We start from the raw sequence: 72089 nt of genomic DNA, 5'->3' as shown, positions 1-72089 counted from the left end.
CGATAAATCGGCCGATGATGTTTGCTATGCTTCTCAATGAATTACGGTGAAATGCAGCTACATCCAAAAGCCAGAGGGCGCTCTCGTGCAGAATCTCAATACGTGCTGCAGACAAAGAACCATATACACACAGCTCCGGGAAATGGCTTAAGAATATATATTTATATTGCTTTTCTCTAAAACTTTTCAGGTATTTTCATGATAATAAAGAATATTTATAATGATTATGTTTTCAAATGTATGTTATAAACGACTCAAACTCACAGTGATTTCAGATCGATAAGGACTTACTGATCAAAATCTGTAGTTCATAAAATAGCTGTGCATGTTATCGGCTATATATTTTTTGCTATATATATAATGTTACTTGAAATAGACACTTGGCTTAGTGCTTTTATTAGATGGCTTTATTTCGAACTTCACTGTCTCTCGCTGACTCTCATACAAACATACACACCTACACATCCATAACCTATATTACCTTTAATTTTTCTAATTGTACGGGATAGGGACTTTATTGCATCTGCCAGCGTGCCTGTGTGACTGCAGTAAATGACGCCCAAACAGCTCTTGGTAGTAATTACCTAAATGGGCTCATTCAAAAGCTCTTCATTGTAGAATCAGTTAATTAATTAGCTGTTTCACTGACAGGATAATGGTGAAAGCATGCTAAATAGATTAGTCTGGAACTTGATTTATTGTTGAAAGCCACCCCCCTTTTTTCTGTTTATCTCTCCCGCTCAATCTCTCACTTTCACTCACTGACACTCTCTTGTCTTTTTCCATCTCGAACACCCACATGGGCACAAAACGTTCAGAGACCAATCCAATCGCAAATGTAGTGCGATATCTAAATTTTAAATGGACAGTTTACCCAAAATTAAGTGTTTTTTTGTCATCATTATTCACTCTCATTTTGGTATATTACCCGTTTTACCTGTATGATTTTTATCTTTAGAACCTCCTAGAAGTTTGTATGTCTTTTACATATAAATGATCCTGTCTGGGAAATCCAGGCTGAAGTCTTACAATTATGAGTATCAAAGTTTATTTCAATAACCGATTTTACTTTTATTTCAAATTTTGACATGGCCTTACTCAGTCAATGATATTTAGGTTATATTTTCACAAAATGTTCTTTACATTGTGCACGATGATTTTATATAGAAAACCGTAAATTGTTTTATAAGAAATTACTTTAGCTGGGTTTTACAGTAAAATAAAAGTGGATGGAGATGAGAGGCTTTCAAGCTTTAAAAAGAAACATATATGTATTATAGAACGCATACATATACTAAAAGCATTACGCCACATAAGAACCTTGTGTGAGTAACAGACTGACTGATGTCTGTTCATATTAAACACAAGCCGTGGTCACCATTTACTTTTTTGTTTGTATAAGATATTTTTTGCTATTTATAACTCATTTTGTATTGTAAATGATGACAGAATTTTTATTTTAGGTCAATCTATTAACCGCTTTATAAATGATCTCCTCATATTGCCTGAGGCTATGGCGTAGCACACAAAGTGAAGATCAATGGGACAACAGGGGTTTAAATCCAGCTCCCATCCCTGTCTTCCAACTCCAAGCGGTTAAAATAACTTTTTATATTGTTTTTAATACCACCATTTCCACCGAACGGTCCGGAAACGCATCTTGGAGATCATGCTGAGACGACTAATACACTCAGCAAATCTTGACACACAGTTGACACACTTTTATAACATTTTAATTGTAGTTCCTTCATTAGTTTCAAATCTCTCGATCACATTTCTGCTTGTTTTTTACATTTTTAATTTATGGATCATTTACGACCGCTTCTGGCACATGACTGTAGATTTACACAAGCAAATAATGTTTTTTTACAAAACACAGTTTTCATTAATGTATAATTATTTACATGCACATGATGCACTGTTAATGACACACACACACATGACGGTCTGTATTTCCGTAAGAAATTAAATTTGAATGCACCATAAAATTCTGGTGCTGTATATGTTGGTGTCAGATATCAATCATCTCTTTTACATACATTATGTTTGTATAAATATGGAAATTGAGAAATATCTGTCCTAGTCTAAATGTGACAGCGATCCTCTGTCCTCCATTTTCCCTTGGGCATGTAAACTAAACTGCCACAAATGGAGTCGTTCCAACACACGTAATTTATAAAGCAATTCCGGAAAGCTCAATAATAATTCTCAACATAATTAAAACACAAAAACGCCCACTTTGAAAGGCAGTATAACTTAATAAAGCTTATATTCCTTTAAACATGATGTCATAGATCACAAATACCTTTAAAGCTGTTGAAAGCAAATTAAAAGAGAGAAAGAGTTTGGGAGAGTGAGACGGAGAGAAAGAGAGTTGGAAAATCTCTTGATTAATCAACAAAGAGCGAGCGAGCTCTCCTACCGAAGCCAATCAAAGTGAGAGCGGCTCGGGGTTTAGCGTGGCGTGCCAAATCCTCTTGTTGCTCCTGCGGGGTCCGGAGAGCTGGGAGGGGTGTCTCCTTTTGTCTGCACAAAGCCAACCTAACGTGCTTTCACAGCAACAAGGGATAGGAGGGCTGTTTTGGGGGGCCTCGAAAACAGCCAACAAGAGGTGTGAATGAGATGCTATTCACCCCCGCAGGCCTTTACACTAATTCCAGTCCGTCGGTCCGCTCTTTTCTTTCTTGTCCGCGTCTGTGCCGCGACAAAACAACAAACAGAGAGAAGAAGTGAAAACAAGGGATCCTGAGGGCTTAGTGTGCTTGTAATCCTTTAGCACTTCTGACCCGGTGTCAACGTCTAAGTCTCTGACCTCTCCATTCAGGGCCTATGATGTATGTCTATAGTCTATCGCCCGCCCTCCCTAAAACTCGCCCTCTCCTACGGGCTCTTCAACACCATGTTCCTTTAAGAAGCCGTGGCCAGGAATCCAGGCTTTGAAACACCTCATGGGTGCTGAAAGGGGTTTGTAAGCTGCCTAAGCAGGAGAGGTTTGATCGTGTTGCTTTTCTCCCACCATTTAATTCATGTTTAGAGGCCATCTCGTTAACACGATCTTCCTTCTTTCTTTTTTTTTGCTCTCTCTCTCTCTCTCTTCAACCCTGCCCCTCCATCGCGTCCGACTTCAAAGAACACTGCCGTACGGAGAAGAAAGTCATTTCTTTCACGCGTCCCTTCTTTTTTTTTGCGGGTGGCTTTCTTTCTTCGATCTTTAGCCGCCTAAGCAGCTGAAGAGAAATCATCTCACTTTCTCTGACCATTTTGCATTTGAAAACAAATAATTAGACGAACGGGGGGTAGACGTTGGATGTGTGTTTGGAGGTCTGATTAGTTGAATAGAGAGATTGGACCCCCATGCTAGCTACCTTCTTGCCACAAATCAAATCTACCTGCTTTAAGATGTGGATTCAAGGAATATTTGATCAGAGACAAATATTTGATTTGTTCAAGTCTCAGGAGGAATAGGTATCATAGGCATGTTTTTACATTTATGCAAATCTAGAAACTTACGATGCATTACAAAATATACATTTTTGTCAGTAGGTGTGTTGCATGGGAATCCAACCCATGATCAGGGATAAACCCAGCCGTTGGGTTAAAACAACCCAGCATTTTGGGTCAAAACCACCATAGGTTAAAGTACAACCCAACAAAATTTTAAGCTTTTAAATAACCAGTCAATCCAATAAACAAAATTAGTAAATTAGTGACAGTGTTATATTTACGCAAACTTTTACATTTCTATTTATGCATTTGGACGCTTTTATCCAAAGCGACTTACGGTGTATTTTACAAAGTGTACATTTATATCAGCATGTGCTCAGTGGGTTCAAACCGAGGGGCAACGTTGCGATCTCTCTGATGAAGCCAATACGGAAGTGATTTAAATTGCAATTCATCGACTGGCCGCTAGAGGCTGGCTCCAAAAGGGAGTCAATTCCCATAGACCCCCATGTTTAAAATGGCCAACTTTACAGTAGAAAATAATACAGCCGGGTACAAAAAGTGTTTTTGGTCCGTATAGCTAATTTTGCCCTCCATCTGTGAGCGGGGTGAATTTTTTGTAACTCATCTGTTTAAATGATTTTAAGCCTTAAAGTTCTGCATAATTAAGGGCGTGGCCACTTGAGTGATGGGTGAACAGCCACTGCTGTCACTAGAGTCGAGCTAGGTGGGCGTGGTTTCAGCAATCACAGCTTCACCCACGTCCCGCCTCTTTACCCATTTTCGGATATCCGCGATTGATGCGCGGCCAAGATGGCAACGGCAGGCACCGCCTACTTTAAGCTTCAAAAACGATCTTTAGAAACCTATGGGTGACGTCATAGACTGCAAAAAAAGGTGGATGTAGTGTCCATGGTTCAAACCCAAAACCTTTTGCGCTGCTAATGCAATGCTCCACTACTGAGCCATACAGGAGCAAACAGGCAGACGGAAGCAGGTCCATATGTTATGTCTGGTCAAAGGTGCATTGTTCCATAACAGTCAAAGTACAATAGATTCAAATCATCTTCCTTTTATGTAAAAAGACAATGTAAAGGCTGATTTGATAATGTTATGTGTGATGATTGAAGCATGGATTTTCCAGAGAAGCACAATAAGAAAACTGACAGACACAGGACAAGTGTCAGAGGTTTATGGTAACAGCAGTTGTCTTAGCCCCCCTGGTCTCCACGCACTGAGAGAGAGCTGTGTAAGCTAGAGATATGCAGAGCGTGTGTGTGTGTGTGTGTGCGTGTGTGTGTGTGTGTGCATGCCTGATCCTCGGGCAGAGATGGACCTGATAAGAGGCTTCAGCATTATCACAGGAGAGCAGGCGATGAAACACACACACATACACATGCACATGCGGATCACCTTATTCATTACACACATACTTACACACTCGTATACATACATGCATACTGTACACTTTCATAAACAAAAATCCAATTTGTTAAAAAAAAACACAAGATGTACAGTTGAGAAGTTCACTTTATCACACATGCAAACTGAGATTTTAAACATATAGGGTGTGCGTTTATAGCTCGGGAGACCGGTACTGCCTAGCTGGACTGGAGGGGCAGTAAGAAATTGCTATAGGAGACTTTTTTTGAAGATATTTTGCAGAGTACCACCTGCCCCCAACGGAATTATAAAAGTTTTTAATGTCAACGTCAACGTATAGATATGATAATGCAGTAACAACATTCAATATGTGGCGTCAATTAACATAAAGCATTTTGAAAGCTGCTGGAGACTTGCCATTGGCTGTTGTATTTGAATTAGTGGTGCTTAACGATTAATCGCGATTAATCGTTAGCAGAATAAAAGTTTTTGTTTACATCATATATGTGTGTGAACTGTGTATAATAACTTTGTATAAATAAATGTACAAACATGCATGTATATGTTTTAGAAATGTTTACATGTGTATATACATTTGTATATTTATGTATAATTTATATTATATATAAATATAAATACTTAATATATAAATTTTTTTTCTTCTTAAAATTATACATGAATGTGTTCATATTTATATATATATACATATTTATTATACACAGTTTACACACATATGTGATGTAAACAAAAACTTTTATTCTGCTAACGATTAATCGCGATTAATTGTTTAGCATCCCTAATTTGAATAAATAATGAGGTGAGTCTAAGAAATGATTAGGGGCAATTTTGGGGATGTTTTACTATATATAGTTTTATATTAACTATTTATTAAATATTTATATTATATTATTCCCCACCAGCCATTTTTTGAAAAGTTGCCCACCAGCATTTTTTGTGATTTTCACAAAAGTTTCACAAAATGCCTTCCAGGAAAATTTTCATCTAAAAATATATAAACATACAAATATATCAAATGAAAGTACAGACCCTCTGCTTTTAAACAAACCAACAACTAAACGTGAAAAAAAAAACGTTTTATCCTATTTATATTTTTTCTCTGCTTATAAACTCTTAATATAAAAATATTTTTAGCAAAAATCTGAAATAATTGCATTTTTGTGAAGCAAATTTGTTAGAGATCAGATTCAGAATGATTATCAAAACATACACAGAGTTTAAAATTAGTAAATAACGTTTTGGCTTCAGTTTTTTCATAAATGTTCATGTTTTATAGCCATCTAGTGGATAATCGCGGTATTGCAGATTAACATAAAAATTCTTCAGAAACACTTTTTTATGTAAATGTTTCCTTAATTGACCAGATAACTCGCCAATGGTGGGGAAAGAGTTAATATGCATTGTGTTATTACGTTTATGTTATAGTGAATTGCATTTTTTTTTTGGAATATATTAAAGATGCGTTTTCTTTTAGTTGCCGTTTTAGAGAGTACTTTAAGAAAGTAAGTTATACTGCTGAAGAGACTTCTATGCCTTGTGTAAGGCAACCAGACATTGGTGGGCGGGCGCTAATACCAATAACGTTTATATATATTGATATATTATGTTTGGCTAATGTGTTAAGAAGTACCACAATGTATTTCTTCCGAAATTCCTTTTGCGATCAGGTGATTCCAATTTGCTTTCAATTTAATTCTATGGCTGTCTATAAGAAACAAATCATAAAGAAAAAGCTTTTTTCCCACCAGTCTTCTTGCATTTCCACAGCTTTAAAACAGCAGCTGGGATTTTTGAATATTGAATAAACTTAAAATGTATATGTATAAATAACCCTTCATTTGTCTCATTTAACTCTTTAACTCTAATTAATTCAGCTATTTAGGTAAACATTTAAAATGTTAGAGATTAATGTGCGATTACTTTTTTCCTTTGTGCACATACACAAGCAAGTGTTGCGGGAGATTTGTCATTCACCTTTAAAGCATCATTCAACACAGATGTATTGAAGATTAATAGAGGTGATTTTAACATGCAGCATCTCTTACTCCCCCTTGTGTTATCATTGACCTTCAGGTCACACACTCAACAGCTACAACATGATGTGATTTATTCAAGTAAAAAATACATCCTTACTGTATGATGGTGACTAACATAAAAGTGCTTTGCAATATTTAAATGAATCAATCATGAACTTGTTTTGGCTGAAGTGTGGTATTTTGTGTATTTCAGCCTGCATGAAATACCTTTTAGAAACCTTTTTTTTTTAAGAGTATACTAACACTTTATTTTGTGAGTTTTGATCTTAACCAACTTAAGCTGCCATCATTTTACACATTTTACAATTTGCGTGTAGTGTAGAAAACAGGCCTATCTTCTGCTCATTAAATGCTATTCAAGTAAAACATGAGCTATGAGATTTTTCCATCATTCACTTTCCAATTGGAATGCCCGTTCGACTCAGTATCTCCATACTTGTGGATTTACACAACGTTGATATAGTCTGGTGTGATCTTGAACAGTGTTGATTTTGTCTAATTTGGCCTCGATCAGCGTACAGAGCAAAGCGTTTTTGACAGCTCGCTGATGTTGATTTAGTCTCAGGCCTTATTAGCATGTGCCGTTGATTTGATTTTTACACTCCTGATGGTTTTTCAATGCGGAGCTGCTGTCAGATATCTCCTCGGGTCTGTTAGACGTTCACATCAGGATCAGTTCCACCAAGGGAGCGCTGTTTGTACACTTCTAAAGATATTGATCCTCTGTAGAAGGCAAAACATTAGCACTAGCATGGGCTAGCACCGGGGCACGCTAGGTAAATAGCTTTGTCAGGTCTGAGGAATCTGGTGCCGTCAAAGAAATGAATTGCCGCTGAACGTTTGCTGGAGGTGATCTCCGACTCGGCAGCTCACAGCGGAGGCTGATCGACGGGGTGTCAGTGGAGCTCACGCTGTGCTCACAGCATAGACCCAATGCTTAGATTGTAGGCCACTGTACAATTCTCTGTGAGCATCTTTTGTAAATACTAGAAGACTGAAAAATATAAGTTTTGAATAGATGTGAAGAAGTGTTTCAAAGTCCAGGTGCCACCTTGTCTCCGTGCAAACTACAAAACATGAGACTGTAATAAGAGTAACGTCATGCACATGCGTTAATTATAGCAGGGGTCACCAATCCTGCTCCTGGAGGGCCGGTGTCTCTGCAGAGTTTAGCTCCAAGCCTAATCAAGCACACCTGAAGTAGGTGCTTCAGGTGTGTTTGATTAGGGTTGTAGCTAAACTCTACAGAGACACTGGACCCCCAGGAGCAGGATTGCTGAACCCTGGTCTGTAGGCATGCATGAGTATAATCAAAACAAGAATGGCGACCCACAGGACTGTGTTTGTTTTGCTGCTTAGTTCAGTTCACTTCTAATAAATAATAAATCGTCCATCTAAACAAAACTGCTTAATGCTTTTGCCATCTTGTTTGATTGTATATCGCTCTAGAAGAATGCATATGTGCGCACAGCCCATTTTCATTAAATGCGTATAAATAACACGCAGTGTGAAAAGTCGTGCAATACATGCACCAAATTCCAATTTTGCGTGCATATGATACGCCAGTCCTTGCCAGTGTTGGGGAAAGTTACTTTGAAAAGTAATGCATTACAATATTAAGTTACTCCCAAAAAAAGTAACTAATTGCGTTACTTAGTTACTTTTTATGGAATGTAATGCTTACGTTACTTTTTTGTTACTTTTGCGTTGCTTTTCTTGGCTGAGGCTTGATCTCTTTCAGGCCTTGCCGGTGTTTTTTATAACTGAAAACTTCAGCATTCAGAAATTGCATATTTCATCACAAAAATGTCAGAAAAATGTTTCTGACTTAAAACTGTTCCCACACAGGCGCGCAAGCATAGAGTGCATAATTCTATGTGACTACATTTAGTTTAATTCAGTACATAACTTTTTTAATCGAATTAATTAAACTGAAAAGTAACTTCCATTACTTTTTAGAAAAAAAGTAACTCAAATATTAATGTGTACATTTAAAAAGTAATGCTTTACTTTACTTGTTACTTCAGAAAAGTAATATTATTACGTAATGCAAGTTACTTGAAACCCCAAACACTGGTCCTTGCTGTTTACTTATACAGTGCATCTTTTCGCATCGTTTTATTTATTGGTTTCTCTCTTTTTCAATTTTTTACCATTGTCTTGGGTTTGGGTGTAGATCAAGTTTTTGTTACATAAAATTACCTTCAAACCCCAATTCTAACCCCAAATCTAAGCAACAATGGTTTAAAAATAGACAAAACATGAAGTTATATTTAATTACATCCTAAAGAAAATCTCAAATCTAACCCCAAACCCAAGTGACAATGGTATAAAAACAGAAAACATATGAGAAACCAATAAATAAAACGACTGTGCTGTATAAGTGAATGAGAAGGAATGGCATGCAAAATTGGAATTTGGTGTATGTATTGCACGACTTTTCACACTGCATGCTATTTATACACATTTCATGAGAATGGGTTGGTGCACAGGTGTGTAGTGTTTCTTTACAAAATAACATCACCATATACCGGACTGACATGAATAATTTTGAGTTTTCCGCATCGTTGTCGTGTCTTTATGTCGTGTCCAATTTTTTTTAAAACTTGCATTTTATACTATATTGTTGTTGTGTAAACATAGCCTTACGTTCTTAAGTAAAGTTTCATAGAAAAATCGATGTTTCTCATAACATTCTCATTCTGAGACTTTCAAAGTCAGAGTGAATGTTGCTGTCCAAATGCCCAAACAAGTCTTTAACTCACAGAATGTTTCCTGGTATGATGTGGCCTTAAAAAAGTCAGTAGATTAATTTAAGTTGTCAGATCAGCTCCCTCTTTATGTCATGAGTTTGCCATTTAAAGGGAAGTGCCAGTGGGGGGTTGGCATTAACCAGAAATCTAAAGGGCATGTCATTAATCACCATCCAATATAGGTGAGAACACTGACCGGCCACTGTATCCACATGTAACATAGAGAACATTTGCACAAATAGCATATCACAGGATAATCTAAACTGGCGAGATGGTATTAGCTACTTTGTGCCCTTGCAATGTTAAAAACTTAATGCAAGATCTGCACGAATCTTTTAAAACAAGCTATTGATAAATTAACAATCCTTATTTATTTTGATGAAATATTTCCAAAGCCAGAGAATAGTCTAGTCTCACAGGTGAGAAGTTTATCCTTGTATAGATAAAGACGTGCTTTATTTGAAAAAGCTATTTCACATTTTCATAAACAGTACTGAGCCTGGCGCAATAGTGGTCATGGTTGTTTTCAAACTATTCAAAGCAAGTTCGTCAAAAGTAAATTATAAAGTTTTGAAAGAAGTGATAAACTAAAGGTACTTGGAAACCATTTTTTACACAAATAAAATGCTTAATGTGCCCAAAGATGCTTAGAAAAAATCCTATTGGTGCCGTTTAATGCTGTTGCATTACTGTCCTTGTTAACTAACCTTAGGGCATGTTAAAGGAAAAAGCAGGTGGCTTGTTTTTATTTGATCGCACATAATACCAAAGGCTAGAAAATGGCTGAACTTGAGTTTTGTCCTCACTTTCCTGATGTCAGAATTTTCAAGGATTCACATTAACAATAACAAACAAAAACACACGCACAAATGCACAGACTTTCTTAACTAGACCAAAAATGTACGAAGAAAAACACCCCTATATACTATACATATATATATTTATATATATATATAATGCATCTATTGTGTGCATCTATATGTGGGTAAGAAAGGACATGCACTTACGCACAGACAGCCTTGTGGGCACCATATGAATATTTAACAGTAGCTTCTCTCGGAGCGCAGTGCCTGCCAGTCATTGTCAAATAGGACTTAATCTTTTCAATTTCTGGGTGCAAATATTCACACTGGCTGCTGTTTGTCTGCCCCATTAATGAGCCTCTCCCCCATAATCCTCGGCTGCTAATTCAAGTGGCTGCCGGGGCGACCAGCCAGGGGAAAGCAGGGCACAACTACACATACACAGCTCAGATTATACCTTTCTTTCTCTCTTTATCTCACTCTTTCGCTGACACTCCCTCATCCTTTTCACACATAAATAAAACATTTCATAATTATGTATTTTCTGTGTCTTGGTTATTTCAATCCTTATTCTGTCCATCAGTGTGCAATGTGCCCTCATTGTGCCTTTGTACAGTGTCTATTTATACTCATTCTGTATTTTCCTCTTTGAAGTTTACTAACTAATGCTGGAAAGTAAAACTAAAGGTGAACTTCATTTATTTACATTTATGCGTTTAGCAGATGCTTCTTTCCAAAGGGACTTGCAAATAAGAGAGCATTGATTGTTTTTTCTTAATGATTTTTAATTTGTTTTGGGTGATTCCAGAGTACTTTTGGAATAACTAGATTATTTACTATTTTAAACTTTTAGGAGGATAAAAATATTTAGCATTGTTTTAAATTTGAACAATTTGTTTCAGTCCTATTCGTCCTCTTCCCAGCATGCACCAATACATTCATTTTTTTTATGTTTAGTGATTGTAATGCCAGGATGAGTGAGATTGTTATCCTTGTTGTATGCCATGTTTTTAACGTTTGTGTGTAGAGATTGATGGCATTTTACTCTCAGTGACATTTATTTTTATACAATAAATGTCACTGAGTTGTTCCAAACCTGTATACATTTCTTTGTTCTGCTGAACACAAATGAAGATATTCCAAACAGATCTGGGGCACCATTCACTTCCATGGAATTGTTTTTCCCGACTATGGAAGTCAATGGCGCCCCTGATATGTTTGATCACAAACATTCTTCAAAATATTTCCTTTGTAGTCAAGCAGAATGAAGAACGTTTTAGAAGTTTGAAAATGCATGGGTGTGAGTAAATGATTTTGAGAATTTTATTTTATGCGAACTTGCCCTTTAAATTAAGTCAAGACAACTTGAGCCATGCAGTCTGTTGCTTTTTTAAGTTGTGCTAGCCAAAATATGAGCAGATATTTTATTGGGCTACTGATCTGACTGCAGTGTTGATGTTTAACATGTCTATTTGTATTTCTTCATGTGTAACGTTTTGATGGAGTTATCATTAGTAAAAAGCACTCTTGCAATTTTAGTTTTTAAAAATTTTTAGTTTGTGGTTATTACAGATAAAGATCTTATAGCCGGAGTTATTGTCCATTTTCTCATCACCTCACACATCTCCTCTTGCCAACACAGTGTTTCTCTCCATCATGCTAAGCAGTCAAAGCCATTTAACTAAATGCACCTTTAGCCAGTCCATTAGTGTGTTATGGGAGGTGAGGGGGTCCTGGTCATGGTTTCTGACCCCCTCCCAAGCTTTTCTGGTTAATGGTGTATACGAGGGCAGAAGCACAGACCCCCCCCCCCCCCCCCACTCATTACCTCATTAAGACGGACCAAAGGCTACAGGTAATCTCTCTCATCATCATGCTTTAGTGACAGGGTCTGTACCCTATACACAAATATGCAAACACATCCTGCAGGCATGCAGTTTAAATACTTTTCTAAATGGATACAGACTGTAACTACCTTGGACATTTTACAGTTGTGTCACTGAAAAAAATGATTCATTAAATTTACTCAATTTTTTAAGGTAAGTGGTTGCAATCAATTTATTTAAGCTACATTTAAACAAAAAGATTATTAAAGTAAAATAAAAAACTTTTGTTTAAATGTAGCTTAAATAAATTGATTGCAACCACTTACTTAAATAAATTGAGTAAATTGAATGAATCATTTTTTTTTCAGTTCAATAATACATGGATATAATCTGTGTGCATCAAAAGACTACCAATCTTTAAATAATCTGCAATCAGTATCGACCAATTTGATAAAAAAAAAATAAACCTAGTTAGATCTGTGGCAATTTGCCATTTGGCATCAACACAACACCTCAATGTCAATGTAAATATAATAGGGATAGTTCATTCAAAATGTACAATTCTGTCATCACGTACACAGAAAAAATAATTCATTCAATTTACTCATTTTTTAAGGTAAGTGGTTGCAATCAATTTATTTAAGCTACATTTAAACAAAAGTTTTTATTTTTTTATTTTACTTTACTAATCTTTTTGTTTAAATGTAGCTTAAATAAATTGAATGCAACCACTTACCTTAAAACATTTAGTAAATTGAATGAAATTTTTTTTTTTGTGTACGTGATGACAGAATTTTACATTTTGAATGAACATTATAATTGTACATTATATTTTTTTTTCAGTGTACTGTACATTCCTATCATGGATGGGTTTTTTATTGGAACACAAAAATGTTAAGCAAAATGTCTCAAACCTATTTTCATTACATACAAGTGTCTCTCAAATACATTAAATCCAAAGCACTTACAGTGCATTCAAGCTATACAATTTTTTTTAAATCACTGTATGTGTGATCTCTAGAATCAAACCCATGACATTTGCATTGCTGAAAAAAACGCTTCACCAAGTAAGCTTTACAGAAACGCTTTATTTTTTGGAAATCTGACAGTCCTAGTCTAAGCAATATCTGAAAGTTCAGTGAGATTTTAGTACAGCTAGTGTGAAGCAAACTAACTGTTTGGCTGCTAATAAGTATCTCAGTGTTTTGGCAGGTGCAATAGTGTTATAAGTGTGAATGTGTGTGTATTTATACTCATCGGGACAGGGGTCTCACATTGGTGTTTTGAGGGTAGTTTGGGTGTAAATGGAGAGAGCTTTGATTAGAACAGATAAGTGAGATGGACAGGGCTGTCGATAAAAGCCCTGTGAGAATGTTGAATGTGTGTGTGTGTGTTTGCGTGTCTGCATCTACTCCACACAAACAGATCAACTCTTCAGAGAAGTCTTGGTCAACAGACGCGCACTTCACTTTTTCTATATTCAAACACCCTCCATGTTTTTGCACATGCAAGAATTAACACGCAGATGCATGCATGTAAGCACTGCAGCCCCCTCCATCGCCACCCCACCCCGTGGTGTCCGACTGTGTGACGGCTCCCCTGACGGGCAGCGGTAATGCCCTCTCTGATCTCTGTGAAATTGCCGGGCTGCTTTCAGCAGCTGAGTACTCGCTGGAGACAAACTGCCTTTTAATTCCCAGCGCCAGAGGTGAGAGAGAGGGAGGCCCCTGGGACAGCTACCAATCAACCATCCATCACACTGACCGACCCCCACAACCGCATCCCGGCTCGTGGCCCCCTCCAGGCCTACCCCAGCCTGCCGCCTCAGCCCTGGGGAGTCATGTACCCCTTTGGTGGATGGAGATGGAAGGTGGAGGGAGGAAGGAGGGGAAGAAATCAGAATGCTTGAGATGCCTGTTCACCTCTTCTCCCTTCACTTCTACCTTTCAAGACTAATGGCACTGTTGGCCGAGACTGTGTCTGTGTGTGTGGCAGACTTGGTGGATTGTTGTATGGGGTAAAAACATGCTGAGATGGCTTGGACCCTCCAGGCTGATTCTGGCAGTGAGAATGGAGGGCTATGCAGGGGAAGTGGAGGTGTGCCACTCATCATAATGTCTCAGGGGAAACATGTTTTGAGTGGACCTCATTTCAAAGTGTGTACGCACATGTCCATTTGCATTACATATTACCCTCTGTATATCTTAGATTGCTTTGCTTGGATTTTATGTTTTAACTTTTTAAACCTTCATATTCATTCTTTTATATAGCTAATTTCATACTTAATGTATAGGAAGATAAACCAGAAAATATTTATAGTATTTATGCGCTTTAAGGATGCAAACGTGTGTAGGTTTGTGTATGTTATATTCTTAATCTCTCCCTTCTTGTTTCTTTGTGTGTTGTGTTGTTTTTATTCTCCGTTTTTATTTATGCTAATGGTTTGTGTGTATATGTGAATATGTGTCCATTAAATAAAGCTCATTTAAATGAGGCCTTCAAAACACTTTCAGACAGTAGTTTGTTGGTAAACTGCACAAAGAGAACTGAACTGTTTTATCTTTTATGCATGTATTCATGCGTTATTTATGCAAGGCAAAACTAGAGATCACACTTGCATGATATCTTTGAAAGACAAGCGCAGTCTTTTAGCCCCATTGTAGGGACATTTGCTTTTAAATGGATCCCACATATGCTTTATGCTTTTATCTGTTCAATTTTCATTTCATCTCAAGTTATCAAAGGTTTCATAATTAGCCAATCTGCCAACTGTAAAATCCATTGAACGGAATATCTATTTACATTTATTCTCATAATAATCGCCTCCAGGGTTTTTCATATGCTTGCCCATGACCATACTTTCGTAGATTTGATGTAACCAAAACGCACAGTTACTCATTGTAAACGTCTCACAGTGCATGTGTTGAGGTAAAATAATGCCTTTCCGATGTACTTTTTTATTGCATGTCAAACTAAATAAAGTATGCATTACAGCAATCACTTGAATTTTACAAATGTATTGAACTTAGGAAAAAATAGGCAGAGGTACGTTCAAAGTCCAAACAGAGAATTATACAATAAATACTCATCACATTTTAGGATATGATATGCTGCTTTCTTAATAATAATAGTAATAATAATAATGTATGTAGCTTAATTACAAAATATATCAATTAAATTATATTTTTATTATGTCTCTTATGCACCAAACGCTATAATAAAAGCAAGGAGTATATTGGGACATTCACAGTCCCTACCGCTGTCTTCAGCACCTTGGACAGTTCCCTATGTGTATACAGGTGACTCTCGGTTCGATCCCCTTTTGTTTGTAAAGCAGACCGCAGCTTCTTTATCTAGTACTTCATACTGTAGCCTATTGATTCCCGAAATAAAATAATAGACTGTCAAACAAACCGTGCTTAAGAGTTTCCAATCCCAAATGTTAGCTTTCCCATGCCTGAAATGATAACGCATTGGGCAAAACGAGAGTGGGGAGGGTCCATGCAGGTGTCACATGAAATCAGCTTTTAATGATTTGTTGCTTCTCCATACTTAAACATGCACGGTGTATACGGAGTTTTGTGGCGCATATGTGTACACGCGCAAGCTGTGGGCTGAATCGCTATTTAACCAAAAAGACTCGACAAGGTTAGGCCAGCCTGTTAATGGCTCTTCTGTCGGGGCGATTGTAAACAGATGGCACCTTTAATTTTAGCATTTAGCTATTTAAAAATATGCAAATGACTGGAAGTAGCCCAGGCGTGCATTTTACTCATATTTGCTTATTCGCTGAGGGTAACGTCAGGGGGAAAACTGAGGATTTCTTAAATGGGAAGTCAAGAAAACAATACTTAGTGAGAAAATAAATAGCGTGGATCGCGAAGGGATTAGAAATGTAAGCGAAGCCAAGCTCGCTCCCGTTGTTGCCTGCCAAGAACAGCGGGGGTCCCGAAACTCGCCCTCGGCTCTCCTTTTCTACAGCATGAAGCCCACTGGAGCCTCTGACTCCAAATATTACCAAACGCTATTCACTACTTAAACCCTGCATGTTGTAAAAGGATTATTACATTTATCTGACAAAGAGGCATAGACATTTCTATCGGATTGATAAGATATAGACAGATAGATTGCTTTACTGTTATTAATTATATTATTTTTATTCTTTTTGTTTTCTTTTGCTAATAATCCAACGAAAAAAGTATATTTAATCAGTGTGTAGTACATTGGTTCCTATGTTTGTGTTCTCTTTCTAATCCGATACACTAACACAACTGTAAACAATGTGCTATTGTTTACATGGAGAGAGAGAGAGAAGCAGGTAGGCAGACCACGGGTGGCCTGATCCGGATTTATTCCAGGGATCGGACAACCACAAACCGTGAAAACATGAGAAAATGATTCATGGTTTAATATTACCACATAAATATATCGAATATAAAAAGATCATTGGTCTACTTTTTGTTAATTATTTCAAAAATAATGTTTTAAAAAATACAAAATTGGTTACGCACCAAAATGCCTATAGTTTGACCTGTATAAAATAATTTTCTTTAATGAAAATTTAACATAGTCAAGTTAAAGCATTGTGTATTTTTGTCACTAAATCCGTAAAATATAAAAATCCATAAAAGATTGGAGAATTCAGGCTTTGGTATAAATCAGAGTGTACATGATGTTTGCATTTCCACTGCTAACAAAATGATTACCTGGGTAAATATTTAAAATCCCTTCGATTTGTGGCTACTTTGTCAAACCGCTGGACGATCCACCACTAGCTATTGATGCAAGCCAGTATCTTAATCCAGTGCATTTCCCTGTAAATAGGTTTATGCATGAGAAAAGAGCGGAATCCCCCCACTGCGCATACACAAATCACTCCTACAGAATTAAGAAGCACTGATGGCTATTTGGATTCTCTTCAGTGCACGTTAGACTTTTCTATAGATATCATGCAAATTATTGTTGTTCTTTTTCTCTTTTTCCATTTAGTTCTAACATCTACAATTAATTACTTACTGGTATATTGCACAATATATATTTTGGCAGCAATAATACAGAAAAGAAAATGCACCGATAGGTCGTTGACATCTTTTATAAAACAAACCAGTCTCAAAAGCCTTAAAGAATTTAAACAGCATTTTCCTGATGTCGCTTTTACATATGACCCAGGTCTGGTGAGGCTTAATAAATTGAATTTTATTTTTATTTTTGTATTTCGTTGTTGAAATCAAGCTGCAAATTTAGCATACAAAATAATACGTCGGTAAAATAGTAAATAGTTGGCTTTACTACCATCAACATTTATAGACGTTAGCAATCCCACCGTGGAACCTTGAAGGAAGTCTGAGAGCACCAATATTTAAAGCCGTTACCATAGCAACTTGTCGGTGATTGGCTACAGCGGCGCAAGTACAAGAAAAAAAAACGTCACGAAATCTGAATACGGATGCTCGAGGCTCCCGCGAACTGAAACACAGTGATGCAAAAAGTGTCAGCGTGAGGTGAGCGCACACAAGCAGGTGGACCGAGATCACAAAATAAACAGGCAGAGAAAAATTAAAGGAAAAGTGGATTGCGTTCAAACAGTGCTGGAAAGTCCTTTTCATACGATTACGTTTTTTTCTGACTGGCAAACTGGATATCTGGATGCCGACAGGTATAATGCATAACAATCACGTCCGGAGTGTTTACCTCTAGGCGTGGTGGAAACTCATCCTCAAGACGCAACATTTGTTCTGCTGTTGCCCCCCTCTCCAAGAAGCCAAGACGTTGCTCCGCACAGATTCGTGTGGCCCCAATCCGAGGCGCGGTGCCCGTTTGGGAAGGTCGGCTCTCGGTCCCCTCCAGGGCGGAATGATGGTGCACTGCGCGGGGTGCGAAAGGCCCATTCTGGATCGGTTCCTCTTAAATGTTCTCGACCGTGCATGGCACGCAAAGTGTGTCCAGTGCTGCGAGTGTAACTGCAACCTAACAGAAAAATGCTTCTCGAGGGACGGAAAGCTCTATTGCAAAATTGACTTTTTCAGGTAAGATTTTTTTGTGGCGCTTGGGCTGCCTCATCTCGTCAAACTTCTGGACTAATCCTCAGTTGAAGAATGTCATGTAGGATTTACCTACCCTTGTTTTCCTTCTATGTGGATAAATCTGAATTTGTGGATTAACCTGCCTTAAATGTGTAATGTACTGTAAAACCTTTGATCCTGCCTAACATCGCGTCATTCATTAATAGCTTTTGATTGATGACCATTCATCGCTTTACTGTATTCACACACTTTCGGCGTGTGAATTGCTCTTGAAGCATTTGAGATCTTTAGTACACATGATCGTGGGAAAAGGTGATTGCTCCTGAATTTGAAAGATTAACATTTAAATGTTTATTAAACTCTATAACACATCCTTATATTTAACACATAATTATCTTTCCCATTTAAGGGCATTGTTATTTAGCGTTTGAACTAGAACACAATCTGGTGTCTATATTTTTTAACAGTTAGTAGGCCTGCTTAGAAATAATTAATTTATTATACAAATACCATTTTTTTATTTTAATCTTGCGTTAAGGTCACACAGCGTTGTAAATTCATAATTATTACAACAATTAATACAAGATAACAATTTTGTTAACGTTAATAATTAAAAAATGTTCGGAAAATATAATTAATTCAAAGACATATCTCTGAAATATTATTATACAGTAATTATTTGTACAACACTAAATAAATCGCCTATTTAAAAAACTTTTTAAAAAGTCTAATAAAACATTTAAATTAAATAAAAAAATGTATGCACCTAAAACAATAAAGAATAAATACAAATATTTAATAATAAAACGTAATAAAACATTTATGTTGCATATACCTGTACGGATGTTGTATTATCACCCAGTGACCAAACAGGCTGCTTATTTACTTGTATCAGTCGTTATTATAAGTAAATGAGTTCTGTCAGGTTTTCTTTTAGTTTACATTTTACTGAGCTATTTAATGTCACACAGTGTTTAAGCTTTCATACGTGCCATTGTTATCCCAAACGGCCTTGACCATCACGTTCTATGGGGCCCATCCAGCTCAGTGCTTGAATGTGAAGCCATTAGTGGGGCGAAACAGTAATCACCCGTAATGCGTCCATTTGTTGTGTAAGTAGTGTTATGGCCTTTCACTGGGAGAGATGCATTTGAAAAGCGCGAGAGCGACTCGATACCATAACAAATGGGGGAAGATTTAGTACATTAGTGTTAAAATAAACCCGAGGGGAGAAACAGAAGATAGTGCGGCTGACGTGCTTTACTCCCATCTCGGGCTAAAAGTCACGACCAGCCTGTGTACCTTGTTTTTCTCGTTTTTTTGTCATTGAAATATGAATTCAGCTACCTCCTGTTTATTTTAACAAATTAGGATACAACGGACCAACAAAGCAATGCTAAATGCGAATTAGTTCTCATTTGCAGGCTGCATAAATAAACAAATACACGAAAATCAGGTTAGGTATTCTCAAAAATGTAAATAAACACACACGTGCTTTCGGATACGTTGTGTTTGAATTTTATTGAACAACAGCTTACTGTCATATTAAGTATAGCCTATATAATATTATTATTTGTGTATTCGGGTGTCAGCTGTCTTAGAATGAGGCTTTGAACGCCTTTACTTTGGTATTTAGCCTAATCCTATAATGTGACTTAATTTACAGCGTGTCGACTTCATCTTGAGCATATTGCCAAATACCTTCAGAATGATGCCATGTTTTTTTTTTTTTTTTTTGCTGAATATTGCTGATTTGTAGTTAAGTTTATTTATTTAGCGGATGCATTTATTATTCAAAGCGACGTATGTAAACGTAGGTCTAATATTGTGTCCTTTGTATGACTTTAACAATCGTTTCATTGCTTTTTCTGCTTTTAACGTTTATTCCTACAATAAAGGGTGACCATGCATTATATTTAAATTTATTTTTTAATTCAATGTATGTCCCTTGCAGGCGTTTTGGTACGAAATGTGCGGGCTGCTCGCAGGGCATTTCGCCCAGCGACCTCGTGCGAAAAGCGCGCAACAAAGTGTTTCACCTGAACTGCTTCACGTGCATGGTGTGCAACAAACAGCTGTCCACGGGCGAGGAGCTATACGTCATCGATGAAAACAAATTTGTGTGCAAAGAGGACTACATGAGCGCGAGCGCTATCAAAGAAGTCAATTTAAACTCAGGTGAGAGAACGACTGGAGCCGTGCTTGGATAAATTGTGTGTTCTTGGGGAATGTGTTTATGTTTTACCGGGGGGAAAATAGAAAGAATACAATATATGAATGCAATATATGCAAATATAAAAGATAGCTTGAAAATGTGCTAATTTTGTGCATTTTTGATGACTAAAAATAATATATATATATTTTACATATATTGACATCTACTTTGTATAAGGTGGCCTAACGTGCACTGTGTATTTTATATGTTAATTTGTGTAAACATATCCTGCGTAAAATGTAAATTATCTGCTGTTAAAACTTAATTTGACGTGTGTTGCCTTACCATTTATTTATTCGTGTCTCTATGAATACGATACCCACGAGTTTGTTTCCCCAACACACCGATGACATCATTGTCGCCTGCACTCGTGGGTCAACGATCAGATTCATTGATCAAACAAATGATCATTTGCTTCAAATTGGTGGAAAGCTAATATTAATTTCATATTTATTTCAAAAATATATACTACACAATTCCATTTTGTTTATTAATATAAGATACATTTTTAGTCTGTCTCCGATTTAAATATAGCCTATTGCAAATATAATGTTGGCTTGTTTTTGGGTGGATCATGCCACTAAAAACATATGTATTTTTTGTAATACATTTTGAATGCGAATTGTAATGTAAAATCAAACTGAACAGGCCTGGTACAATTTATTTACGTTGCAAATCGCCATTTATGTAAGTTTTCTTACAGCTAAGCACTGTTTTAGTTTTGATGCTATATGGAAAAATGTCTATAACTCATTTTCCTCAGCCCATGCGTTCTAGTCAGATAAACGTCTGTAGTCGTCTATCCCCGTTTCTCAGACAATGACAAGCTGTTATCAAGCACAGCAGCCTGTCCCAAGAGACAACCAAACCTAATTCCTCCGATATTTTGCAGAAGTGAGGGGATGATTCACGTTCAGATCTCTGCTTGTTTTCTCTTTTGTTTCGTATTGGAACCAGTTTATGTCAATGAATGCCCCCTCGATTTTTGTGTGCGTCAATACGCAGTTGTGGACAAAACAAGAATTAGGTCCGGGGTTATTTTTCTGGTTTACAGAATAAATAAAAATGCAGATAAATGTTAATATTGTAATTACATTTTATTTCATTTTGCATTTGGTCTGATAAGTCTCTATTTGATTCTTCATCATATCTCAGTGTCGTCATGTACGGACCGAAGTTTATCACCTGACCTGCCGGACGCGATACAGGACGACACGAAAGAGACGGACAATTCAACATCTTCAGATAAAGACACTAACAACAACGAAAACGAGGAGCAAAATGCCTGCACGAAAAGAAGAGGACCGCGCACTACCATCAAGGCGAAACAGCTGGAAACGCTGAAAGCCGCGTTCGTGGCCACGCCGAAGCCCACGCGACACATCCGAGAGCAGCTTGCGCAGGAGACAGGCCTCAATATGAGAGTAATACAGGTAACAATACGCGTGCATTCATTTATTTATTTAATCATTTGAAATAAATGTGCTGATTTGGACATACGTGTTTGTGCATTCACTCAGGACATTTTATTATTTATATAGAAATCTCCATATATATATTTAAATGCATGGCTTGTCAGCTAAATGAGAAACTGGCTGAATAATAAAGTCTGAGAAAATAAATTTGTTGCATGCAATTTAAGATTTGATAATCAAGCAAAAGATTAAAACGTCAACTATATGGGGATTGCAAAATGCTTAGTGAAAGACACTGGGGCAGTTTCCCAGACAGGGTTTGATACATCCAGGACTAGGCCATAGTCATTTTAGGACATTTAAGTCGTTTTTACAAACATACCTTACAATAAAACATTAGTGATGTGCATTTTGAGACAAATCAATTGCACTGCTGTATGTTAAGATATGTCAGTGCAAGATGTTTTTAAATTTAACCAGCTCAAACATGCATTTTAATCTGGGACTATGATAAGCCCTTTCCAGGAAACTGCCCCATAGTGTTCTGACAGCAATTACAGACTCCCAAAATAAATAAAAAAACAGACATTTAACTCAGGAGGGATGGGGGTAGTATAAGCATGGTGTAAAATCTATAAAAAAATATATAAGATATAATCAGAAAAAATATATTGAGAGTTATCTACCAGTTTTGATATAACATAATCTCATTTACAATTAAAAAGTATTTTATTTTACCCAAAAGGGACACAAAACAGACTTCTTCAGTGTGTTAACTCTTTCAGTGCCACATAAATCTTTAAAAAAATCAATTGGTTGACTTGACTTGATTAACTAAAGAAATGATCAGAATTAGCAACAACACAGCATCCATGGATTTATTAGCAATAAAGATAACTGACATCTGCACACCAGGCATCATTCTACTCTCACATAGAAATAGCTACACGTGGCCTTTTATCAAACCTGTTTATCAACATAAATCATTTTAAAACTTGATTCTCAGTGTAATCTCTAACACACACCATCCTTGTCATTTTCATGTGTCCCAATCATCACCAAGAAATCACAACCCTCTCTCAAACCCACCCAGGCTCACTGCTTTGTTTCCGAGCCAAAATGGAGACGGCCTTTGCCATACATCCCCATTCATTTGTTATGTGTTAAATGCGGATTGTGCTCTGTGCGGGGAGCCCTCCGGAGCCATGCCGGTTCAGCAGCATGTGTGTAATCCCTAAGCAACGCTCACTCAGGAGGAGGCAAAACATTTCCATAAAAATGTACCAAACAGTTAGCCGATTGTTCTCAATAAGCAGGTGTTGCCTTTGCCGTGCATGGAGAGGAATGCTTAAGTGGTTTTAGGTAGAGAACATGTTTTGTCTCTCTAACACTCTCAGTGTAGTTCCTCTCGCACTCTCTTTCAAACACGGTAGGATTTTGCCTCCAGAGCAGACTAACTGTTGTTAGCATATATTATGCATTGGCAATGCAGATTCAAGAATGGATGTGTTACATTGTACCATCATGCATAACAATGTCACCTTCTGTTACGACAATTCCAAATAATTTCTTGCTCTTTGTTCCTGTGCAAGCACACGTATGTAATTCATTTCTATAACTTACAGGTTATATTTACGTTTTGCTGGCACAGTGGCTTTTCTTATCTAAACAAACAACGTTTGAATAAGACGAGTCTGATACTGCAGCACACCACTACTATGGAAGTTATATTTGTAATAAGTTCGTGATCAGATGACACTTGTCGTCTTTGCAACATGTCAAAAAATGATGTGCGTGCAATGTTGAAATCACAGTTTATTATTATCTACAGGTATATAAATCGCAGGAATGCATTGTGTTATACCCGAGTAGTTTTGAAGAACATTAAAGTCTTAACACATATGATCAATTGTCATGCGTTGGTTCTGTTTATTAAGTAATTTTTTAAGTACATATTTGTCCTAAAGCTTACAGTATAACTTAAATCTTCAGATTTCTTTTGAACAGTGCATAATTTTAATGGGAAATAACTATGGTGTAAATATTTGTCTGTTGGCACTTTGTTAATTCGGTCATGATTATTTGTGTCACTACATTACAAAGATTAGAAACTGGCTATTAACATATGCCATGCCAATTTACCTTATTAAGTTGCTTGTCTGCTTTTAAATATTATTAAATTAGTTTTTGTTGAGATTATGTTGATATTCTTATAATCTTAGTATGTCATTCATTAAATAAACAAACATTTATCTGAATATGCCATTGATAAAAGTAAACATGATTTGCATAAATCAGGTCATTGTCATCATCTGAACAATGTGAATTAAAGCATATCTGAAATAATAGTTTCTAATTGGCCCCATAGGTGTGGTTTCAAAACCGGCGGTCCAAAGAACGCAGAATGAAGCAGCTCAGTGCTCTCGGAGCTCGACGGCACGCTTTCTTCAGGGGACCCCGCAGGATGAGGCCACTAGGAGGAAGACTAGAGGACCCTGACATCCTGGGCCCTGGAGGATACAGTTACTATGGAGGTATGGAAACAGATGTTCTTTCTCATTCTCTATCTCTTCCTCACAAACACAAAGAATGTACTTTCTTACAAAACCCATATTTACACACAATAATATCTTCGGTCCCCACACACCTACACTCGAACCTCAGGGATTTTCTTTTACCTTGAACACACAAAGACTGTCTACACTCATACACACTCCTTTTCGGTATCAAGGCAGTTTATCAACCATCATACCTTGGAGGTTTAGAGAAAAATAACAAAAGCTGTCATTTCGGTGCACTGTTGCTTGTGTTGTTGTTTCTTAAAAACCAAAACAAAATATCACACTGTATCACAAAATCCTACTGAGTACACTAGCGAATTGTGCCTTCGGTACTAGTCCTTGCGTGTGTGTGTGTGTTACATTTCAGTTCAGTATCTTTACTTAAAGCTTCCCATAGAGGTGTTAGGCAGAATAACAAGCTGTTGTATTATTTCTGTAGCAAATGAATATAATGCATTCAGAACAAGGACAGCAACCATTATAGAAATGCACTACACTGTACCTTTAAGAGAAAGCCTACATTCAACATCTCCAGTGCCTTACAAAAAAAAAAAAGATTTCATGGGCACAAAGCTTTGCTGATGTTTGTAAAAAGATGGACAGGCCAATCCCAGGCATTGATGATTTGACTATCTATCTTTCTATCAATCACTCAGCAGGCGGTTGGCGTTTCTCTATAGTAAAATGTCTTTTAATGATTGATCGCCACATTAAAGTATCACAACTGCAGGAAAAAAATAATGGAATTGGGTGGGACTGTTAATGACTTTCTGTAGCACTAATTTTATAGGCCAACTCGCATAGGTGTGCCAGAGAAGATAGACATGACAGTAAAAATTGAGTAGCCTGTGTGCAAAGGCTCTCCAACAATTTCTCTGTCTTTATGTAGAGCCGTTCTCTGCTTTTATTCATTGTTTTGTGTTTAGCTGCTAGTAAATGAAATGAATGGGCTAATAATTTACCCCTTTTTCAATATCATTGTGTTACATTTGATTGTGGGACTTTCTTAAGTAAATTCAAAACACAATTTATTTTAATTAAATTGTATGAATTAATTTGCTTTACAAACCAATCACTGTTTAAAAAAGCTTTAACAAACTCTAAATGCTGGGTTATTTTTAACCAGCGTCGAGTCAAAAGGGGACAAACCCTATCCGTTGGGTTATATTTGACGCAACAATGGGTTAAAACAACCTAGGAGAGGTTAAATTACAACCCAACATGTTGGATTCAGCCCTTTTACCCAACGCTGGGTTAAAAATAGCCCAGCATTTTTAAAGGGGACATATATGTGCTATAAATGGGTCCCTAGTGCTTCTATCAACCTAGAAAATGGGAAAAACATCAACCCAGTAACTTAGTTTTGGTAAAGCGTGTAAAAAAATAGGTCATTGAAATTTGTCTCCCCTTGTGATGTCAAAAGGGATCTTATTAAAATAATACCGCCACTTAATCTGAACTATCCAACTACGACACTGCCATTTAGTGGAGAGAGAGAAAGAGAGAGAAAATAATCGACAGCATAATTGAGTTTCAATTTCAACAAAGCACCATCATGGTGATCCAACGCTATCTCACGAGAATTCGTACATATTTTACAAGTTGGCTAATTCATTATTAATTCATACGACCACAGGAGACTGTCCTCCAAAAATAACGTCCTCGTGGGTCTGTTGTGCAAGCTCCTTATTACGATGTAAAGTGACGTATTAATGGATTAGTGGGATTAGTGTCCTCTAGCGGCAGTAGCTTTTACAACCTGTTGTTACGTTTTAAGGTTTTTGCCTTATACATCAGATTAGACACATTTAATTTTATGAATTTGTAAATGTAGAAACAGTTTCATAAACATTTATGGTTTTAAAGAGTATCTAACCTTACCTTCACCCTAACCCTAAACCCAACCACTTCTCATCCATATAAAACACAACATGCAAGAAAAAGTACAGGTATTTATTGCATCAAACGGTATAAAAGTATTACAAACCATTCGCGTTGCAAACCTTGGGAACTGAAGCCATAAGATTACTTTATATGAAGAACTATATGATCAAAACGCACAGTCAGATCTCATTCAAACATAATCCAGCATGACGTAGTCGGTCACAAGAGCCAATAATCGCTTCACATTCTTAGCTAACGTAATGCAATCGGTCATGAGACACACGAGAGCCAATGCCTTTTCACAATCACAGACGAAGTAGCATCGCGGCAGTTTTTGAATCAGTGTACACCGGATCTGATATTTACAGCGGATTGTCATCACTTTTGCATCTTTTCTTCAAATAAATTGATTGTTTGGCCTTGGTACACTTGGAATATCTTAAGTACATTTTTAAAAGTTGTTTTGTATGCTGCGTTTATAATAAATAAATGGGTACGTTATTTGCCATCAATGCTTGAATAGTGTGTAATAAAATACAATTAATCCTGGCAGTTTAAATTGAAAATTTTATCCCAGTACATGTGATCATAGCATAATTATACCCCAAAATATAATTTTATACCCTAATATAGTTTCATCTGCTGCCGTTAGACGCGCTAATTTAGTAAATGCATCTATTGGTCGTATTTGGTGAAATGGACAAATGACCGAAGCAATCGTATGGATTGGAGAATAGGTTGGACCACATTCGTAAGTTTTTGTACGATTTGCCTTGATCCCTGTTACGTTTGGGTTAGGTGCGGGGTTAGCAGTTGGGTTTTTGTTGCATTGTTGTTTTTTATGATAATCGTACATTTTTGCATGATTCATTTCATGAATTCATACGAATTAGCCAACTCGTAAAATACGTATATCAGTGTATGCAATTCATCAGCTCATTTGCATTTAAAAGGACACACCCAAAAACTGCACATTTTTGCTCGCATATACAAAGTGACAATTTTAACATGCTATAATAAATTATCTATATGGTATTTTGTGCTAAAACTTCACATATGTACTCTGGAGACACCAAAGATTTATTTTACATCTTAAAAAAGTCTTGTGAAATGTCTCCTTTAAGAGTGCAATTCAGAATTTGAGAAGGCACTTATGACTAAACTCAATTTTCTCATCTCAACAGAATACCAAGGTGATTACTATGGTCCAGTGGTCAACTACGATTTTTTCCCACACGGACCCCCGTCCTCCCAGGCACAGTCTCCAGCCGAGTCCCCTTACCTCTTAAGCGCAGGTTCCGGAGCCCTTGAGGGCGGCCCGGTTTCTGCTCATCACCCATCAGATGACCAAAGGTTCACGGACATGATTTCTCACGCAGACACCCCCAGCCCTGAGCCCGGCATGACCGGCCCACTCCATCCCAATTCACAGGGGGAAGCCGGCTTTCCAGGAGGTCCCAGCCCACCGTTCCCCCTAGCCAACAACACAAGTTACAGCGGTCCCATGTCCCATCCTGGTCAAGAGATGGGGGAGAATACGGTTTGGTAGGGTTGGGAATTCTGGACTGAGATGAGGTTTGGGATATGACTATGAACTATGGACACTGATGGGACTTTCCAACAGTCTACCTAAACCTCACTCTCCCTATCAGGAGTATCACCTTAGTGCTCTACATTACTGAGGGAGGAGACCCTGGCTGGTCATGACCAGAACAAAACATATTCACCCAATATTTGGACACAGGACTTTCCATAAATCGAGTGTCAACTGCAAATGACCACCTTCTCTCCAAAATTAGTTTCTACTGTCAAAGGATAAGTATTGCTGACGGCTCACAATGGTTTGCTATGGTTTCGATATTATGATTGTGCCATAAACGACATAGCTCAAATGTTTGTCCAAGGGTTTTTCTACTGCTGATTAGTAAAGTTGTCGAACCGCTTCCAAATAAGTGAGTATGCTGGTTGCACTGTTGCTAAATGCGCTTGATGCATTTGATCCTGAATGCATTTGATGGTTACTTTCAGAAGTTAACTAGTACTTTATCATCTTCATCACTGTTGGCTTTAGTTCCTTCCTTTTTTAATATACAGAGGCTCAATTTGTTCAGATTTAAATGTTATTATTTCTTTCTGTCTTACAACTGGTCCATATGTAACATATTTGGTTAATTCATTAATTGATGAATTGGTTCATTAAACATTTCGATGAACACTGATTACACCTGTGTTCTGATAAATCTGTGCCTGTCAAAACACACTGCCCTGCTCACATACAGATTTGAGAATCGTTTCACCCAATCAGTGTTAGCTTATACAAGACTTGATTTGGTAGAAATATGGTTAGTTTTTAGATTATGTTTCTCAAGTATAAAACATGAATTAATGCAATCCTAAAATTAAATTCTATCATTATAAGATTTGGTGATGTAATACAGCATGCATTTCACTTAAAGGGATAGTTCACCCAAAAATGAAAATGTCATTGACTCACCCTCATGTCGTTCCAAACTCGTAAGACTTACGTTCATCTCCGGAAGATGTTTCAGATTTAGTCCGAGAGCTTGTTGAACCTTCATTGAAAATCTACGTACGGTATACTGTCCATGTCCAGAAAGGTAATAAAAACATAATCAAAGTAGTCCATGTGACATCAGTGGGTCAGTTAGAATTTGTTGAAGCATTGAAAATACATTTTGGTCCAAAAATAACAAAAATTACGACTTTATTCAGCATTGTTTTCTCTTCCGCCTTTGTTGTGAAGCGCACACGCGAGACTATGACTGCAATGAAGCGGATGACGTGTTATCCTCAGACATGTTTGCAAAGTTTTTTTTTTCCAAACTTACAGCGTACGTCTCCCTCAGACTGTAAACGAAGCCCCGACGCACAAAAAAACAGCTGGGGTGCACCAGATAACATGTCAGCCGCGTCACTGCAGTCATGTGACTTTAGTCTTGCGCATGCGCTTCGCAACAGACGAGAAAGAGAAGACAATGCTGAATAAAGCCGTAATTTTTTTTATTTTTGGACCAAAATGTATTTTCGATGCTTCCCACTGATGTCACATGGACTACATTGATGATGTTTTTATTACCTTTCTAGACATGGACAGTATACCGTACATAGATTTTCAATGAAGGGCAACAAGCTCTCAGACTAAATATAAAACATCTTAAACTGTGTTCCGAAGATGAACGGAGGTCTTACGAGTTTGGAATGACATGAGGGTGAGTCAGTAATGACATTATTTTCATTTTTGGATGAACCATCCCTTTAACAACTTATATGAAATAAGGATAACTTTTGCTTTTAATCATCACTCAACAGAAAGTCAAACCAGAAATAAATCTCTGGATGTTTACTCTATGATTTAAATTATGGCTAATTCTTCCAAAACAAAGTCAACACAAAAACACTTTAAACAAACAGACAAACGCACCTGCAATACACAGAGACATCTGTTTTACTCTAAGCACACCACCATCCCCCAGCTCTGCTCAAACCTGGATGAAGGCCTGTGTCTGTGATCTGTCAATGAGAACTTCACAGACGAGCCCGTGCGCTGTTCAACTTCATTTAACCTTCGCTTTAGTACCTTCTTTTGAAAAAAATGTTAATGGAAATTATTTTCAAAAGAACATTGAAGCCATAATGAAGACTCTCCTTTAACAGCTGAGGTCTCTCTTCTCAATGGGGGGAAACAAAAGGATGGACAGGCAACATCTGTGATTTACAGCTACACCCTGAACAGCTATCAGACTGAAAGCAGGCGCCATCTGATGGGCTAAAAAAGAAAAACAATTGTCTAGGCGAACGTCACCTAGGAATAGAGGGCATCATATTTTTGTAAGAATTAATTAACTAGAGTTTTGGCATAAGGGAAAGTAAAAACACAGCCATTTAGGATTTTTCAATTGCTGTATTAGCTTTTAAAGGGATAGTTCCCCCAAAAATGAAAATTCTGTCAACATTTACTAACCCTCAAGTTGTTGCAAAACGCTATACATTTCTTTGTTCTGCTGAACACAGAGGATGATATTTTAAGCAATATTTGTAACCAAACAGTACCATTGACTTCCATACTATTTTTCTTCACTACTATGGAACTCAGTTGTGCTTCCCATAGTGCTTCGATTACAAATACCTTTTTTATGTATACAGAACAGATGAAGAGTTTGGTTCCAAAATGCGATAAACACCTTTTTTTATGAGTTACCACCAAAATCAGTATTGTATCAGGTCAGTATTTTTACGCAAAATACAATATACACTGTGTTATTCTGTCATCTTTTCTGCCTTTATTCCCCAAAACGCAATAAATGCCACTCCTCCTTTTCTGCAGAATGCAATAAATCCGCTCAACAAATCACAGCTCACCATTCCACGCATTGTAAACAACAATGGCGGCACGTTGAATACATGGAATCCTAGTTTTCCACATATTGTCATTTGTGATCAACTAACAAACAAAAACAAAATAATACTTTGATGGCATTGCTAAACCTGTGGTGGTTTTCTGTGATGGGAAAGAAACGTAAGCCATTAACATCTAATAGTTTACGCGAGAGGCACTTGGGAGTCGGAAAAACTTTCCATTATTTTACCCACATTTATCTCTTTCCCCACCATTGACGAGATATCTCGTCAATTAAGAGAAAACGCTTCCCCGCCAATGACGAGATTTTCCGTCTTTCCTTAATACCGCTATTATCCACCAGGTGGCGCCCTTCCGCAACTTTTTAAACCCGGAAGTATTGCCCTATGGCAAGCTGCTGCATGTCCGTGTCTGTTTTAAAGATCGCTCTGAATGAGATCTTTATAAAAAGTCCGTCACAAAAATGGAATTATCTGTGCTTTTTGCTCAAAATATGGTGTTTTTGCAAAAACCTACCCATATTCAAAAGCTGATTGCAAAAGAACCACTAAAGGTAGGATGAAACGTTTTTTTTTCTTTGAAAGCAGAGGGTCTGTTCTTTCATTTGGTATATTGTATGTTTATATATTTAAAGAACAACATTTTCTGGAAGGCATTAAACTTTGGTGAAAATCATGAAAAACGCTGGCGCTGGCTGGCAACTTTTTTTTAAAAACGCTGGCGGTGAAAGAGTTAAATATTGATTCGGTAGATTTATAGCATTTTGAAAGAAAATCAGTTTTTATTAGGGATGCATAACGATTAATCGTGATTAATCTATTGCAGAATAAAACTTTTTTTTTACAGTACATCACCTATATGTGTGAACTGTGTATTATAATAATTATGTATATATATAAATATGCACACATGCATGTATAATTTTAAGAAATATATTTATATATTAAGTATTTATATAGAATATAAATTATACATAAATATACAAATGTATATACATATTTAAACATTTCTTAAATATATCTATACAAAGTTATTATACACAGTTCACACACAAACTTTTATTCTGCTATAGATTAATTGTGATTAATTGTTATGCATCTCTAGTTTTTATAATAAATCTTTGAAAAATCTAATTATGAATTTTATGTTTTTATGACCTAAAGATGCTATGTGAAAGTTTGTAACAGAAAATAGTGGTTTTCATCTCGTCACTTTCTTGGTATAAATATTTATACAGGTTTGTAACAACTTAATGGTAAGTAAATGATGACAGAATGATATTTTTGGGTGAACTATCCCTTTAAATCTTTTTTATATTTTTATGTTCCTTATTTCTTTTGCACTCTTAGAACTAAAGACAAACAAACAGTGTACATTTTGTCATCTTAAGCAGGAAAATAATGTCTACAATGTTCCTTAAAAGTTATTTGTCAGTCCAAATGGTTCAATAAAGAACCTTTAACATCCACATAATCATTCTGTTGCACAAAAAAAAGTTTATTTGTAGTGGAAAAAGGTTTTAGACTATGAAAAGTAGAGCTGCAATATACATCGTAAATATCAGAATAACACAAATGTGCATACAGCTATGGTTTGCAATAACTGAATGATGTTTAATGATCTTAGCAAAGATTATGTATATTCAAAGTTATAGGTTGCTGCAAATGCTAAAGAGACTGGTGAGACAAAGAGAGTTGTGCGCGTTTTCTTTTACTCAGAAGGACACACACAATTTTATTTTACAAACTCAACATTGTCATGTGACATATCACATATTGAATTGCATTTTTGTTCAATATCGTACAGCCCTAATAAAAGGTTAAAATTGTTAGTTGGGTAACCAAAAATGGTTCTTCTATGGCAATGCTGCCAAGAACGCTTTTAACACAATAATGTTTTAATTCAGCTATAAAAAATATTTAGTTTTAAACATTTTAATGAAGTAAAATACTAAAACTGTTACCAAAACAAAGCAAAAAGTCTCCCCCCCTCATTTATATTTGTATAACGTATTAGGCCACAGTGAACTTCATAGCAAGTTCTTAGTTGAATGTGTTGTGAGAATTTACAGATCAATTCCTATAAATTCTTAGAATGCTTTATAGATATTTTCAATTTGAAGACATGAAATACAAATTAAAATGATCAATTGAAAAATGATTACTAAGGTTGAATGATAACTTTATACCGTAAACACACTTAAGGAATCTCATGTAGTGCGTCTGATGGCTTCTATCACAACAAACGCAAATTTCGCATCCATATGCCTTAACATGTTCTCAAGGTTACGGCTCATATTAGCCATGCATTAACACCCCCACCATCTCAGTGGGCTCAGGTGGGCCTGTGGAGGACCACGCAGGCCCCAATTTTCCCCATGACTGGTTTTAACATAAAGGGTAATGTGAGAGGAGCAGGCACGGGTTCCTCCAGCCCATCTCCTCCCCCAGGGGGAGACTCTGAGCCGGGCTAGATCTTGTGTGCAGCCCCTCCTGTGGTGTAGAACGTGGTCCTCACTACCACCATAGCATTACTTCTTGCCATATCCCTCTATTATTTACTTCTCTTTCTTGTATCTGTTTGTTCCCTGGAGCCCGCCGGCACCATCTTTCTTCCTCCGAGGTAGATCTGAGGTCTTTATCTCAGGGAGGTGAGAAAGGAAGGGGGACCACATTAACAGCACAGCGGCAAGGAGCTCAGGGACTAAAAATGTGTCTATATACACATGCACTTATACGAAACCGAGGTTTGACCAGAGCTTCACGGGCACACTTGTATATCTCGAAAAATCTTTACGGTTTTATTACCCAAATATATCCGTTGTCTTACTTCTGCACATACACTTGAGCGCGCACACACACACACAGCAAAGTCCATTATCACACAGGCCTTTCTGTAATGGATTTCCTTGTTTTGCTTCAGTGAGAGAGGAGAAGAGAAGGCGGAGGGAAGTGATGCCTTCTGTTGTTGTTATAAATCACCTGCTTGTTCTCGCACCTCGCACTCCGTCCCATGCTATCCCACAATGCCCCTCTTCACCCGGCATGAAATAAACCCCCCAGCACGTCTCTCTTTCACCGCACACAGTCTCACAGTGTCCCTCCATCATGCCGCTTCTCTCTCTCTCTCTTTACTTTTTCTGCTTTTCCCATCAGTCTTTCATTATTTGTGTCTGCCTTAAGTTTTCTACAAGCAGAGATTTCAGTAATATTTCAGTATTTTCTTTTGATTGCTGATTAGTCAAAGGTCATGTTTAAACATGTTCAGGCATAATGGTGTCTGCTTTCATTCATCGATTGGAGAAAACTTAAGCATGGCATGTATGATTAGCTGATGCTTTTTCCTGAATGCACCATGAAACTATGTTGAGTATTCTTCGGTTTCAAATGTGATTTCCATTTGTACAAAATCTAAAATGTGATTGGTTGTTTCCAACCAATGGTCGGGTAAAATATGGAAAAATTTCACTTAACCTTTGCTGGGTTGTTTTAACCCACGATAGGGTGATACAGTATATGAAAATTGCCTAGGTTAATTTAAAGCTACGGATTCGTTTTTCTACAGTTTATCCAACCATGGGTTGAAACAACCCAGCATTATTTTAATGCATCATAAATCTGGTTATTTTGTATTATGTCCATTGGGTATATGCTAGTTATGCAAAATTTTCTACAATGCAAATTAGATTTTAAAATCTGATAATTTATTTATACAAGTTAATTAAATAATGATAGATGAAAATAAATGTTTTTGTCAGGGGTTTAAAAACTGTTACTATACCGTATCTATCTATCTATCTATCTATCTATCCTATCTGTCTATCTGTCGATCAATCTTTATATCTATTCATCCATCTATCCAAGCATATATCCATCCAAGCATCTATTTATCCATCTGTCCATCTAAGCATCTGTCTGTCTGTCTGCCTGTCTGTCTATCTATGCACATGTCTGTCTATCTATCTGTCTGTCTATCTATTCATCCATCTATCCAAGTATCTATCCATCCAAGCACCTATCTATCCATCCGTCCATTTAAGCGTCTGTCTGTCTGTCTGTCTGTCTGTCTGTGCATCTATCTATCTATCTATCTATCTATCTATCTATCTATCTATCTATCTATCTATCTATCTATCTATCTATCTATCTGTCTATCAATCAATCCATCCATCCATCCATCCATCCATCCATCCATCCACTCTATCTATCTAAGCATCTATCTGTCTGTCTGTCTATCTATGAATCTGTCTGTCTGTCCGTCTGTCTATCTATGAATCTGTTTGTCTGTCTGTCTGTCTATCAATCCATCCATCCATCTATTCATCCATCCAAGCATCCATCTATCCACTCTATCTATCTGTCTGTCTGTCTGTCTATCTATCTATGCATTTGTATGTATGTCTGTCTGTCTGTCTGTCTGTCTGTCTATCTTTCTATTCATCCATACATCCAAGTATCTATCCATTCAAGCATATATCCATCAAAGCATCTATCTATCTATCCGTCCATCTAAGCATCTGTCTGTTTGCCTGTTTATCTACGCACATATCTGTCTATCTGTCTGTCTGTCTGTCTGTCTGTCTGTCTGTCTATCTATCTATTCATCCATCCAAGTATCTATCCATGCATCCATCCATCTCTATCTATCTATTCATCCATCCATCCAAGTATCTATCCATGCATCCATCCATCTATCCATCCATCTAATCTAATCTATCTTTGCATCCATTTATCCATCCATCTAAGCATGTCTGTCCAAGCATCTGTCTTTCAAAGCATATATCCATTTATCTACCCATACATCCATCCATACATCCATCCATACATCTATCCATCCATCTATCCAAGCATATGTCTGTCCAAGCATCTATCCATCCATCCATCCATCCATCCATCCATCCATCCATCCATCCATCCATCCATCCATCCATCCATCTATCCATCCATCTATCTGTCTATTCATCCATCTATCTGTCTATTCATCCATCTATCTGTCTATTCATCCATCTATCTATCTATCCATCCATCTAATCTATCTTTGCATCCATCCATCCATCCAAGCATCTGTCTTTCAAAGCATCTATCTGTCTGTCTGTCTGTCTGTTCATCCATCCAAGTATCTATCCAAGCATCCATCTATCCATCCATCTAATCTATCTTTTTCATCCATTCATCCATCCATCTAAGCATGTCTGTCCAGGCATTCAAAGCATATATCCATCTATCTATCCATTCATTTATCCATCCATCCATCCATCCATCTATCCAAGCATATGTCTGTCCAAGCATCTATCTATCTATCTATCCATCCATCCATCCATCCATCCATCCATCCATGTCTGTCCAAGCATCTGTCATCCATCTAAGCATGTCTGTCCAAGCATCTGTCTTTCAAAGCATATATCTGTCTGTCTGTCTGTCTGTCTGTCTGTCTGTCTGTCCAAGCATCTGTCTTTCCAAGCATCTGTCTGTCCAAGCATCCGTCTGTCCAAGCATCCATCCATCCATCCATCCATCTATTATGTTCATGCTGATGCAAAACAAAGGACATTAATGTATTTAAGATATGTCAGTGCAATTGTTTTCAGTTTGGATCAGCTCTTACATTTATTTTAGTCTAGGACTAGTCTAATCCCTGTCGGGGAAACCGCCCCTATGTTTTTCCAGTTACTTTCTCTAGAGGTTTAACCATTTTTACACAGTTGCCTTTTAACTTCCCCTTTTCCCCACAGAAGTCTTAATTCTTCTCAAGCCCAGCCAGAGCATTCAGAATCCGTTATAACCTCTCACCTCCACCTGCTCGAACCTCCTGCTTTGTCACCTCTCCTATCACCTCCTGCAATCTGCCTCCCCTCTCCTTTCCTGCACACTTCCACACGCTCAGTCTCTCCCCGCTGTAGCCTGGGGCTGGGAAATCCTATTAGCCTTTACCATGGGAGAGAGCAGGAGACACATCATTAATTACACACACAAACCCACTCCAGACAGTGCCAAGCTTAATCAGCCAGGACCATAAAACACACACACGCAAGCACACACGCACGCACACACACACACGCACACTTGCAGATAACTATATACTAGACACAGTTAAAAATAAAGGTGCTACATGATGCCAAGAAAGAATGGCTGAATGGTTCAACAAAGAACATTTAGTAGTACCTTTATTTTTAAGAGCATTTACATTACAAATGTACATATACAGAATGTCCTTATGCTTGGTTTCAAATGAATTTTTCCTCAAATTTTGCCCATCTACCTTTCAGAAATTAACTGTGTTTTGGGATGTGTTATCTACGAAATATCCTGTAAGCAATTCAATTTTCAAAATATAAAGGTTGCACAAAAATAGTCAGTGAAATACCAAAATTCAAATGATGGGGAAATTGCATCAAATTTGCCAAAATAGATAAAAGCATATGGACCCAGGCAGGGTACGTCAGAGGAGAAAGCCAGCTGGGCAGCTTTTGTTAAAAAACACAAGAGAGTACAGGCACACTCTCAAACACCTTACTTATCAAATGATTAACACCAAAAAATCATTCCTTCCTTTAGCAATACAAAATTACCCCTCTCATGTGTGTATATACTCACAAACGTCCAATAAAGTTTCAAGCATCTCACAGCAGGTCTGCCCCCTAGAGAAATATTACAAGGATAAGGAAAATCAGTTCCATATCTCAGAAGACAAAAACTGAACACTATGGGCCTGTTTCCCTAACAGGGCATATCTTAGTCTCAGACTAAAATACATTTTTGAGCTGCCTTAATTTAAAAACATCTTGCACTGACATAATATAACAGTTTTTTGGTAAGATTTGTTTGAAAAAACTCTTAAATGTCTTAATATAACGAAGGCCTAGTCCTGGAATAATCTAAACCCTGTCCGAGAAAGCAATCCTGTAAACATAGCGCAGGTTCTCATAGAGAGGAGCAATGCAATAAACACGTTTTGCGAGACAATATCTTAATGAACCATTGTGACACTTAAATTTTTGAAAAAAGTTTTTTTATCAGCTAAATATGGTTTTATAAAGAACATGTAACATCCACAGAAATTTTCCGTAGCCAATAAAGTTTTTTGTAGGGAACCGTTTTCAAAAGTCAGCAACAACATAAACGGCTTTTGTGGAACAAACGCAACTTCCGGTAGACTTCCACGTATAATAAATAATAATAGTCACTTTAGAGTAGTTTATTTTTGATAACAAGCGAAAGAAATTAAATTAAATTATCTTTAGTCATATATCACATGTGTATCAACTAACGTTACCACACTGAGCTAAAGCTACTGTGTAAAATTACTGTAACAGTTATACAATGTTTGCCAATTCTTGCCTGGCTGCCAAACAGCTCCACACATCGGATATCCATGCTCGACGTCTCCTCATCGTCTTTAGCAAACCGAAACATTTTATTTTCGAAAGATATTTGTTTTAGAGATTAGTTTAGCCAGACCGATAAATCAACACATACCCAAAGCTAACTTTGGTTCCAGGCGCGTAACCGCAGTAACGCGCGTGCGTCCAATGAAACCGTCTAAATATTAAATTGGGACCCAAAAATGGTTCTTGGCTTTACTGTGCGCTATTTTTAGTGTATCTCCATAAAAAAACAAAGTGAGAAAAAATGAAAAGAACACAAGGGATTTTCAAAGAAGGTATTTATTAACTACAGAAAAAAAAAATCACAGTTTGCAAAAACAATTTCAGGACATTATTGCTTGAACAACTAAAATAAGACTTTGAAATCGTTCACAGATTAACTCGTGATGACTTTGGCATCAAATGATGGGAGAAACGTTCCGTGAAGCTCCAGAAAATTAGATTTATGTTTTTTACCCATATATTTTTATCTTAAGCAACTAACCGACCTCAGGTGCCTGAACACCTACTGCAGCAACAGCTTTTGCAAAATCCCACAGCGACCTCATGTGGTCATTCATAGAGTGCAGCCCACAGACAAGGAGAAACGAGCTTTTGCATAAATCAGAACACTTATTATATGAAATGTAAACACTAAAATAGTATGCAAATATTGTTTATTTTTTTAACAAAGATTTAACATGAAACAAGTGTGGGTTCAGATCTTAACAAAAAAAAGAACACAGAAAAAAGGTCAGTGGAGGTTATGACGGTCATAAAAACTTTAGACACTAAAAACACCACCCAAAAAGTAGAAAAAAGCAACTTAAAGCAATAATCTCTATCATCAAACATTAGTTTTGCACTTAAAGTGTCATCTAGTCAGTGTAATTTAAAATAAAACAATAAGAGATCTATATATTTAATATAATTTGTGTGTATAATACAGCATGTATGTGTTATCATAAAGATAGCAAATAAAGCTATATGTAAACTTTATATTTAGACCAAAGCATTTAAAGAAAGTAAGAGCATATATGTGTGCATTTACACACATCTATGCATTCACAGCATTTTGAAGAAAAAGTGTACATATTAGAAAACAAAACACTTAAAAAAGCCAAAATAATTAATTAGGTGCACTATAAAGGTCAAAGCTAGTTGAACTTGTGGAATGTTTTTTTTTCTTCTTTTTTTAAGCATTGCTGTGTGAGGTAACATTTAACAAAAGCCCTAAAAGTGAAATATTTTTTAATGTATTCCACAATTGTAAAAACTCAATCCACATCACATCTTAACATACGATCTTTACATTTTAAGTCAGTTTTTGAAAGTGTGCAAGCTAAGCTGCTTTTAACAGCAGTGTTAAAATGTTAGTATTAAATTCACCAAAAACTAAAAGTCTGTCATTGTTTAACCAATTTTTATGTAATTTTTCATAGCGACCACACGTGTAATGCACTGACAAAAAACAAAACAAGTGTCAACAAGCCATGTAACATCTTTAAAGAGTCGGACTAGTTTGTGAATAAATTAGTTTGATTCCTAAATTCATACAGTTTGATTTGGGAACCAAATCAAACATCATAAACTGGCTCAAACGAATGATTCATTCACTGATCAAGTTCTTAATTCAACTCACCCATTGATTCAAACACTTTTTTGAGGTAACAGTTCTTAAAACTTTCAAACTCTTCCTCACAAATCTATTGCATGGCTTCCCTTTTGTAAATGCAGTCACTATGAACATCATCACATTGTATGGTTTTCAAAATTGTATGTTTTTTGGTTAATAAACAATGACAGAATTTTGAATTTGTGGGCACCCTGACCCTTTAAGTTGCAACCAGTCAATGTGTATCAAAAGCAAATGTGAGTCAAAGGATAAAAGTAAGAACAATTAAAAGTTCACAGTTACAATTTAGAGTAGTCAGCATATTAAAGACTCTTTTTAACTTTATCTTTTAGTAATAAAATTACCCTCATGAAATCTAAATCAAAAGACAACCAATATTGTCTATACACTGCCCGGTATAAACTTTATATATAAAACATCTACACTCTCTAGTACAGATCTAAGTATATAACCGTGTAGTGCATATTTAAAATGTAAAAGAAAACTGTGTTGTTCGTATAGAGACAGACTGTGTAGTGTAATGGAGTACCAGAGAGAGAAGTATGAACTCAGTTTTTGCTGTGTCTCTTTACTTTTGGTCTGGGCGTGGACTGTATTACTTTGCTTTTCCTCCTCAACACCCTCCTGTCAACCACCGGTGGCTCTTCCTCTTCTTCAGAGTTGTGTTCGGCAGCCTCGTCTTCCTCAGTGCTCCCCTTCTCCTCTTCTGTGCTTGAGAGTTTCTCCTCCTCCTCTTTTTCTTCCTCCAGCTCCTCTTCTACCTCTTTGACAACAGCTTTGCCCAATTTACCGGATGTGCGTTTGGGAGTTGGAGGTACAGGCTTGCTCCTGCCCCCTCTGAGAATTCGAACATCAGGAGACTCGTTTGAGCTTTTCACCTCTTCCTTCTCATCTTCCGTGGTGGTTGTATTATCTTCATTTATCTTCTCAAGCTCAACTGTACCATCTTTTGTGCTATTTTCTGTGACAGTCTGGCTCTCTTGGTCCAAAATTTGCTTATCTTGGTTAACGGTTGACTCCTCGGTCTCCATGATGGCCTCCTCTCCTAGTCTTGCTTCAATAGGAGCATTGGAGGCTTCTTCCACTGAAGCATCTGGCTGAGGGTGTGATGGATCTCCCACTGCCACACAGTTTTGGTCAGAACGCACATTTTCATCTTCTCCCTGGTCAGCTAGGAGAGCTGGGACCTCAGAAGTCATCTCAGAGGTTTCTGGGGGCTGATTTACGTCCTTAGTATCCTCAGTTGAAGGAGTTACTTCCTCTTCCTGTTCTTCCTCAACTCCAAGAATTAGTTTCTCCTCAACTTCTTTTTGTTCCTCTTCTTCCTCAAATGCTTCCTCTTTTTGTGCCTCTTCTTCCTTTAATGCTTCCTGTTTCCCTTCAAAAACAGGCACTTGGTCAGTCTGCTCTGACTCTGCAGCAGGCTCCTCAGACTCATCTGGAATATCTACAACATTCTCCTGCAAAAAAGAAAAGAAAAAAAAAGAAAAGTGAATTAACTCATTCCCCACCAGCCTTTTTTGTGATTTTCAAAAAATGCTTTCCAGGAAAATTTCTCCAATAAAAGAACAAACCATCTGCTTACAAAAAAGTTTCATCCCATCTTTATTGGTTCACTTTTTATAACTTCTCAAATATGGGTAGGTCTTTTTAAAAAATAAAAAATTTTGAGCAAGCCCTGAGATAATTGCATTTAATTTGTTAGAGATTCAGATTGCTGATCAAAACATGCACAGAGTTTACAATGTTGTTGAATTACTTGATGCTTCAGTTTTTAATAAATTGGGCAAGAGCGGCATCTAGTGGATAATAGCGGAATTATAGATTACCGTAAAAACTCGCCAGGGAAGCGTCATTGGCAGGGAAACATTTTCTTTTAATTTACGAGATAACTCATCAATGGCGGGGAAAGAGTTAATTATACTTTGGTTCAGAGAGATAATAACTTGTTTGGTTAATCAGTTCCTCCAGAAAAACGTGATTATGCGATCGCATGATTTAACACATAATCAGCCAGTCCGCATATTTTTGTAGGACAAACTGCAGATTTCCGTGCGCAAAATATGCGGGGCAAAAATCATATATCTTAGCAGAAAGTTGAAAAATGTTGCATTTACCTCACACAAGCACAGCCATGTCCCATTGCCATGGAAACATTATAAAGTGACTTGATTATGTGATGTGAACATCGTTGAAAAGCTGCAAAAGCTCTGCTAAAATTGCATAAATATACCACATATACCACATATTCCATCAAATTTTTTAAGAAAACGTGCTGCAAGATCAATGATTTTTGCCCGCAACAGTAAAAAAAAACTAATTCGACAAATTTTAGGTCACTTGGTGCCATAAATAACTAACAGCGTGTATGAAAAACATTGCGAACAGGTCTGCTTAAATCACGCCACGGCACAGCAACTTAAAGGGGGCATTTTGAAAGACTTTTTAAATATGAAAAAAAACCTTGGTATCCTTAGAGTAAGTATGTGAAGTTTTAATATTTATTATAAATTTATTATGTATGTGTGAGCAAAAAAAGTGCAGCATTTGGGCGTGTCCTTTTAAAATGCAAATGAGGTGATCTCTGCACTAAATGGCAGTGCCGTGGTTGGATATTGCAGATTAAGGGGCGATATTATCCCCTTATGACATCACAAGGGGAGCCAGATTTCAATAAACTATTTTTTACATGTTTGCAGAGAATGGTTTAACAAAACTAAGTTACTTGGTTGTTCTTCTTCACATTTTCTAGGTTGATAGAAGCACTGGGGACCCAATTATAGCACTAAAGCAGGGGTGAGGAACCCTGGTCCTGGAGGGCCACTGTCCTGCAAAGTTTAGTTCCAACCCTAATTAAACACACCTGAAAATCTAAATAAAGTCATCAGGATTACTTGGAAATGAAATTCAGGTGTGTTTGATTAGGGTTGGAACTAAACTCTGCAGGACAGTGGCCCTCCAGGACCCAGAGTTCCCCACTCCTGCACTAAAGCATGGGAAAGTCTGAATTTTATGATATGTCCCCTTTAACGCCATATCATGTAATCTTAATTGTAAACGTGTAAACATTTGTAACAAAATAGCACACCTTTTCCACAGGAGTCTCCTGTGATTGGCTCTCTTCCCCTAGCTCCATCTCTTCAGCAGTACCATTTTTAATGAGAGGTTGTAGAGAGCACTCCTCACCGCTTTGGACATCCTCTGCTGTGTCTGTTGACCCCGCCTCCTTCTCTGCCTGGCTGTCACTCAATTCTCCATTGATCTTCACAAAGAGAGAGATGTAAAAAAATCCTGTAGTGTATATTTGAGGCATGTGCACAAATGCAAATACACCAAAAACAATTTGCCTATGGGTCTCTTGCACACAATTTAGCAACTGTTTTATAAACCACATAAACATACGCCAGCAACGATAAACAAATTTACCCTGGCAAACATCAACCACTCGTTGGTCCTGTTACTAAAGCAAAAATAAATACCCTGTGTAACAGATGTGTAACAGTGTTGTGTTTAGCAGGGTCAAACAGTGCCCTCACCGTATTTCCATGCTCTGGCTCTGTATGAAGAGCCTCGGTAGACTCCGCCACATCCAACTGGATTGAGGTTGTTTCTTCCTCTTGTTCTCCTTCCGTCTCTTCATCCGGCTCTTTAGCGTTTGGTACGACAGCATCAGGTTCTACCTCAACCTCTTCTTTAGTCAATCTAAAGCCAAATTACAAGACAAACTAGAAAAATGAAACATTTTCTTTATGAAGCCATGATGTTGTAGCCTGGCTCTGCCCTCCTACGTGCTTCCGCTTAATTTTCATTTCGCTTCAGTACTACGTCTGGGACTGTTGTGTGGAGTTTCGTTTTCTTCTGCAAAAATCTGCAGGTCCAATCAGCGAACAGAGGGGAGTGGCTTAGAACGATGACGTTGAGGTCGTGCGTCAGTTTGAGTTGTAGTTCAGTAATGGCAGCGGAGAAAGACGTGAGAAAAGCTATTCGGTCCGTTGTTACAAAACTGCCGAATATACAGAAGTTAAAGCCGGAGCAAGAACCAGGTTTGCTAAGTTTTGTTGGTCTTATCATTCGGGCTTGTTGTTTCGGGCCGGTTTCGGCGCATGATATACGTCGCGACCACACGTTAGCGATTGGCTTTGGCAGATCCTGAGTGACTCTGGGCAGATCCAATAGTTTTAAAACTTCAACAAAGGACCCTCCTTAATGGAAGTAATGCTTTGCAATGGAGCGTGGCCAGACTCTCTGTACAAATGAAATGAATGTACGAGAGTCTGGTTGGACCAGGCTAATGATGTTGTGCACTGATACAAATTCGTTGCCAGAGGTGATTACTAAGTAGTCAACAATCTACCCTTAAGCTTCTATGAAATTCTGGTCCCTAGATATGACTCAAGTGCCTCTTTCGAATTATTTTTTACCTTACAAAGCACTCCTTAAAAAGTGTGTGTGTAGACTTTAGCGGCATCTAGAATTTGCAGATTGCGAATTGAACCAATGACTCGGCTTACGTTCGACAGCTCAACCCTCCCTTTCGAAACGCATAGAGAAGCTACGGTAGCCGGCACAAGACAAATATTTTGTCATCCGAGATAGGGCTGCAACAAACGATTACTTTGATAATCGATTAATCTATTGATCATTATAACAATTAATCGACTAATAATAGAGTATTTTGATGACTAATCGGAAGTTTTGAACGATTATTCGGCTTTTTCAATTAATTAAAGCATTAAGTTATACATATTCTAAGTGAGACAATGTAGTAATGAAACACTCTGTAGAGCAGTGCTTTTAGGGCTACCGAAGAAACATGGTGGTGTAAAACAGCGACTTCCATGCAAGAGTATGTTGATAAAAATGGCTAACAGTAAGGTAATAAAAACGTAATGGCCTTTAGACACCACTGAAAATGTAGTTATGTATATTATATTGCATTTCTGCCAAGAGATCTCCTACAAATTACACAGTGCACTTTTAATATACACAGCTTTACGTAAACTAAACATCCTATCTGTACATAATATTAACAGATTATATTCAAAAACTTGAGCTCCTCTGCTGCATTACCATCTCATGCAATGTATTACATGCATTTTGTATATACACGACACAAAATAGTAAAAACGTATTACTGTAACCTTAAGATCAACTTCAAAGGCATCACTTATACTGTAAGTGCTTTTAAAGACCTGTTGATTTTTTCAGGTCGGTTCTCATCGGCGTCCTCTTCCCGCTGTCGTTTCTTTTGTCTGTGCTGGCTGCTCTGCGAGCGTGTGGATACGGGCAAGTCAAGGGTTTCTAAAGGGAGAAAAAAAATGAACATAGAAATGGCATGAAAGTACACTTAAACTGGCGAATGCGTGCTTACAGTGTAGACCAAAACAAACCTTCTACTGCCTTCAGATGTTTTTTGATCGTCACCACGTCTTCCTGAAAAAATGAAATAAAAACAATTTGTTGTACTCAGTCAAGGTTAGTAGATTCTTTAAGTACCTATGCAGAAAGACATTTTTAACATTAAGAGAAAAAGATGCAAAAACATGTTATGATGAATCTACTATAACCTTTTATGAACTTGCAACACTATATTTATATCTACATTCAAAACAACACAGCTCAAAAGGTTTGAGCTTAAAGAAATTTTATCAAGTAAAATTCACTTACTAAACTATTTTTAGAGGCTACTATAATAATAAAAAAAATCTACCGTGATATCCAGGGAGCTCTCCTCATTCATCTCCTCCTCATTCATCTCCACCTCATTCACAACTAATTCTCCATTTGTGTTGTCCTCTGCTGGCCATGAGCTGTTACCGTCTTCATAAAAGCCAAGACAAACAATAAATTAGACCGATACCATTAACTGTTAGAGCCAAATATTTTACATGAAACTATCAAGGTCATTGTTTTCAGCAGAAGTACAAAAGCTTACATTTTAGTTTAACAGAGGCAAGTTTGTTCGCCACTTTTACTTTCTGATAGGGACCTCCAACTCCTTCCACCTCCCACAGCAGGTCCACATCTGCTGGGTATCTGCTCAGATACTGACTGCATACTGGGACAGAAGGATTACGGACAAAAACTCATGCACATACAATAGTTTTTGGACACTTAAAGGGATAGTTCACAAAAAAAAATTTACACACACTCATGTTGTAACTAACCTTAATAAATTAATTTGTTCTAATAAACATGAAGGAAGATTTTTTGAGAAAAGTTTGTTACCAAAACGTTTATGAGCCCCATTCACCGTGCACATCAGCTATCGCCAAAGACTAAAAACACTGCTAACTTTAGATTTCATTACAACTTTGTGGTTTGTTAAATGTAAATGAGCAGCAAAAATATGTTGTGTGTAAAGTGTGTTGTTGAGCCAACGTACACATGAATGTGTGCATAAGGATAACACCACCTCCACCTTAATTTGAGCCAGGAAAAACCCTGATTACTAGGGGTGTAACGATTCTCCAAATCCTCGATTCAATTACATTTCCGATTTTAAGGTCACGGATCGATTCGATTCTCAATTTTCACTTTTTTTTAAAGAACAGGTTGCTATGCCACTAGACTTTTATGAAATATAATATCTGACCTTGAACCCAGAGATACACTGCCATGTTAGTTGTGCTGCCAGTGGAAAAATATGATACACGCACATACCTGATAAAACAAAACTTCCTGTCATATGAACATTCCCGTCAGTACTTTGCACCCTAAAACACACTTTTATTACCGTCAGACGAGATTGTGAGACTATACCCAAATAAGTCATGTTTAAATGCTGTTTTTATAACTCTTAAGCAACTGAAATAAGTTGTTCTGAAATGGATCTCAGTTCAGGGAAACGACCGGTCCTGTCACAGACGCCGCTCTGCTGTGCATGCACGCGTGCTCTGATTAAGTTCAGCTGAAGGCGCTTGCTGTTTTTTGTTTCCCATGTAAAGAGCAGCTCGCGTGGTGTCTCCTGCATCTGCCATGCTATCTTTTGACTGGCTGTATCTAGCTAAGTTAGAGGAGGTTGACTCGCAGCACTCAACACGTGTTTTTTTTTTCACTTGGCAAGCCTACCGGACGTGACATGGGGGCGTGGCAGCATCGACGATTCCATTTTTTAATTCGAAGTTCGAGGTTGTGACTTAATTTCTATCGATTTCGATTTAAAATCGAAATCGTGACGCCCTTACTGATTACACACCTCAAGTGAGTTCAAATACTACCCAAAAAGGTGTTAAACATATCTGATCTTAAATGTACTTTAATGAAGCCATATTAAATATCTCGATAACACATCGCTGTGTTATCGTGACTGTACTTGTTTATGTTGTGTGCGTTAAACGTGCAGTGATGTAGAAAATAATTTCCCCTCTGGGGACAAAAGCAGTTAAAAGTTATATGTAACCAGAACCAAAAACACTGCAGGGTAAACTGTAGCTCCTGCATTACAACACGCTTCATATATATTAGAGGTTCTCATTTTGAAAGCACATGACTGTAGATTAAGTCTCAAAACAGGTTCTTTACGCTGTGTGGTGCTAGTCTGATATTTGCTTACAACATTAGTTACCACTTTTAAAATGGTTCTTTCCTTGTAAAGCTTACGTGTACACCTTGCACACTAAATGGTTAAACAAACAACAGTTTCTCACCCTTTTGCATGGCCTGAGTTAAAGGGTATTTCAGGCCCAGTTCTTCTTCGTTAAAAGAGTCCACAAAATCCTCCAACATCTGCAACCCATGACCATTACCACGGTGACTCTTCCGGACAAATATGGAGTCCATGACGGGAAGAAGGTAGCACTGGCTCACAAAGCTATTGCACAAGTTACCTGTAGATGAGGAAAGTAGAACGTATACTCTCATTCCGGCGTAATAATCAAAGACTTTGCTGCCGTACCATGGCTGCAGGAGGCGCAATGATATTACTCAGTGCCTGAAAATAGTACCCTGCTATTTAAAAAGTTACCAAGGGGCGCTGCGTAATATCATTGTACTTGCTGCAGCCATGGAACGACAGCATAGTCTTTGATTATTATGCCAGAATGAGAGTATAGTTCCTAGTCATATCGGCATTGAAAATCACAACTTTAAATTTTCTGTCGGCCTTCATACACGATGTAACTACAGAAGAGTCGAGTTTTAAATAGGAACAATATTAAAACTCTTTGGTACTTTTTGAGCGCAATGCTAATGGTCTAATCAGATTCAATGGATTATGCTAAGCTATGCTAAAAGTGGTACCGCCAGACCCGGAGATCGGCTGAATGGATTTCAAAACGTAAAAATCAAATGTTTAACTCTAGTGGAATGAAAAATGAGCGTCCCTTTAACATTTTGGTTGTGCTTTTGGGAAAAACATTTGCATGGATTGCACATTGAAGGGTGTTAACCCAAAACCTTTCAGTTACAAGCCCAGGTTTTTAAACGCACTACTTTACTCCACTAGATTACCCCAATCTTGGAGCCTGCAGTGTTGCCTGCTTACATATGTGAGAGCTTTCAGACTTTCTTAGGAGAAGGACAGACCTTTAGATTTGACTGAATAGAAGCCCACTGCTTCCCCATTCTTCCACAGGATCTTAGCATGGTCATCTTCTCCATGGCAAAGAAATGGCACCTCGTTCGAACCAATCTCCACCGTCCGGTAAATAATACGGTTCAGGACATACAACACAATCCTCTCGCCCACAGATCTCACCTAACCAGCAAATAAAAAAAATAATTCACAAAATCAGTTTTGGGGAGTTTCTTTACCAGCTGTCCAACGCAATACAGCTCATACAAAAGTAAAGTTATGAAAATAAAATTCCTTCAGAGGAAATCCAGTCTGTTTCACAGGATATTAAAACACATGCGTTCTGTTAGACTGCATAGCAATGTTGAATGAACAAAATCTGCTCCTTTTTTTAGGAGGATCAAAGAAGATAAGTGCATTGTGTGTTCTTGAGTGAACGAGAGAGAGGAAAAAACAGACGTCTGTTCTTCGCTAAAAACATTTCATGACCTTGTTCTGCAGAACTGTGTATGCAAATCTGGAAATGCAAGACAAAGACGCCACTTTGATCCACTGATCAAACTTCTTCCTATTTCCTTCGGTGAAAACACACCAGGATGTACCATTTCCTTCATAAAACCATCAGCAGTTTCTAGAAGACTCTTAATGGATTCTGCAAACAAACCGGTATTTCTGAATGGCCTGAGGCTGAGATTAAACAGATTTGAAGCGAAAGAATTTGATGAACGCATAATACGTGCCGAGAGCATTCGGTTAATATCATTCTCATTTTGACGGAGGTAGCTTTTAGCGGCTTTTGCATCTGGGCTTCTCATATGTATATACAAAGTATTTTGATATAAACACAAGATTACTGTCAGTGTGCTCCAAAACATGCTTCAAGTTAACTTTAAATTTAAGTTAAAAACTTCAGCTAGACACAGAAATAGACGGTTTCATCGGCCGCACGTGATACACGTCTGGATCCGAACCTTACTTCCGGTTTCGTTTTTTTTATGGTCTGACTAGTTACTAAACTGATCTCTTGAACGAATGCCTCGTCGAAAATAACAAATGTTTTGGTTTCCTAGGTAATCTATGTGTTGTTTTTTTGCTTGTTATATAAATAAACTACGTTTTAAGAACTTTGTTGTTATTTATTCTTAACGGAGTTTACCGGAAGTTACGTGCGGACCGCGACAGCCGCTTGTTTATGTTGTTACTGCTGAAACCGTCTATATATAAAATGTGAACCTGTGGTATTTATATATGGCAACACTTTTATCATAAATGGCCATGGATAATAATGAACTAATACCCAAATTAATTCTTACTTAAACATGACCCTTTTGATGAGTTAAGACATGTACTAACTATTAACAAATGAAGAGTCATCATCAAGTACAACATGACTCAACACATGAATTCATTGTTAAAGGTCTCGTAGCATGAAAATATGACTTTTCCATGTTTAAGTGCTATAATTGTGTACCCAGTGCTTCTATCTACATAGAAAACATGAAAAAGATCAATTCAGTAACTTAGTTTTCGTAAACTATTCTCTGCAAGCATGTGAAAAAATCATTAAAATTTGGCTCCCCTTATGATGTCATAAGGGTATCTTATTATAATAATGCCACCCCTAATCTGCACTATCCAACCACGGCACTGCCATTTAGTGAAGAGAGAAATAAAAAAAACTGACAGCACAATTGAGTTTCAATGTCAACAAACCACCATCACTGTGATCAGTGTTTGCATTTCATCAGCTCATTTGCATTTTAAAGGACACACCCAAAACGGCACATTTTTGCTCGCACCTACAAAGTGGAAATTTTAACATGCTATAATAAATTATCTCAGTGGTATTTTAAGCTAAACAGACTTATCTTACATCTTAAAAAAGTTCTGTGACATGGCACCTTTAAAGAATACATAAACTAACAACTAACAAACAAGTCATGTTGTACTCTTCATTAGTTAATGGTTAGTACATGCCTTAACTTATCATTGGGTAATATTTAAATAAGAATTAATTTAGGTATTCGTTCATTATTAGTTCGGACCCTTATTATAAAGTTTAACCAAATATACTGTATTAATATTGAAAGATTACCTTTACAAGGCCTTCTCTTGCAGGATCTGAAGTTCTGAGAATATCTTCAACATTGTACCACTCATCAGCCAAAAACAAAGCCACAGCTAAAAAAGGAATCAAAGTGAAAAATAACATTGTCACCTATGAGCTATAGTTATAAACAGATAACAGAGAATTAAAATTACCTGTGAACTGGTCCTCAGGAGCAAACAGAGCCAGAACTTTGTGTCTGAGGTTGGCACCATAAAGAGGAACAAAGCCAACATTTGCAGGAGTGATCTGAATCTACAAGAGCCAGAATAAAAAAAAAAACACATCACCATTAATGGTCCTTTTTTCCAAACAAAAAGAGGTTTTGCAGTAATCTTGGTTTTCACAATCTGAAAGCTCATAAATTGGCTTAATGAAATGCTTTATATTTAATTACATCAACAGGAAACAAATAAGTATGCCTAATTTAAAATTAGAAACATTTTGACTTTGTGAGGTTTTCACAAATATAACTGCTAAAATCTCTGTATGCAGGACATCAGGATCTATGCTGTGTGTGTTTGTGAATAGAGATGCTGTTTTATCTATGTTCTGTGTGTTACCTTTCTTGCGCTAGGAAGAGTAACGTATTGTGTATGATCCGGGTTGCTGTAAAGTAGTTTGTTCATGTATGTCTGGGCTGAACTTTCCAAGTCTTCATGTATCCCAGACACCAACACATCTACAGGGAACTCCATCCCTACAAGGATTAGGTGTCACAAAAAAGTGCAAGGTTAAACATAGAATGGAAAACGTTTCAGTCACAGGTATACTTCCTTAAAGGAGTAGTCCACTCTATAGATGGGGCCCATTGACTTACCATAGTATTTTTTTCCTACTATAAAAAGTCAATAGAACCCATCATTAAAGTGGACTACTGCTTTAATGCTTAATTTTAATGCCAAACCATATCAGAGCCTGGCTTCCAGGTTAGCAAAACAAAGCATACCATGGTGGTACTCTGGCGAAAAAACAAGAGGAAAAACTGATTCTCATGCCAAACAAAAAGTTAACACTACAAAAGAGGCGAACACATCCAAAAACTAAATGGGCTCAGATGCAGGACATAAAAATAATAAATCATACACAAAAAATATGGTACAACATCGATGCCACTGGCATAGTAAAGAATTAAAATAAAAATACATCCTAATATACTATTTAGGTATCCATATGCATTAACATGTACTAATACACACTTACACACCAAAGGAAATGTAAAATCATGAATCGGACCATAGGGGCCCTTTAAGATTTTATAATTTAGGACTTTTGTTCAAGTTGTATTGGAATATGTGACTTTAATGGATGTCATTTTTTTGTATTATATGGCATGCTTACTTTTTAGGGATGCTAAACAATTAATCGCGATTAATCGTTAGCAGAATAAAAGTTTTTGTTTACATCACATATGTGTGTAAACTGTGTATAATAAATATTTATTTATATATATATATATATATATATATATATATATATATATATATATATATATATATATATATATATATATATATATATATATATATATATATATATATATATATATATATATATATATATATATATATATATATATATATATATATATATATATATATATATATATATATAAATATGAACACATTCATGTATAATTTTAAGAATGTATATATTAAGTATTTATATTTATATTTATATATACATATATACATAAATATACAAATGTATATACCAACATGATCTCACAAAGTTCAGTGGGATAGTCACGGAATTTTGTGCTAATTTTTCCGTGGCATTCTCACAAATCTACGCATTTTTCCGTGGCCCTGCTACGGACTGTCTTTTTCCGTGGCATTCTCACAGATTGGTTCCTCAACTGCTTTTTCCTATTTTCAAACCATTTTCGCTTTGGTTTAGGGTTAGATTTGGTGTTTGCGTTAGTATGTCACTTTAACTATTGGTTTATACTATTTTTTCTGATTTATTCTTTTATATTTTCTAAACTTTAAACAATTGTCGCCTGGTGTTGGGGTTAGAGTTGGGTTTGGGTAGGGATGTCATTTCATGTAAATCTACCCTAAACCGAAGCGAAAATGGTAAGAAAATTGGACAAAACAGTTGAGTAACCAATCCGTGAGAATGCCACGGAAAAAGACAGTCCGTAGGAGGGCCACGGAAAAATGCGGAGATCCGTGAGAATGCCACGGAAAAATGAGCACAAAATTCCGTGACTATGCCACGGATAGGGATGCTCCGATCAGGATTTTTGCAGCCGATACCGATCACCGATTTGTAATCTTCGTGATCGGCCGATACCGATTCCGATTTTTTTTAAAGCTGATATGCAAGCTCTTTGATGACTGTAACTGTTACATTTTTTTCTAGATGATAAAATAATACCACAGATATTGCCTTTGTTATTTTTCTTGCAGTAATTAAGTATATTATTGTTTTAATAGAGACTAAAATAAATAAGCACAACAAATATTTATTCTGCAAAGAGAAATTTAATATGGCGTTAAAAAGGCTTAGGTCTCCTAAAAGTACTGAAAATAAAACACTTCACAGTCTGTACTGTATTAATTAAATATACACGCATTCGTATGAAGTATAAAAGTTCTTTAGTCAAGAGCAGAGAGTGATTTTATTGAGAGATGAATTAGGTTACTGCAGCTTTAAGACATGAGAGGGAGAGATCGCTCTGTTCACGTGCACTGATGACAGGCTGCTGTGTGTGGGCGGCGGCTGAACGCAGACAAGCAGCTGTGAGGAAAATAAAAGTTTAAACGCTCAAAACTTTAAAACGAATGCAAATAATAAACTTTTGGCATGAGGATGCAATTGTCCGTGATAGATATGTGTTGTATACCCTGTATACGCCTCGCGCTGTTGACCGGAGCACGTCCTCATAGAAAATACGCATATCTCTGTAAAGGCAAAGAGAGACATACAAATCTGCACGTCGCACATGAAAAAATGCTCGAGCTACGTAAAAAATGTCTTTAATTGCAGCCGCATTCAGGATCCTTTTGATGACAAAAGTAAACAGAAAGATCGGTTTATGAGATCGGCAGATTTAGCGAGCACCGATCGAGTCATTTAATGCCATTATCGGCCGATACCGATCGGCGGCCGATCGATCGGAGCATCCCTAGCCACGGAAATTCGTGAGATCAGGGTATATACACATGTAAACGTTTCTAAAACATATACATGCATGTGTGCACATTTATATACAAAGTTATTATACACCGTTCACACACATATATGATGTAAACAAAAACTTTTATTCTGCTAACGATTAATCGCGATTAATCGTTAAGCATCCCTAGTACTTTTACTCCAGTATATTTTTGTACAGAAAATTCAATAGATTGGGCTGTTTGTATGTGTACATGGCTTTAAGTTTCCACTAATTAGATATTGAGGTCAAGGTTTCATTAAAACTCTTGATGCTGACACACTACTGAGAAAACAACTCTCAAGTGAAGTGAAGTAGTTTTAACCCTATAATGAAAAACTCTACAAAACAAAAAGAGACACATTTGATTATTACAAGACATGAGATAAATGTATATTCACTGTTCAACAGTGCAGACACTATTCTGACTGTCAGACATTTGGCAGCTGTTCAACTTTAGCTGGCCTCAATGAATTCACTAGTCAACAGCTATCTGTGTCAAGCTGACAATCAGACCGAACACTAACACACACACGTGAGTAAAAAAATGCAATACACATTTAACATTGAATACTGAAACTTTTTGTAGTGTAGTGCTGTACAACCCATTAATGTGCTGTAACACTGTTGTTTTCTCAATTTTAAACACACTGTTTGCAACTTTGCTATGAAGTCCAGCATTCCAAAACACCAGTGGTCTCCTTCAGGTCAAAAGGACAGCAACCCCCCATTCTCTCTACAATCCTGATCTCCTAGGCCGCCATGCTTTACCAAGGGCATTTGAAGCTATTCTTGTCACCGGTGTATTAGCACACAAGCAGAGAAGATAAGAAAGCCAATTATCACCATGTATCTGCTGGTGTTTTTAATGCCTTACCACTGCATTTGAACATGGAGTCAGGAAAATCTGAGTTCATGATTAAGATTTTCCCCATAATCGAGCGGCTCTGGTAAATGAAGGGCTTTCCATACATTTAATTTGGGTGTTAAGTGACTAATAGGCTCACTTGACAGTGTAAACACATTACCTCTATAAAAACATTGTAACTAAACCAATGGCACATGTTTAGATGGGGGGATCAATTTACCTTAACAATGATAGGTGGGTGAACAGTTTCCAAACAATCATTATCTATGCACAATTGCTTTAAATTATCAGTTTTTGTTAATTCCAGAGACACAAAAGAAAAACTCACTTTAAAAGAAACACGCCCACATTTTGGGAATTTAGCTTATTCACTGTATCCCACAGAGTTAGATAAGTCCTTACATACCGTTCTCATCTCTGTGCATGCTGTAACTACGTATGACGCAGCCCCCGCTAGCTTAGGTTAGCATAAAGACTGGAAGTGAATGGCTCCAGCTAGCAAAGTGACAAAATAACGCAAACATTTTCCTATTTATGTGTTTTGTTTTGTACAGTCACACCGTGTACAAATAACAAGGTCATATGAGACACAGCCATCATTTAACAGTACTGGGAACTATATTCTCAGAAGGCGAAGCACTGCTACTTGGGTGGAGTGATTTTCTCGCAGCACCCGAGATGCACCCTGGTAAGGAGCAGAGAGTTTGGTCAAAGTTGTGCAAATCACTCCGCCCAAGTAGCAGTGCTTCGCAGTGCTTACATTCTTTATATAACCAACATATATGTTTCATATTTCTGAGAAAAGAAAGCATGACTTTCGAAAGTAAAAGCCATGTTTTAATGTTGCATAAAACTTAGCAGACATTTTAACAATGCAAACACAATTGCACACGCACACATATCCTGTGTGCCAGATACTATACTGTCCGCATCGACCATTTGACCATGCATAAAATTTGGAAGCATTACAGTTAAATCTGTCATTTATTGCAAGCTATTGCGATATGCATGTCGTGATATGCACATTTACGGTATTCTTGTGATTTTGGTATATTGCACAGCCCTATTATGCCTGTGGGTAATGTATGTGTGTAATGTATGTGTGTGCCATGTATGTGTGACACAACTTACATAACCAGTGAACTAATTCAATGCCCTGCCCTCATACACACAGCCAGTAATGCCAACTAGAATTAGCAGTCAAGCACAAAATGAAAATCCTGAAATCTGGAGGCATTTGTTTGCTCCCTATCCCAAACCCAGATAATGAATAATAAATAACCCAAGATAATAAACACTAATGTTGACTCAGGACAATTATGGCCAAAGGCTTCAAGGCAATACATATTTCACAAGTACCTACGTGCAATTCAACTTGCCATAAATTTTGTGCCCAAACTTAATGGAATTATATAGTTTTCGTCTCTATGGATGTCTTCACACATTGTTTGAGTGTTTTATCTCGACCAGAATTCAAAGCAAACAAATAAACCGAATTCAAATGCCTGTCTGATCTCTGCATTAAAAACTCTTGTGTTAAGATTTGGGAAGATTTCACATTCAAAATGTAAAAGAAGAAAACTCAAAGCAGATTTAAAGTTAATTATTATGAGTACCATATAGCAAGTTCTGAGACTCTCATTTACGTAAAAACTAGGAGGGTGTGTGTGTGTGAAACATTGTACATTTTTGAAAAGGGGGGAGATGTTCAAATTCTTGTGCTGGATTAAACTGGTTTGGTCCAAGAAACAACCAGAACGCAAACTACACCACATTCATTTGTCATTCAAAGACAAGTTGATTTGACATAAACTTTGTTTTACAGTTTTAGAAAATGCTGTTTAAATACACAACAGCATTAACATCAATAAAAGTATAGTTACTAGTTCTACCCCACATTATCTGTATAATGCAAGGTCTCAATTTCATAACTCAAATATCTCATACTTTCAAAACACACCTCCCCTGTCAATGTTCTTATCCAAATGGAACAACATGTTCTCCTTCAATGGGGAGGATATCTTGGCTACTACATTAAGTTCAAAAAGTATAAACTAATAAATTAATAAAAAGTTCAAAACTAAGGGTTCCATTGTGTGAGCTCTTTACCATTATAAAGACTGCATTTTTGCTCTGTCAAGAAATTTAAAACAGTCCAAAGAGCTTTAACACTGAGGGGGTGTGTCAGAAAATTTGTCTCCACCAAGAAGCTTCACAAACATATACATCCAAATTTCAACGAAATACAATGGTGAAACTTTATTTTCTTTAGAAAAAAAATAGACTAAAGATAATAGTCTAAAGACGTTTAGCTCATTTTCTGTCAAACTGAAATTGTTTGTCCGTTAAAATCAAACATGCATTTCTGTCAGATCTCTATGTAACGCAGACACGCGAGAATTCGAGAGAATCCCCAAAACCAAATCAGTTAAACCAGCATAAACACGTTAAGTCCAAACAGGTCAACATGTGAAACAGATAACTGCATCAGTTAGTTAAATAGCCTTACAGAAACGAGAAAGTTATGAGTTTGGTGAAGCTATCGAGTGCGCGCACGCTCATATTTGACCCAATATTTGGTGCGCCTCACCTGAATCCGTTCACATTTTAATCGTTCATAGACATTATCGTAAAGTCAATCTATAAAAAATACAATAAACTAAATGCAAACGCGGAAACATCGGTGGTTAATTCATATCTAATATTAAAACACAAATAAATAAGATGGGCCGTGGCAGTTCGCGTTTACATCACGCAGGAACAAACTATCGAGCATATAGCAACAAAACTGCTGACTTACCTTCACCCTGCTGACCAAATTATTTTGTCTGTCTTATACTTTGGGTTAAGTGGTTTATTTTCATTTAAAAGCCAGTCTGGACGCGGAATGCCAGCTTGTTGTCAGTGGCGTGTGGTCGGGGACGCGCTCTGCGCACGCACGCGTTGAGCTGCTGGATCTACGGAATGTGCGAGGTCTCAAACGTCTCCATATTTAAAGATTTTTAAAAGTTGTTTAATTTGTGTTTTGCATTAAACATTTTTCATAAGAGGATGATGTGTTAATAGAGAAAATGTGTGATTTATACAAACATCCTATTAGTAAAAATATATGATCACAATTATAGCGCAGAAAACGCTTTTATAAAACAATATAAAGAAGATTAACATATATTAAGGCAATGACACAAAAGTAATTATTTTAATTTTGCTGCAGTAAATCGAGGAAGGTAAGCCTGCACGTGTGGCACGTGACGAATTGTAGAGGATTAAAATAGGCTTTAGCGTTTGGATCATGCAAAATGTGTAGGCCATGTAATATAAGTAACGGGATGCAATCTTTTCCTATAAGCATATTGACATATTATCAAACTGATAAGCACTTTTTGTAGTATTTGTAGATTATGAGACATGACTTTGTACACAGTTTTTAAAAGTTTTAGTGCTTTCATAGTTTTATTTTTAAATCATATATATATATATATATATCACTTCACATTAAATAAAAACTATATAAAATATATAATTATTATAATACAAATATAATTTTAGGATTAAACTTTACATTAACAATATTATGTAATTGCACTTATAACGAATTTGGATGTTTGTGAATGACAAAGTTTTATACAGTGATGTCCAAAAGTCACAAAGAAAAATTCTGATAGTTTTACTGCTGGTTTGACATCAGATGTCTTTCTAAAAGCTTCTTCTCTAAACATTCAATAAGAATAGGATCCACATTTGGGTCCACTTTGTTAGCAAACCAGTGACCATAGTCAAGAAGCCATCTGAGCTCAGCAGAACCATAAATACACACTTCCCTTTGATAGACTCCGGTGCATGGTGGGTAAAGAATATCTACAAAACCAACCCACTTCACCAGATGGGTTTTACTTGTCAGTTCTGTGATATCAGGGTAAGATCTTGGCACCTCTCCTGGTACTCCAGGCACACGAACCAGAGTTGCCCAAAAATGTTCATCAGGTGAGTATGTGTCCTCAGACCAAGCTAAAAAATCTCTGACTAGAGAACTCCACTGAACAAAAAGTGCAAATTCCCGTGAGAGTGTAAAGTATGCACTGCCCACAAACATTTCTATGTTATGAGGTGGTGGATTTTTCTTCTTTCTGGTAGTCCAAGGTGAGTTGTAGTATTCAGTGTTATTTTTCAGAACATGATGAAAAGTCCAGCGCCACTTCTTTCCACCAGGCTGTCTGGTCTCCACCATGTTCATACCTTTAAGCATCTTTAGATCTGACACCAGTTCAGCATTCGTCCGCAGTGGAAAGTCCTGACCACACAGATTGATGACATACTTCCACTTCACCTCAGACTCCAGGAGATCAGACAGACAATTAAGATCTGCTTTGAGGCGTGAGATGCCTGCATACTGCACCCTCTCCAGTTTTGAGGCAATGAAGACGTTAGGGATGCAGCGGGCCAGACCTTGCATCGCTGAAATAAAGTCATCTGAAGACTTCAGGTCATAATGTATGCAATAAACATTATGTGGCATATAAATGGCCCTTAGCATCCTCTCCACAAGATCTGCATTCTTATGAACGACTAAAGAGTAAGCAAGAGGAAATTCACGTTCAAATTCAGAGCCTTGTACCGCATTATAACCCTTTGACGCTATAAACCGATCACAATCAGAGGTGGCATTCACAATATTCATGTCAGTTGGTCCCACATAGCTTTTGTTTTTACGGATGGCTAAAGATTTTCCCACTTCCACCGGTTCCATATCATATATTGCTGAGCAATCAATCCCATATTTTATTGTTAGTCGCTGTCTATCAAACACTCTTGTTGATCTGAAGGTAGGACCTTTAATTTTTAATAACACAATTGTAAAAACATATATAAGTACAATCAGTGTTACAATAAAAAGTGTGATTGGTTTGTGATGAAGCCACAATCTTCTCATTCTGTAAAAAAGAAACATAATCTCATGTTACTTGTAAAAGTTGTCTAATGACTGCATACAAATACAATACAGAGTGAACACGTAATCAACCTAAAAAAATGTTTTTGACTTTTGTAACCTGATGTGATGTGTTACCTATTAAACACATTTAACACATTAAAAATATAAAATGTGCTCCAGTAACCTGTAAACTTTAATGGCTATATATATATAACATGTTTAATAATTGAAACTTATTACCTTCTTGTTGTGGCATTATTGCCTTTCAAAAAATGGGAAGTGAAAGAAAAATACATCAACTTCCGCAAATAACAAAAACAAACTAAATGTTGACAGAAATCTAAAAAATAATAAGAAATAAATATCCAAATGTCGCACAGACCTTTAAGCACCATAATAGAAACTGCCAGTAGCTGCCCCAATTGGCCGTCTTTGTAGCAGAGAGTCTTAAACGGGTTTAATTTATATAATTTATTTTCCGGAATCTGCACAAGCACTGTAAAAACTAAAAAGGAAACACAAATAGCAAGTTATGTAAATCTGATTACAACATGGATTTACAAAGAAACCCGTAGCTATATCACCATACATTAAAATAAAATACGTGAATATTATTTTCCTTGACTAACACTTGAAACGTTTTTAGACAAAGCCTTTGCAGTTAGAAATACAAAGATTTCCGTTTTATAAACATAAAACACAAACTTAGTTACACCTCGCTCCGCTCACCAAGGGATACAAACCTTATGCAGCTACTTGCAATAGTCGTTGACTTGTTAATCAAAGAGGCATATAGAGCTTCAGAGACGAGCAGGTTCTGAGGTTCACAGTCTTCTTTTTCTTTATGTTTTATGGCGGGTGGCAGTTCTCAATCCGAAGGCTGCATCCTGCGGAGGTCGCATATGCAGTCTGCATACGTCATCAAGCCTGGTTTATTTAAAGATAACTGAGCGTTATATTCGCAACTCATAAGCATATTACAACAATTTACGATTAACTAAGAATAATATTCAAATTTATAATTGTAATAAGACACGTCTTGATGACTAAATGCGACATTCGGGGCTGCAGCCTTTGGATTGAGAAACGGCCAGTCGATACCATTAAAGAATTAACGTAGGGACCTCTAGTGGCCAGTTGTGAGTTTTATTTGCATTTTGTTTCCATATGAAGCCTATGAAGGCGTTATTCAAATCCAGGGTGGAGTTAAGTTAGTCTCATAAATGTGGAAATTAACTGGCTCCATGACTGGTATAGTGGTAATGTTTAAAGAATCTAAAACAATAAATGACTGTGTGCATTGAATGGCTCTTTTGGGTTCTGCCTGGTTAGCTAATAAATGGTGGAGTCATTACATAAACTTCTGTCATCATAAAATGTCGGGTGTATAAACAAGAAGCTTTTTTATTGCTCAAAGAACCATACAAAAAAACCAATGCTCAAAATACAAATCTTATTAGATTACAAAAAAGTCCAAATAGCAGCAAAAAATATAAATAAACACCATAAACCTAGAGAACACATAGAAAATAAATACAAAATAAAATATTACACAAGAGGGTTATCATCAAAAATACCTTTAGAAGATTAATTTAAGGGCTTTTTTGTTTTACACAAGTCTTAACGACTTGAAGAAGATCATTAAATCTTTACGGAAAGGTACGAAAGTGGGAGGGTTCTTAAAGAATCTGCATTTGTGTATGAAGTAATTGGCCAACAGCACAATATTGTTCACTAAAAATTCATGATCGTTATTCTAAGAAAAAGACAAATATTATATAGTTTTAAAGTTAAAGTCAAAATCACACCTCATAATAAAACCATTGCCCTCAAAATAATCAACGATTTTTGAAGAAAGACAAAACAGAATGTTAAAAAATACTTTGCTGCCTTAAAATGTTTTGTTAAATCAACTCAGATTTACAAGTCATGTCAACAGAAATGAGTTGTCACAACTTATAAAATATAGTTGAGAAAAGTCAACTTAATTTTATATGTTATAACAACTCACCTGTAGTTATAACAACTAATCTCTAGTCAAGATAAATAATAGTAAGTTGAAATGACTTCATGTAAATCCAAGTTGATTCAACAAAAATTTTTAAGGCAGCAAAGTATTTTTTACAGTGTAAGGAAAGTTTGGAACCATCCCAATTTAAAGGTGCCACTTATAACATCAAAATCAATAAAATTCAAACCTCATTCACTGATTGCCTTCACTACATCTGATTTTCTTATGTAATGGTGTTTGTTTTTCCAAGGAAATTTATACTGAATTTGATTTTATAAACAAGTAGCTACTTTGACAATCACAGAGTGTAACACTCTGTCTGCTAAATTTACATTTTGTACAAACGTGACAGATACAATAGATGGCGCTGTTGGCTTAGTAACCTAAAGAAAAGTGTATATTAAAGAGTAACCGAGATGAGCAGAGCACTTATCAAGGTTTGAGATGTCACATTTTTAAACAGGTGCAGTTAAGAAAATGTATATATATATAATTTTAGTGTTCTGCATCCCAGATTGTTACAGACAGAGCAACTGAGACCCACTTGCAACTTGAGAGCCACTGCTTTAATCGGACATAATATAGTAATTGTGAATTACTATATTAAAATGCATTTTGTCATATACAGATTCAATTATTATTAAATAGATAATCAAAGCTGCAAAACCACAAAAGCAAGGAGAAATTAAAGGGTGTTTTATTTTTAACCCAGCATTGGGTCAAAAAGGATGCACCCAATCATTGGGTTAATTTAACCCAGAAAATAATTAAATATGACCCAACAATGGCTTGAAACACCTCAGCAGTTTGGATTGAAACAACCCTGCATGTTAAATTACTACCCAGTGGGTTAGGGTTTATTCAATGCAGAGTTGAAAATAACCAATTATTTGTTTTTTAGTGTAAAGACATCAGTAAAGAAAATCTGATCAATTTATTGTCTTGACACCATCTGTTTTTCTAACAGCCTCTCCTCTAAACATTCAATAAGAATAGGATCCACCTTTGGGTCCACTTTATTAGCAAACCAGTGACCATAGTTAAGAAGCCATCTGAGCTCACCAGCACCAAAAATACACACAGACCGTACATGCTCCCCAGTGCATGGTGGGTAAAGACTCCCTTCTAAATATTCCCACTTCACCAGACGGGTTTTACTTTTCAGTAGTGAAATGTCTGGGTAAGATCTGGACACCTCTCCTGGCACTCCAGGCACACGAACCAAAGTTCCCCAAAAATGTTCATCAGGTGAGAATGTGTCCTCAGACCAAACCAAGAAATCTTTGACTAAAGAACTCCACTGAACAAAATGTGCAAATTCCTGTGAAAGTGTAAAGTATGCACTGCCCACAAACATTTTTATGTTATGAGGTGGTGGAAGTTTCTTCTCAGTAGTAGTTATAGGTATTTGGTAGTGTTTAGATATGCCATTCATTTCATGGTGAAAAGTCCAGCGCCATTCTTTTCCTCCTGGTCGCTTGCTCTCCACCATGTTCTTGCCACTAAGCATCTTTAGATCTGACACCAGTTCAGCATTCGTCCGCAGTGGAAAGTCCTGACCACACAGATTGATGACATACTTCCACTTCACCTCAGACTCCAGGAGATCAGACAAACAATTAAGATCTGCTTTGAGGCGTGAGATGCTTGCATACTGCACCCTCTCCAGTTTTGAGGCAATAAAGACGTTAGGAATGCAGCGGGCCAGACCTTGCATTGCTGAAATAAAGTCATCTGAAGACTTCAGGTCATAATGTATACAGTAAACATTATGTGGCATATAAATGGCTCTTAACAACCTCTCCACAAGATCGGCATTCTTGTGAACGACCAACGAGTAAGCAAGAGGAAATTCACGCTCAGACTCAGAGCCTTGTACTGCACCATAACCCTTTGATGTCATAAACTGATCACAGTCAGAGGTGACATGCACAATATTCATGTCAGTTGGCCTCACGTAGCTGTTTTTACGGACGGCTAAGGATTTTCCCACTTCCACCGGTTCCATATCATATATTGCTGAGCAATTAATCTCATATTTTATTGTCAGTCGCTGTCTATCAAACACTCTTGTTGATCTGAAGGTATTAGGACTTTTAACTTTCAAAGATAGAAATGTAAAAACATATATAAGTACAATCAGTGTTACAAAGAAAAGTTTGATTGGTTTGTGATGAAGCCACGATCTTCTCATTCTGTAGAAAAGAAACATAAACTCATGTTACAAAGTTGTCCCATGACTGCATACAAATACAACACAGAGTGAAAACCTAATCCACCTATAATTAAAAAATGTTGACATTTCCTACCTGATAATGTGTTACCCTTTAAACAGATTAACACAGTGGTTCTCAACTCCAGTCCTCGGGACCCACTGCACATTTTGGATGTCTCTCATATCTGACACACTCAGTTCAGTTCATGGAATCTATCCTAACGAGCTGATGATCTGAATCAGGTGTGTTAAATAAGGGAGACACGCAGAATATGCAGAGCAGTGGGTCCCGAGGACTGGAGTTGAGAACCACTGCATTAACATATAGAGGCGGTTTCCCGGACAGGGATTTGTTTAAGACAGGACTATGCCTTAGTTAAATTAGGATATTTAAGTCATTGACATAAGGCATGATTTATAAATATTTATAAAAAATCTTGACATATCCCCCCAGTGCTGTGATTGGTCCACTAGAACCCCTCCCATCATATAAAAAAACTGCGTTTGCAACAGTGAGAACCAAGATGGGCCAAGTTGGAGAATGATTTAGCTGAAACGGCAACAAAAGTCACTGTTTATTTACTTTCATCACTGCTGGTCTTCTCAAAACATACACAACAAGCTGCTGTTTCTTCTTCGTTTGTGGATTAAACTGGCCAAGGTGCTTCTTCACTGACAGTTGCACTGCTACTGAAGTTACACATGTGGATACTGCCTACCAGCAGTCTGCCTGTGTGTTAACCCGAATATATATATGTATATATGAAAATCGACGCGTATACTATGTTAGGCTACGCCTTAGGACGTATGCACAACTATGCAGAGCCCTTGAGAGTATCCTGGAAAGGTGACGTCTCTGAACCCCAATGTCTCAGTACTGGGGTACCTCAAGGCTCAGTGCTTGGACCACTGCTCTTTTCTTTATATACATGACATCCTTGGGCTCTGTCATTCGGAAACATGGCTTTTCTTACCACTGCTATGCGGATGATGCACAACTTCACTTGCCGTTCCAGTCTGACGATTTTTTAGGAGAATTGGCTAAAAACCCTTCTCTTCCACCAACACCTCACTTGTTAATATCTTTTCTTTTCTCCATGCTTATCTTTACATTCTCTGTCGAAAAAATACTAACCCTTGTGTTGGATCAGGTATCCACACCACAGACAAAATAAAAAACGATCCACCCCCGGACGTCAGATCACGTCAGAAAATATAAGTTTATTTATATAACAGGCATCTGTCAGTTAAAAGGTTAATCAATTGTTGCTAGAGGAGAGCATAAACAAGACATGAGACAAAGGTTTAGATGATAAAATAGAACAGAGTTTTATTGATGGACAGTTTCAGTTGCTTATGTCTCAATGTTCAAACCTCGTCTAAATCGCATGAATAGAGCATGCACTGTTATATCAAAATTGCTAACCTCCAACATCCTTTAGACCTTGGGCTTCCATAAACATTATCTTTATTTATCTTTGTTTACACACAGACAGAACAGCTCATGAAACTTCACAAATGTGAGACTGAACCACCATGAAATTAATAAGAGACATATATAATATAGAAATATAATGAATGAATGAATGAATAAATGAATGAATAATGAATAAATGAATAAACAATAATGTAATAATAAAAATGATAATAATGAAATTGATAATGATAAAATAATATTAAATAATCAAATACATAATTAAATGGATAACTAATGATTATAAAATGTTTATGATTATAATGATTATGTAAATAAATTATTAAAGATAAAAAAACAAAATAATAAAAACATTCTACACTTAAGGATCTAAGGTAGATCCATTACCTTGGCTATGTATACTGTGTTAGACTTATTGAGACTCGTTTTAGTGCAATTATGTATTGCTGTTGTTGTGTTGCTTTAATTGTTTCTATTGTTACCTTATTTGTAAGTCGCTTTGGACAAAAGCATCTACTAAATGTAAAATGTAAATAAACATTACTGGTGTGCATCTTCAGACCCGTTTTAAGATATGTAAAAGCAAATTGACATTTCTTAAGCCCTGTCTGGGAAACTAGGGTTTATTCTAGTCCCATACTACAATGAGCTGCCTTAATTTAAAAACATCTTGTACTAATATATCTTAACATATATCAGTGTCATTGTTTTGTCTTAAGATGCACACCAGTATTGTTTTTAGAAAGGTTGTTTTTAAAAACGACTTAAATGTCCTAATAAGGTCTAGTCCTGGATTAATCTAAACCCTATCCGGGAAACTGCCCCGTAAAGCGTGTTTCAGTAACCTATAAACTTTAATGGTTACAAAGCTACAACATATCCATTAATTGAAACTTACCTCCTTGCCTTGGCATTGCTGTCTTTCAAAAAATGGGAATTGAAAAAATACATCATCTTCAGAAAACTTCAGAGTTGTTGACAGAAATCCAAAAAATAAAAAGAAACAAATGTCCAAATGTCTCACATACTGTAAACTGAAAAACATCTGTTGAAAAAGTCCATCCAAGAGATCTCTCTTAAACACCATAATAAAAAATATACGCTATTCAACCTGCATTTCAAGTTCTGCATTTTAAAAATTGCATTGTGTAATTACCAGATGAAGGTATTATTAAATCCAGGGTGGAGTTCAGTTAGTCTAATGAATGCAGAAATGAACTGGCTTCATAACTGGCATATTTATGTTTAAAGAATCTGGACAACCAACTAATGGATGGTGGAGTCATTACATAAACGTTCTGTCATGAAATGTTGAGTAATAAAACAATAAACAAGAAGTAATAAAAAAGAAGCTAATTTGACAGTCACAGTGCGTTTTATGTACTACATTTATTGTTTGCTCCTAGACTAAAATTTGTAAATGCTTTGGATTAAAGTGTCTACTAAATTAATAAATGTAAATATAAACTTATTTATTTTCAGCTACACTAAAAAATAAGTAATTTCATAATTGTTCTGTTTTACTGTATAATGTCCTGGATACATATTTTAAGCTATATTTAAATATATATACAGTCTTGTTCAAAATAATAGCAGTACAATGTGACTAACCAGAATAATCAAGGTTTTTAGTATATTTTTTATTGCTACGTGGCAAACAAGTTACCAGTAGGTTCAGTAGATTCTCAGAAAACAAATGAGACCCAGCATTCATGATATGCACGCTCTTAAGGCTGTGCAATTGGGCTATTAGTTGAATTAGTTGAAAGGGGTGTGTTCAAAAAAATTGCAGTGTGGCATTCAATCACTGAGGTCATCAATTTTGTGAAGAAACAGGTGTGAATCAGGTGGCCCCTATTTAAGGATGAAGCAACACTTGTTGAACATGCATTTGAAAGCTGAGGAAAATGGGTCGTTCAAGACATTGTTCAGAAGAACAGCGTACTTTGATTAAAAAGTTGATTGGAGAGGGGAAAACCTATAAAGATGTGCAAAAAATGATAGGCTGTTCAGCTAAAATGATCTCCAATGCCTTAAAATGGAGAGCAAAACCAGAGATACGTGGAAGAAAACGGAAGACAACCATCAAAATGGATAGAAGAATAACCAGAATGGCAAAGGCTCAGCCAATGATCACCTCCAGGATGATCAAAGACAGTCTGGAGTTACGTGTAAGTACTGTGACAGTTAGAAGACGTCTGTATGAAGCGAATCTATTTTCAAGAATCCCCCGCAAAGTCCCTCTGTTAAAAAAAAGGCATGTGCAGAAGAGGTTACAATTTGCCAAAGAACACATCAACTGGCCTATAGAGAAATGGAGGAACATTTTGTGCACTGATGAGAGTAAAATTGTTCTTTTTGGGTCCAAGGGCCACAGGTAGATTGTGAGACGACCCCCAAACTCTGAATTCAAGCCACAGTACACAGTGAAGACAGTGAAGCATGGAGGTGCAAGCATCATGATATGGGCATGTTTCTCCTACTGGTGTTGGGCCTATTTATCGCATACCAGGGATCATGGATCAGTTTGCATATGTTAAAATACTTGAAGAGGTCATGTTGCCCTATGCTGAAGAGGACATGCCCTTGAAATGGTTGTTTCAACAAGACAATGACCCAAAACACACCAGTAAACGGGCAAAGTCTTGGTTCCAAACCAACAAAATTAATGTTATGGAGTGGCCAGCCCAATCTCCAGACCTTAATCCAATTGAGAACTTGTGGGGTGATATCAAAAATGCTGTTTCTGAAGCAAAACCAAGAAATGTGAATGAATTGTGGAATGTTGTTAAAGAATCATGGAGTGGAATAACAGCTGAGAGGTGCCACAAGTTGGTTGACTCCATGCCACACAGATGTCAAGCAGTTTTAAAAAACTGTGGTCATACAACTAAATATTAGTTTAGTGATTCACAGGATTGCTAAATCCCAGAAAAAAAAATGTTTGTACAAAATAGTTTTGAGTTCGTACAGTCAAAGGTAGACACTGCTATTTTTTTGAACACACCCCTTTCAACTAATTGCCCAATTGCACAGCCTTAAGAGCGTGCATATCATGAATGCTGGGTCTCATTTGTTTTCTGAGAATCTACTGAACCTACTGGTAACTTGTTTGCCACGTAGCAATAAAAAATATACTAAAAACGTCTCGGTTACGGATGTAACCCTCGTTCCCTGAAGGAGGGAACGGAGACGTCACGTCGTGACCGACGAATTGGGAACTCGCTTAGAGAGACCAATCTGCTTCGAATACTACTAAAACGCCAATGAACTTGGCATTGAGATATTTGCATAATGCTGGCGCCGCCCCGCCAGGTGCGTATATAAGCAGCAGGTGCAAATAAGGAAATCAGCTTCTTTTTCGCTGAGAAAGCCGGAGAGTGTGACCGGCCGTAACAGCAGGTGGCAGCACCTGTGGCGACGGAACGTGACGTCTCCGTTCCCTCCTTCAGGGAACGAGGGTTACATCCGTAACCGAGACGTTCCCTTTCAGTCGGTCACTACGACGTCACGTCGTGACCGACGAATTGGGAATCCCTACCAAAACGCCACTAGGGGCTGACCTCTTCCAGTGTCTGCGTAAAGCCCTCCGGTTCCACTTAAGGATAAGGAGAATTAGGTTTTAAGGCAGAAGGCCGGGCACTAGATGTTCCTTTAACCCCACAGAAGTGCCAGCGACTGGGAAGCGCCCTACCTGAGCGGGATAGGAACGCTGCGGAAGCCACCACCCGTCTTAAGGGTTAATGGTGGGCGAAAGTCAACCGTAGTTGAGGTAAAATGACAGCCGTGGCTGTGTAAGCAAAGCAGTGCTCTGCTAAGGGAAACGTGGGCTAGTAGGATTAACCCCACGGAAAATACTCACAAAGGAACCCGGTGGGACACAATGTGGAGCCCGAGCCAACACGTAGGTTCGCGAGGATGCAGCTAGTGAAGGCTGACAGCCAATGCTCCGCAACAAAGGCTGCCAAGGCAGCGGAGGAAGAACAATTCAAACCATTACGCATTTTTGTTCTGAAGGCCTTCCATACTGACACAGTTATGAAGCATCAGATGGAGGCTGCAAGCCGACCTGTGAGACTGTTCTCCGTGCTCCCCCTGGTGAGGAAAGAACACGAGAGGATACAGGCTCAATACGAACACTGTAAAATCTAATGAACGTATTAGGTGTCGCCCAACCAGCAGCTCTACAGATGTCTGTTAGCGAGGAACCACGAGCTAGAGCCCAAGATGAGGCAACGCTCCGTGTGGAGTGCGCTCTCAAATTAAAGGGGCAAGGAATACCCTGAAGATTATAAGCCAGGGCGATAGTATCAACTATCCAATGAGACATCCTCTGCTTAGTGACAGCTTTCCCTTTCTGCTGGCCACCATAACAAACAAAGAGCTGGTCTGAGGTCCTGAGGCTTTGCGTGCGATCCACGTAGAGTCGCAGTGCGCGTACGGGGCACAACAAAGCCACGGTTGGGTCTGCGTCCTCCGGAGGCAGCGCTTGCAAGCTCACCACTTGGTCTCTGAAAGGAGTCGTGGGAACTTTGGGCACGTAGCCTGGTCTGGGCCTCAATGTTACGCTTGAGGCAGCAGGACCAAACTGAAGGCACGAGTCGTCAACAGAGAATGCATGTAAATCCCCTACTCTCTTCATTGAGGCCAAAGCTAGCAGGGTCAGAGCTTTCATTGATAAAAGCTTCAGACTCACAGACTGCAAAGGCTCGAACGGGGGGGCCTGAAGGGCTTTCAGCACCATGGACAGGTCCCAGGGAGGAATAGAAGGAGGGCGCGAGGGGTTTAGCCTACGAGCGCCTCTTAGAAATCTAACAACCAAATCATGCTGGCCAACTGTTCTGCCGTTAATAAGTGAGTGATGAGCAGAAATAGCAGCGATATCAACTTTAATGGTGGAGGGTGACAGCCTACCGTCTAACCTATGTTGAAGATATAAAAGCACGGTGTTAATAGGGCATTCTCTGGGGTCCTCGCGTTGCGAAGAGCACCAGGTGACGAAAAGGTTCCATTTAAACGCGTAAGCCCGTCTCGTAGACGGAGCTCGTGCCGCGTTGATTGTGTTAGATACCGCTTGTGGTAAATCACTTAAACCTTGCGCGCGCTCAACGACCACACATGGAGATCCCACAGGTCGGGGCGCGGGTGCCATAATGTGCCCCCTCCTTGAGAAAGAAGGTCCTTCCTCAGGGGAATCCGCCAGGGAGGGGCTGTCGCGAGGAGCATTAACTCTGGAAACCAATTCTTGCTCGTCCAATATGGGGCGATCAGTAAAAGGTTCTCCTCGTCCTGCCTGACCTTGCACAGTGTCTGTGCGATTAAGCTCACTGGGGGGAATGCGTATTTGCGCATCCCCCGAGGCCAGCTGTGTGCCAATGCGTCCACGCCGAGGCTGCCCTCGGTTAGTGAATAAAACAGGCGACAGTGGGTATCGTCCGGCGACGCAAACAGATCTATCTGCGCACGACCGAACTTCTTCCAAATTAGCTGGACCGTCTGGGGGTGGAGTCGCCATTCGCCGGGGCGCGCAGCTCGAGAAAGCGCGTCCGCTGCTGTATTGAGCGAGCCCGGAATGTGAATGGCACGAAGGGACCTCAGATGCTTCTGACTCCAAAGGAGGAGATGACGAGCGAGATGCGACAGGTGACGGGAGCGCAAACCGCCTTGACGGTTGATATACGCAACGGTCGCAGTGTTGTCGGTGCGTACTAGTACATCCTTCCCTCGCAGCTCCGTAGCGAAGCGTACGAGTCCCAGATATACTGCCCACAACTCTCGGCAATTGATATGCCAGTGCAACTGGGGTGCTGTCCACACCCCTGAAGCCGTAAGCTCGTCGTACGTGGCACCCCAGCCCGTGTCGGACGCATCTGTGTGTACAACAGCATGCTGAGCGATCTGTCTCATGGACACACCGGACCTGAGAAACGCGGGGTCCGACCACGGGGGGAATGTTAGGCGACACGCAGGTGTAATGGTTACACGATGGATGCCGGCGCGCCACGCTCTCCTCGGGACTCGATCGTGAAGCCAACGCTGAAGCGGTCTCATATGGAGCAGTCCGAGCGGTGTCACGGCCGCTGCTGCAGCCATATGCCCCAGGAGCTTCTGAAATTGTTTCAGCGGGACCGCATTCTTCCCTCGGAATGAACCGAGGCAAGTCAGAATTGACTGGACGCGCTCTTCTGTCAAACGCGCCGATAAATCGATCGAGTCCAGTTCCATCCCGAGAAAAGAGATCCTCTGCGTGGGGCAGAGTTTGCTCTTTTCCCAGTTGACCCGAAGACCCAAACGGGCGAGATGCCGAAGCGTTAAATCTCTGTGCTCGCACAGCGTCCGTCGAGAATGCGCTATTATAAGCCAATCGTCGAGGTAAGCCAATATGCGAACGCCACTCTCTCTGAGGGGTTTTAACGCCGCCTCCACTACTTTCGTGAACACACGGGGAGAGAGGGATAGCCCGAACGGTAAAACTTTGTACTGGTATGCCCGTCCCTCGAACGCAAACCGGAGAAACGGTCTGTGACGAGGGATTATGGACACATGAAAGTACGCGTCTTTCAGGTCTATTGCCGCAAACCAATCTTGGGGGCGAATTGAATTGAATATTTGCTTCGGTGTTATCATCCTGAAGGACCTCTTCTGCAGAGATTTGTTCAGAACGCGCAAATCCAAGATCGGTCGCAACCCGCCGCCTTTTTTGGGTACTATAAAATACGGGCTGTAGAAGCCCGATCTCATCTCGGTTGGAGGGACCGGCTCGATCGCGTCCTTCGCCAACAGGACTTCGACCTCTGCACGCAGTACGTGTGCATCGGACGCTTTCACCGTGGTGAAACGAATGCCCGAGAATTTGGGTGTGTGCCGGATGAATTGAATTTCGTAACCGAGGCGAACAGTGCGTAAAACCCAACGAGACGGGCTGGGAAGCTGAAGCCACGCCCCCAGGGACCGTACGAGGGGAATTAACGGCACTGTCGGGGTACCCGCGGTGGGGCGGCTGAGCGGGACAGGTGGTACTGCCGGTACGTCTGCTGAGACAGCATAAGTATCTACAGTATGTGTGTGTGTGACACTGACCTGAGCCCGCTGAGGGTGACGGTCGTC

At 37.9% G+C, this 72089-nt stretch overlaps 4 protein-coding genes across 7 annotated transcripts in view; 1 reads left to right on the top strand and 3 right to left on the bottom strand.

Annotated features, from left to right (window-relative positions):
- Positions 1-28580, top strand: part of lhx5 (LIM homeobox 5) — an 88441-nt gene extending 59861 nt beyond the window's left edge. Inside the window, exons 1-5 of one of the 2 annotated variants that reach the window (XM_065244174.1) lie at positions 17730-18289; positions 20241-20464; positions 21657-21934; positions 24285-24450; positions 27546-28580. In XM_065244174.1, the coding sequence (XP_065100246.1) occupies positions 18117-18289; positions 20241-20464; positions 21657-21934; positions 24285-24450; positions 27546-27910 (1206 nt within the window). In that variant the 5' untranslated portion in view covers positions 17730-18116 and the 3' untranslated portion in view covers positions 27911-28580. Of the gene's footprint in view, positions 1-17729; positions 18290-20240; positions 20465-21656; positions 21935-24284; positions 24451-27545 lie in introns of those variants that run through there. The other variant, XM_065244175.1, reaches the window with a different exon arrangement.
- A 9806-nt stretch (positions 28581-38386) lies between these two features.
- Positions 38387-57338, bottom strand: fam169ab (family with sequence similarity 169 member Ab). The gene is made up of 13 exons (XM_065244163.1): positions 57192-57338; positions 50924-51060; positions 50516-50615; positions 50349-50434; positions 48265-48436; positions 47388-47567; positions 45674-45796; positions 45449-45558; positions 45129-45171; positions 44931-45039; positions 43275-43440; positions 42827-43000; positions 38387-41198 (listed from the first exon to the last, which is right to left on the bottom strand). Exons 2-13 carry the CDS (start codon positions 51056-51058, stop codon positions 40287-40289), a joined length of 2310 nt encoding a protein of 769 aa, XP_065100235.1. The 5' UTR covers positions 51059-51060; positions 57192-57338; the 3' UTR covers positions 38387-40286.
- Positions 57339-57883: 545 nt separating this feature from the next.
- Positions 57884-60223, bottom strand: LOC135721724 (beta-1,3-galactosyl-O-glycosyl-glycoprotein beta-1,6-N-acetylglucosaminyltransferase 4-like). 3 transcript variants are annotated; one of them, XM_065244162.2, is made up of 2 exons: positions 59704-60223; positions 57884-59322 (listed from the first exon to the last, which is right to left on the bottom strand). In XM_065244162.2, the coding sequence occupies exon 2, from the start codon at positions 59319-59321 to the stop codon at positions 58059-58061; it is 1263 nt and encodes a 420-aa protein (XP_065100234.1). In that variant the 5' UTR covers position 59322; positions 59704-60223; the 3' UTR covers positions 57884-58058. The 3 variants fall into 3 exon arrangements, with proteins under 3 accessions (XP_065100234.1, XP_065100232.1, XP_065100233.1); XM_065244160.2 differs by having other exon boundaries at positions 57884-59826; positions 60051-60223; XM_065244161.2 differs by having other exon boundaries at positions 57884-59826; positions 60065-60223.
- A 2043-nt stretch (positions 60224-62266) lies between these two features.
- LOC135721723 (beta-1,3-galactosyl-O-glycosyl-glycoprotein beta-1,6-N-acetylglucosaminyltransferase 4-like) lies at positions 62267-63413 on the bottom strand. The gene has a single exon (XM_065244159.2). The coding sequence runs from the start codon at positions 63338-63340 to the stop codon at positions 62267-62269; it is 1074 nt and encodes a 357-aa protein (XP_065100231.2). The 5' UTR covers positions 63341-63413.
- Positions 63414-72089: the final 8676 nt, after the last annotated feature.

Source organism: Paramisgurnus dabryanus, chromosome 18 (genome assembly GCF_030506205.2).
Source record: "Paramisgurnus dabryanus chromosome 18, PD_genome_1.1, whole genome shotgun sequence".
Lineage (NCBI taxonomy): Eukaryota > Metazoa > Chordata > Actinopteri > Cypriniformes > Cobitidae > Paramisgurnus > Paramisgurnus dabryanus.
Note: the sequence above shows the minus strand (reverse complement) of the source record. Positions and strands in the feature narration are given on the sequence as shown.

What these genes read in the sequence shown, in the direction of transcription:
- fam169ab (XM_065244163.1), bottom strand. Translation starts at nt 51,058, where the DNA reads ATGGAGTTCCCTGTAGATGTGTTGGTGTCTGGGATACATGAAGACTTG. An exon ending in CTCTTCCTAGCGCAAGAAAG is followed by an intron (nt 50,616 to 50,923) that starts GTAACACACAGA and finishes TGGCTCTTGTAG; the next exon opens with ATTCAGATCACTCCTGCAAA. An exon ending in AGCCAGAGCATGGAAATACG is followed by an intron (nt 43,001 to 43,274) that starts GTGAGGGCACTG and finishes CTCTTTGTGAAG; the next exon opens with ATCAATGGAGAATTGAGTGA.
- LOC135721724 (XM_065244160.2), bottom strand. Translation starts at nt 59,339, where the DNA reads ATGTTTCTTTTTTACAGAATGAGAAGATTGTGGCTTCATCACAAACCA.
- LOC135721723 (XM_065244159.2), bottom strand. Translation starts at nt 63,340, where the DNA reads ATGGAACCGGTGGAAGTGGGAAAATCCTTAGCCGTCCGTAAAAACAGC.